This window comes from Myotis daubentonii, chromosome 1 (genome assembly GCF_963259705.1).
Source record: "Myotis daubentonii chromosome 1, mMyoDau2.1, whole genome shotgun sequence".
NCBI classification, from domain to species: domain Eukaryota; kingdom Metazoa; phylum Chordata; class Mammalia; order Chiroptera; family Vespertilionidae; genus Myotis; species Myotis daubentonii.
In genome coordinates this window covers 173132091-173204179 of record NC_081840.1, presented here as the reverse complement: position 1 = coordinate 173204179, position 72089 = coordinate 173132091, and the positions used below count along the sequence as shown (strand labels likewise).

The window sequence follows — 72089 nt, the reverse complement described above, 5'->3', positions numbered from 1 at the left end:
GGCCATCCTCAGTGTTCAGGTGAGTCCTGCTGAGCATATGCAGATGAGGAAACAATCGGAGGAGTGGGAAAGAACCATGCAGAAGACTTACAGGGAGCAAACTCCTAAGATCACAACGGGCCAGGATTAGTGCTTACTCTTCATACTCAGAATGGAAAACCACATATTTCACATGACAAGAGTACTAGAAATTGTCTTGCCTCAGGAGGCAACACAAAGTCGCCCTTAACTAAATGGTTCACTGGTTCTGCCTAACAAAGATTAGAAGCAAGAACTGAAATGACCACACGGTTCCCCAGGAACTTAAATGTATCCCAGAACAACACTGAAGAATGTTTAAAGGAACACAAAAATATCCAGCACTCAACAAAGAAAGATTCACAATGTATGGCATTCTGTTGAAATTTACTAAGCATGAAAACATAAGAGAAAAATACAACCCATAATGAGGAGAAAAATTAATCAACTAAAAGTGACCCTGAAATGACACAGTAGATAGATTGAGTAGACAAAGATATTGCATACTTTTAACGGTATTCCATGTGGTCAATAAAGTAGAGGTAAGATTAAATGAGATAAATATAAACATAGACGATATAAAAAGACCCAAAGGGAATAATATTTAAGGTGGTGAATACATTGGATGGGATTAATAGCAGATAAAATAGTGCAAAAACTTATTCTACTTGAAGACATAGCAATATAAATGACCCACCACAAAAGGCAGAGTGAAAAACAATTTAAGAAATTCGGCAAAGCATCAACAAACTGTGGGATAATTTCAAGTGGCCAAATATATGCATAATTAGAATCCTCAAAATGGAAGAAGATAAATATATATGTATTTGAAAAATAATGGTGATTCTTCTCCCCCCCCCGGGCCCCTAAATTTAATGAAAACTTTAAACCAACATTCCAAGAACAATAAGCACAGGGAACATGAAAAACATACCAGGGCACATCCATTATCAAATCGCTTGCTTGAAAAAAGATACATTCTCTGAAGGGAACAAAGACAAGGCTATCAGTGTTTTTTTGTTTGCATATTTTGTTTTGTTTTTGGTCAGAAATAGTGTAAGCTAGGAGACATTGCAGTTACCTTTTTTTTTAGTACTGGAATAAAATCTATTACCTTAGAATTCTTCACCCGGCCAAAATATTCAAATGGAATCTTATGGTATGGAAAGTTGTGAGATATTTTGAAGGAGAATGTTTCTGTGCTTTCTGCCCTGTCTGGGATGAGCCACTTTTGCACCATTGTCCTTCTTCCTTTAATAACCTCGCCCACTCTCTAAATTTGTGCCTAACAACCACAGGTGAAAATACAACAATTCCTGTATTGCTACTTCTCTGCCCCATTAATTTATTCAGCAACACTGGAAATAGTGTAGTGAATAGAGCAGTAACAAAATTCTGCCTTCAGAGAGTTTACATTCTTGTCAGGAGGGGCAGATAACATATACAATATAAGTATGTTGTATAGTTTATGAGATAATAAATTTTACAAGAAAAATAAAGCAGGGAACCGGATACAGAATATTGGGGCAGGAGTGGTGGATGTTGCTGTTTTAAATAAATTAATCATATTTAATGTATAACATGCTGACTATAGTTCATAACACTGTATTGTACAATTCAAATTTGCTGAGAGAGTAGAAAGTTACATGTTCTCTCTCTATCACTCACACACAACACAAAAGGTAAATATGTGAGGTGATGGATGTGTTCATTAACTCAGTGGGGCTAATCCTTTCACAATGTATACATATATTAAAATATCACATTGTACATTTTAAATACCTTACAATGTTTGTTGCAATGATACTTCAATTTGAAAATAACAAAACTAAATAAATAAAAATAAAATAGTCAGGGGATGCCTCAGCGATGTGACAATTAAGGAAGGACCTGAAGGAGCCAGCTGTGTGGCCCCCCGGGGAACAGTGGTCCTGGCAGAAGAAACAGTCTGTGCAGAGGCCTTGAGATCATAGCATCCAAGGCGAGTGTAGCACTCAGTGAGCGAGGGAGAGAGATGTGATCAGATGTTGTTGGGGCATCTTTGTTTTTGATGCATTTATTTTATTTTTACTACATTTATTGGGGTGACATGGTTACCAGTGTCATATAGGTTTCAAGTGTACATTTCTATGATACATGATCTGTGTATTGTAAAGCATTCATAAGCGATGAGTTTTTCATTGTTTTTGCACTCAGTCCTCCTTTAAAAACTACATTAGAAAGAGGAAAATAATAAAATCAACTTCAATATATCCAATACTCAAGTGAAAGTATAACATTTTGACAAAATTGTTTTTATATCTTTTTTCCTTTGCTGAAATATTTTCAAGCAAAATTCCAGACCTACTCATTGCACCCCTATGCTTTAGTCTGTATCTCTACAAATAAAGCCATATTCTTATGTAACTACAAAACTATTATCACATGAAACCCATATCAGATTATTCCTGTTTATCCGATACCCAATCCATAACCAAAATTTCCTGATTTTTCAAAATGTTTTGCAATTGGTTTGTTTGAATCAATATCCAAACTCAACAGCCTTCTTAAAGAGTAATGACAATTTTACTGTACATATAGTCTTGCCTTGAATCTATCTTAATTTAAAATATTTTAATATTCTTGAGACCTGAATTAGAGAGGAAATTGAACAGTTAATTATAATTATAAGCATCCTAAATTCTACACTATATGTGATTTCAAGTGAAGATGATAAAAAATAATACGTTGATACTATTTTATTATTGTTATTACTAATACAACTACTTGTTATACTATCATCTAAATCATAGGTCTGTTGTTTTATTATTTTTTTAAATCAGAGAGGGCTTAACTTGCATACATAAAAAATTATATACCTTTCCATTTTACATGAAATAACTAGAGAAAAGAAAAGAGGAAAATCAGCCCAGGTGATAACAAAGAAAATGCTCCCAGCAGGGATAAGTGGAGACCTAGCATTATTTAAAATACCCATTTTGTTCACATATTAAAATTATTAGATTTTAGGTCAAACATTATTGTCACACATTTACAAAGCAGCTATTTGATTTAGGACACATGAAGACTTAGCAATAAAATCTGTTAGGATTTGTACATAGCCTTCAACTTTCCCCTCCTATATTTTCCTAAAGGTTATACCTGAGTTTTTATAAAAATTAAATTTTCTCTCCTTTTATTTTACCTCAAAATCAATGATAGCATGTTTTTTTATCTTCATGTATGTGCTGAGATTGGCCTTTCTTTATTAAATTCTCTTCAGTAGCAAACCGCATGGTGCAGAGAATGAAGAAAATTATTTGATGCTGATGACCCCATTTATCAAATATCAGAAAAATATGATTTCGTGTCATTTTCCAGTGCATGTTACTGAACCTGAACTGAACAAAGGAGACTCAACCTTAATTAATCATTCTCTCTTCCTTTCCAACAATTGTATGCTGAATGATGGTAAATTTATCTATGTCCTTCAAGTTTGAAGGAGAAGGGATTTAAAAATTCAAAGATTTTCAAGTCACCATGTAAAATTTTTATCCTTTAGGTTGATTGATCTCTTACAGACATTGGATATTATAACATTAACTTCCTACAGCTAGAATCGTTTTTCCACCTTCACACTTATGCTTTACATGTGAAATAATGTATGATTTTCCACTTTCATGGATAAACTTTAATTATATGTATGTTTTTATCTTAATTATTTTTGGTAGTTTCATAATTTTTTTATTTCCAGCAGCTGAGTGTAGTCCGTGAATTCTTTCTGGTAAAAATGTTCTATGGATTATTTCATAGAAAAAAAATTTGCTTTCAACTAACTTATGTGTTAAATACAAAAATAAGTTATTGTATTCTCTCAAGGATTTACATTTCAAAAGGACAGTTAGATTCCCCCTGCCCGCCCCCCACCCCCCACATGGATACTTTGCTTAGTTATATATAAGAGATAAAATAGATATTGTTGGTAATAACTTTTATTTTTATCTAACATTTTCTAGATGGAAAGCCTTTTGTTAATCCTAGGTTATTTCATTTACACTCTACAATGACCCTGTGTAGCAGCTACTATTGTAATCTGCATTTTACAATGAGGTAATGGAAGATTGAAAAATTAGATTAACTTGGATGTCAGATACTTGGCTCTTATTGCTCCTGAAGACACAGACACGTCTATTTCCCAAGAAACTCAGTGTCTTAAATGAAAGATAGTCTTTATGATGGTCAACTCCAAGTTGAAAAGTATTAGTATGTCTGTCTATGTGCCAACAGAATCATATAATGTCATATTAAGGCTTGAATGCACAGTGCTACAAGTACAAAATTTTTTTCTGTCAAGGAGCTTGCTAGTATATTTAATGGGGAGATAACCTGCTAATAAGTAAGTATATCCTACAACAATAGAGAATGATAGTGCAAGAAAAAATAAAACTAGTGTCTAATGAGCATGTCATTTAAGGCTGACCAATATTTTTGGCCACTCACATGATGTTTTGATAATTTTCTACATTATGATTTTTGAACTTTCCAAAACTGGGAAATAGAAAGCTTACTTTCCCGGCCACCTTTCATCTGGGATGCAGACAATACCTTGGTTTCTACAAAACACATACACTAGCATAAGATTTCAATATGGAATTGAACATCGTGACATTTGTTTCATTCAGGACGTTGAGTGTCTTGACCAACATGGTGGTAGAGCAGTTTAGGTTTTCAGGAATAGTACTGGCCAATTCTGGTATTCAGTCCCAAGACATATTGATATAAAGGGGGCCCCAGATTCATTGGTATGAGTGGTGGTGTTGATATGATGTGTTACTTGATATTTTTTATACTTTTCTTTTCTTAAACTACCCATTGTGAGTTCTATTGTTTGCAACTAAGAACTGTGACTGATACACAGGGGTAGATGTAATAAGTTGGTCATAAAAGGATAGGTCAGAAAAGACATAAATGTAAGAGACAAAGATAACAGAAATGAAAACAGTAAATAGAAAGTCCTGAAGTGGGAATTAGCTTGAAATATTTTTGGAGTGGGAAGAACATCTATATGAGAGGATTAAGCCAGGTAGACGAAAATAGACAATGAGATCAGGCAGAGAGTCATTGGGGATCCCTAAAGATCATTAACAAGAATTGGATTTTATAGTGAGTATAATGAGAATTCATTGGGTAATTTTAAGAAGCAGCTTTATAATATGACTTACATTTCAAAAATTTACTCTGACTGTTGTGCAGTGCTGACTGTAGAGAAACCAGAGCATTGGTGAAAATCATGAAAGTCAGGAGACAGAAGATAGTGGATTAAACTAATTTGGAAAAAATGGAGGTCATAGAAATAGGTTAGAATCCAGAAATACCTTGTAAAGAGAGGTGTCCCCTTTGTTTGTGTAGTGGATGTGCATTGGGAGAGAAAGCAATTGGTTGAATTGTGGTAGTTTACTATGGGTGAGACAGCTAGAGGAGAGGTGATTTTTGTTTGTGGCTTGTTTTAATATGGTGATTGGAAATAATAAGCTCAGCTTTGAACTTACACATTAGACACCTTTGGCTCTAGATCAGCGGTTCTCAACCTGTGGGTCACGACCCCTTTGGCGGTCAAATGACCCTTTCACAGGGGTCACCTAAGACCATCCTGAATAACAGATATTTACATTACGATTCATAACAGTAGCAACATTACAGCTATGAATTAGCAACAAAAATAATTTTATGGTTGGGTCACAACATGAGGAACTGTATTTAAAGGGCCAGAAGGTTGAGAACCACTGCTCTAGATGATCAAGAGAGAATATTGAGCTAGCAATATAAATTCTGGAGTCATCTGTACATAATGGTATTTAAAAATCTTCAAATACGAGATGACCCCCTGGGTACTAAAAGGAGATAGGGAATGCAAGAGGGCCACATGCTAAGTTATGGGACATTCTAACTTTATAGGTTCAGGTGAATAGAGGAATTAACAAAAAAAGAAAGACTGAGAAAGAATGGCCAATGAGATGAGGTAAAAATTCAGGGAAACCCTGCTACCCACATTCTGAGTGAAGAAAGTATTTCTAGAAAGGCAGGTCATCGATTATGTCAAATGCTACTGATGACTGGAATAAGATGAGGCCTGAGGATTTGATCATTAGTACTTGGCAAGAAAGAGGTAACTATGGATCTAGGCCAGGAGATCTTGAGAGTGATTGATTCAAGTGGAATAAGAAGCGATGAAAATCTTTCTTAAAGGTACCAGGGTATGGAGATACTAAGGGCTGAGGAAGTGGTCACGGGAAGTACATAGTCCACTGGTTTTCTGTAAAGAAGAGCACGGAAAGGGGTTATACCTGAAAACATGGAGTTTAGGGAAACGCTTTTATTTTTCTACCATATTCACATTGACACACAAATTTCCTAAAAATAGGAATATGTGACTTTGCCAACTTTTAAATTTTTTATGTTATTTGTTTTAGCTCTAATTACCCAATGGCTCACTGGAACACAAAGCAAATGGCAGATGTTTAGTAGTAAACTACCAAGGTTATTAAAAATTGGGTTTAGGACAGACAGACAATTTTAAAGTGCTCAACAATTTACTTGCAATATTTCATTTCATCTTGTTAAAAACCTTTTTTTTTTCACATACTAAGAGGCTATAGAATGAAACATGTGATCATGAATATTTTAGGTTAAGAATATTTAGAAAATAAGGTAGAGAGAAAGAAAGCCAAAAGAAGAGCAAGGAAATGTGATATTCCCAAATTAATAATGCAATGTAAAGTAATATAAAGGAATGTCCAAAGGCCCTAGTATACATAGTCAGGAACATACTAAGTGCTATGGGGGATGCTTATGAGTGTAAGACATGGTTCTATAGATCAAACAACAAACAGATAGAGTTGGGAAGATAAAGAGTATATATTAAGAGGTAATAAGGCAAAATAGCAAATAAATATGCAGTGTAGACAATATGTGCCATAAAGATTAGGGCAGAAAATATAATGGTGAACTATAATCATTAGTTATCTTTTATAAAAACAGGAAATGAGGAGAATTCCTAGACTCTGGAAAGGCAAGTAAGATGGGAAAGAAAATGCCCAGAAGAGAGAGGAAATTTTGGAGTAATGTGGTAACAAGTCCATTAAGAATATTTTCCTTGACTCCTGTTCTGTTCTAAGTTTAAGAGCAGGTAAAAAGCAACAACAAGGAAGCTCCCCGCCCACTGAATAGCTATGGTCATAAAGGCACACAATAAAAGGTATTGGCGAGGATGTGAGGAAAACGGGACCATTGTGCTCTGCTGGCAGGAATGCAAGATAGTGTAACCATTTTGAAAAAGTGTGAGAATTCCTGAAAAAGGGAAATGTAGAGTTACTTTATGACCCAGTCATTCAACTCCCTAGTAAATTGCGACATATGTCTACACAAAAACTTCCACACAAATGCTCTTGGTAGCATTATTAATAACTAGAAGCCCAATGCATGAGGATTCATGCAAGATTAGGCCTTCCTTCCCCTGGCTGCTGGCACGCGCCGGGCTCGCTCCGGCAGCCTGTGCAGCGGCAGCAGCGGCGGAGGCGGGGAGGACTGGAGTTTCACTTTCTCATTGTGAAAATGGGATGCAACTGGCCCCCTTCCTCATCCTCTTCCTCTTCCACCCTCGCCTCCTGCCCACCCACCCTCCCTCCATGCCCATCGCCCATCCCCTCTTGATTTGGCGAGATAGGGAGGAGGGAGATCTGATAATTTGGGTTACTGTGTAGGTGGCCTTTTTCATCTATTCAAAACAAAGCTGAGCTGCCTGCCGCTGCCGCCATGGCCGCCACCATCACCCCTTGGCTGGCCCGGGGCTCCCGGGGCACACTAACTGTGCACCCAGAGAGCTCCCGTGCATGTCTGAGCCCACAGGGCTGCTCCAACGCTAGGGTTTTGTTTACCAGAGCAGCGGGGCAGAGGGAGATGCCAGACACCGGAGCTATGACCTCAGGCACCAGAGGGTTGCCTCTGAGGACAGGGGCTGGGCCACAGGGAGGCTGCAAGGATGGTTGACAGGTGTGGAGCACGGCAGGGAGGACCTGAGGAGGTGTGCTGCCCAGGAGCCCAGAACTGCCAGGGGTTGGGGCCACTGCCATCTTTGTTGGGTTGATTTGCATACTTGCTCCTGATTGGCTGTGGGGTGTCGTGAAATGATGGTCAATTTACATATTTATCTTTTATTAGATAAGATAGCAAAATGATGAAACAACCAATTGTCTATCAACTGATGAATGAATAAACAAAATGTGATAACACACCCAATTAAATATTATTCAGCCATAAAAAGAATGAAGTGCTAGTGCATGCTACAATGAAAATGAACTTGGAAAACATTATGCTAAGTGAAAGAAGCCTATTACAAAAGACCACATATTGTGTGATTCTGTTTAGGGAAATTTTCAGAAATCACCAATACATAGTGACAGAAGGTAGATTAGTTGTTGCTACAGGTTCAGGGGAGGGGAGAATAGTAACTGACTGCTAATAGATATGGGGTTTCTTTTGGGGATGATAAAAATATTCTGGAATTAGACAGTGGTGATAGTCATAAAGGGATAGTTATAAAGGGATAAATTTTATAACACATAAATTCTATCTCAATTTTTTAAGAATGAGAGATATTTCAAATTAATAAACAACAATAAAAAAATACATCCTTTATATCTTTGTGTGTTTTGGAGTCATGTAGGAGCAGAGGTATATATGAAAGATGGGATGATACTGGGTTGAGTTGGCTTACTGGAGAGGAAAGTTTGAGCTCCTCAGGACATAATGAAGTTGTAAAGATGGGTTATGCCAACTGTATTATTTTTAAAATAAGTAGCACGATGTCAAGAATTAGGAAAAACTGAAAGATCCTAGTTAATTTATTATAGGCTGTGATATGTAAAAGAAGCACTACTATGTGCTTTTCCATTTAAGATATAAAGAAACTGAGAGATAGGTACCTGAAGAATCTTTCCTAAGATAATACAGTGGGGCCTTGACTTATGAGTGTCCTGACTAACGAATTTTTTGAGATACCAGCTGTCTCTCAGCCGATTTTTTGCATTGAGTTGACAGAGTAATTTGAGTTAATGAGCTCCTTAACAAGCTCGGTCTTGGAACGAATTAAACTCGTAAGTCAAGGCCCCACTGTACAGAAAATAAATGATAGAGTCAGGATCTGAATCCAGATTTTACTGACTCCAGAGTTAACAACCAGGACTGTTCTTTTTTCCCTTGAATAATGATGTATTTTGTCATGATGAAATTTCTAATATAAATAAAGCCACTTTTATAGTACCAAATTTTACTTTTCTTACATTGTCGGATGAAAAGTTAAATTTGAGTTATATTTCATTAGCACACTAGAACCAATTGATTCTCACCAAATGCAGAGAGAAATGTCAACTCTTTAGCATGATTTATTCCTTTTGAATTTGAATCACTTTAACATTGTATTTTTTAGACCATATAAAATATATCTAAGAAGGTATAAAATTATATTTATGGTAAAGATAAAAACAAAGAGGAAAATTGGAACATTGGAAGGAGGATACATATTTTTTTAGTCTTGTTCAAGGTCACTTAAACTAAAGCATAACATTTGCAATTACTTTTTTCCTGCCTTCAAATATAAATTGTTAAGATGCCATTCAAGCAGTCCTATTGTTGAAATATCTTTGCCTTTTTCTGTTCTTCCATTATCTCTTAAGTCATACTCACAGTAAAAACTTGCCTAAAAATTGTAACTTTTCTATAATTGTCTACTGATTGATTCAACTTTCAAAATTATTTTCAAAGATAGTGTACAATGTTTGAAGTTCTGTGTCAGTTACTATGTTAGTCAGCATTTGAGTTGAATGACAATCACTGGAAATCCCCATTAACTGTGGTTTGTAATGGATAGAAGTTTAATTCTTTTTTCTTATTCTAAGAAGCCTGGACATGGTCAGGGCAGCCTGCATTGGTGCAATATATCACAATGTCCAGAACCCATGCTAATCCACACTAATGCTTTGTTCTGCACAGATTTTGATTCTGAGTTATTGTCATGATTCAAGGTGATTGTCAGAGCTCCAGATATTCCATTCAGGAGGAAGGAGGAAGAGCAATGAAAGATGCAAATACATTTCTTTCCTGTGTTTGAGTTGTTGTGGTTTTTTTTTTTTTTTTTAACTTAAATACATTTTTTATCGTCTCTCAAAAATAGAACATTGAAAACTCGCTGAAATTTAGATACAAGAGCTCTTCCACCCATAGGCCTCTAAACTTTAAAAAGGGTTTCAGACAGAGATCTGAATGTGATAACATCTGGAGACGGCTTTTCAAAAATGAGCAGTGTACTTCCTTGGGCAGTCTCAGCTGACCAGGGAGAGAAAAAGTTCTCAGGGAACAAAATATTTGCGGGAAGAACTCAAATTTCTGTCAAAGCTTCCACTACAGCAGCAAAACCACGTATTATTTATTGACCACCGATCAAGCGCAAGAGTTGCCATGGGCCTTAGAGAGTCAACAGAGCAAAGGGCTGCAGAGGAAGATCTACTTACTCAGCAGAAGAAATGTGGCAAATGTTGAACCAGAGGCAGAAGCTATGTGTAAAGGCAGTGAGCTGACTAAAATTTCTCTATGCTCCAGAAAAGTTCTGCAGACTCCAAGAACTCATTTTTCATCCACATGTAGGAGCTGTATAAGAAACTGTAGAATGCCTTAGCAAAGATTGAGAGTAGATTTTATCAGCGAGGTGTGGCTGACTATGAAATGCTCTCAGGAATGCAACCCAATGCTGAAGAATGGTGTTAATCTAAAAGCTAAAGCAGATTACCCTAGTTTGCTCCTTTTCCCCCCTCGTTTCTAAATCGGGTAGAATTAAGCCAAAATATTATATATAAGGTGTATAATAGGTCTCTTTTCAATACTAAACATTATTAATAAACAAAATGTAATGCCATTTTTGAGAAAACTCTTAGCCTCACATTATTCAGAATGCTAATCACAGAGGCGACTAAACCTTCAGATTGGATAACACTTTTCAGTAAGAGCTCTAGGATCATATGCAACACTAAAAGGACACAAGGCGCTGAGGGTCAGCGCCCTCGGGCATCTTAGTTTCTTGGTCTGGGATTCTGTTGCTAGGCATTCACAGAGAGAATAATGGCAGCGAATAAAAGGTCCTCCCTCCATGCCCCTCTTAAGCTCCTGTTTCTCTGGTTCTGAAAATAAGTGAATGTTTGGGGACAGTTTAAAGAGAGGCCCACAGAGGTTTCCACATGTTATCATCTAGTTTCCATCTATGGGCAAAGAATATTAAGGTAAGAGTTATAAATATTTTTAAATTAACATTCTACTTGGAATACTTTTTTAATAGAAGTTTGTTATTGTTGCTTCTAATGAGACTACAGCTCTATTTTGAGTACTAGCAGTGTTAGTACTTGGTGGAACGTACAATGAATTTTTTAAAGCATTAATTTTCCTTTAAAATGTGTGGCACTTGGCATAAGCCATTAGAACAATGTGTACAGAAAATCTGGCAGAATTTAACAATACATATGAAAATAGCTTGAGGAAAAGCATTTATTTGAAAACTGTTATGATGTTATTACTACTTATGGAACAGTCAATTATTCAGCTATTCCTTTACTTGATAGGCTAAGTCACTACTATATCAACAGACTTCATACTGTGAAACTGTTAACCTTTTGGATGTAGTATGTTGCTGCTTCAATTTTACAGAAATTCTGATTGCTCTGGGTATAGAAACCATGGTAGGGGGTAGGGGGGATAATTGATGCATTTGCAAATAGGACTTCTTTTCATCTGAAACTAGGCTATGTATTTGCTATGTATGTATTTGTCAGTTTTATAATCTAACAGAAATTATCTTCATGTGTCAACAAAAATAAACATATAAATTAAAACATGAGATCAGATTGACCAGGGCTTATTTTAAGTCCCAGAGGTAGCAGATCTGGGTTCAAATGGCAGGCAGTTTGATCACTTTTCAGTTGCCATACTTTGGGTAGTCCCTAGATTTCTTGGTAAAATGGGGATTATGAGTCACAATATTACCAGTTAGAGAAATTACATAAAATAATACCGTTTTATATTCCAGTTAACACATGCTTAGCACAAAATTAATGCATGATGAGCTAACAATTATAATTATTAAGACAAGGCAAATCTGTTTTATTCTATCCTTCTATTGGTAGAAGAAAGGAGAACTCATAAAATTGATAATCTGTCAACAAATTTTTTTTTATAATAGGTGAAACACACACAAAAAGGCTTTCTAATGCTTAGCATAAAAATAATTCTGTTTTATAGTAAAAGGATTCAAAGATAGGTGGGTCCAGGCTTTTGCCAAGAGGAGAGAAAATATAAAGCAAACGATAAGCCTAGGACAGATAAAGTATAGCTCTGGCTTCTTGATATACTAATATCTCAACTTTTACCAATATAGTGTTTTACATTATGACAGTCTCATATGCACCAACTCAAATAATCCTCATCAGAAGATTACAGAAGAGATAACTAAAGCTTGGTGAGATCAAGGGATATGTCCAAGGTCAGACCAGTAGTCCATGACAGAAGAGGAATGAGAAAAAAAGATCTCAGGTTCAAGGTTCAAGCCTGTACTATTTGCTATGCTGCCTTATTTCTACACAGTGCTGACTATAGTTTCCAAAGGAATAAAGGGTTAGGAGGGAAGGGGTCCATAAAAATATGCGAAAAAGTCTGTGACCTATTGGAGAAGGGTAGATGTACTGAGGAGAGAGAGCCTTATCTATGGGGATTTGGGAGCAGAAGTACTGATAAACTGAGGGAAAGGCACGTGTGGCTGCTCGGGAGAAATGCAAATCTGAGAATTCCTCTGCCTATAGTCATAGCAATGCTTTGAGTGGATAATTTCCTTTACTGTTTCTTTAATTTAACCAGTGATACATAGATTGGCACACAGTAAAATAAGCAACAGACTGTAACTGCCAATGGAGGCAATTTCTTAACTTTATTTGAATGGATGCTAGTATCTAGTTAAGTTAAAACTCCAGTCTGCCAAATACATCCTTCAAAACTAAAATTTCATTGTTAAATTTGAAGCAAATGCATTTGTAACACATTTTTAAACTGATAAGAACAGATACTACACTTGATCTTAGCCAAAAGGCCGAGAAGCGATGTAACACATTTTTAAATTTAGGAACTGCTTATTCTAAGGTATTATGGGACTTCACGGGAATGTGGCTGTTTTCTAGACATGACATGAAATCTTCACAATTTGAGAATGTTGAGTGTACTTATGTTGCTGAAATAGTTTCTTCTAACTGAAAAGGCAAGCATTCTCATTTTTGCGTGAATGTTAACATGTGTATGAATGAATTGCATGCCTTTGTTTAATGAAGTGCCAAGACAGGAATATCAATTACAGATGTTTTGTGTTTGTCAAAGTTGCCCATGATGAATATAAGATGTCTTATGCTAATCAGCACTGTGTTACAACTCATATTTTTACTCAGCTTATATTGTTGCAAGTTGTATACTGACTCCATTTCTACAGGGCCACCTTTCAACGTATAATTTAGCTTTTGAGAACTGAACAGTAATAATAAGACTAATGAATGCATTGAGTATAAGTTATACATCACAATTACTGAGAACACTCCAGATGGATATAATGTGCTTTGTGAGCTATTTTTGTTTTGATTATAACACTTGCTTACAACATCTGGTCATTTCCTAAATTTATTACTAATGTTGGTTTGTTAGTAGCCAGGATATCTCTAAATTTAATCTATTTATCTAAATTAGGGTATTATGTTAACCAATTTCCTGCTGCTTAAGAAAAATAACCTTCTCAGAAAGATTACTTTGTATTTTGGTGAATGACCAGATCCATTGTATTGTGAACTTGCTAAATTCACATTTGGTAGGATTTTTTTTTTTTTTAATTTTTGAGAATTACATAGAGTTTCTATGTACATTGGTATGTCATTTCTGTAGAAGAATGTTTTACATTTTCCTTCCCAGTCACCCTGCTTTTTATTACTTTTTTTTTGTTTTGCCTTGTTTTGCTAGCTACATCTTCCAATACAATAGTGAGCAGAAGTTGTAAGAGAAAACATGTTTGCTTGTTCTTTATATTATGGGAAAGCATTCAATGTTTCATCATTAATAACGATGTAATCCGTAGATGTTTTGTTGACACCTTTCTATTTCTTATACACACAGATTTTAATATAAACTCTTATTGCCAAATGCTTTTACTGTATCTAGGCATGTACAGACACTTTTTTTTTCTAATATAGTGAATTACATAGGTTGATTTCTGAATGGAAAAAATAAACCTTGAATTCTTGGAATAATCCCATGTGGTCCTGAAATAGTAGCCATTTACATAGAGCTGTTATTTAGTTGTCATGTCCGTGATGGATATTAGCCTGCAGTTTTGTTTTTGTGAAAGTATTTTTTTTTGTAATATTTTTTATTAGTATTTTTCTGGCCTCAAAAATTGAGTCAAGATATATTATCTCTTCTATTTTCGAAAAGAGTTCGTGAAGACTTGTGATATTTCTTCTGTCAATGTTTTATAAAATTTACTAGTGAAGTCACTTGGGTCAGGAGCTTTCTTTGTGGGAAAGTTTTATGATGAATGAGGTTTTATGTTTTTATGTCTTTTTTTCTATCAGTTTTAGTTAGTTTTTAAAAAAGAATATATTAAGTTTATTTAAATTGTCAAATGTAATGGCATGTGAGTCTTCTGGAGACAAATTCTTTCAGGTTTTCCCCCTTAAGATGTCTTTATTTCCCCTTTACTTTAAAGGATACTTTTACTATATATAGCATTATAAATTAATAGGTTATTTTTTCCTTTGAGTATTTCAAAGGTATCACTGTACTATTTTATTTTATTTAATGGAGAGTCAGTCATAATTGTTATACCCTTTATGTAATATGGATTGCTTTTTTGAGTGGCTTCAATATTTCTTTTTATTCTTTGTGTTTTAAGATTTCACTTACAATATACCCAAGTATAATCTTCTTCTTGGGGTTTTCTGAACGTATTGAGTGTTTGGTTTTATGTGTTTCATCAATTTGGGGGAAATTTTACCTATTATCTTTAAATTTTATTATTTGTCCTAATCTCTTTATTTTCTCCTTTATTTTTTCCTTTGTTTACTCCAATTATATGTATATTAAACCATATGAAAGTGTCCCACAAATCTCAGACACTTTTCCTTTAGTCTATATACTAATCTTCTCTGTTTCAATTTGGATAATTTCTTTTTGACCTGAATTCATATTAACTGATAGTGTTTTCTTAAATATTACCTATGTGCCATTAAGCTTATCAAATATATTTTTATTTCTGATATTGTTTTATTTCTAGTAGTTCTATTTGATCTTTTATTATAATTTTATCTCTACTGAAATTTCCTTTGCATTCAAGACATGTAGCTCACATTCTCCACCCCATTCTATCATACTTATTTTAAATTGCCTTTCTGATACTTCTAATATCGGGACCTTTTCTGGATATTTTCAATTGATGTATTCTTGACTATGGGTTAAATTTTAAAAAATTTATTTGTTTTGGCTGGATAGAGCTTTGGCCCTTGGACTGAAGGGTAAGGGGTTTGATTCCTGGTCAAGGGCACATACTTCAGTTGCAGGCTCAATCCCTGGTCCCTAGTTGGGCAGAGGCAACCAATGGATGTGTCTCTCTCACATCAATGTTTCTCTCTCTGTGTCTCTCCAAGTACCTCCACTCTCTCTAAAAGTCAGTGGAAAAATATCCTTGGGTGAAGATTAATAAACAAAAATTATTCATTTGCCTCATAATTTTTTATTATATGAGAGGCATTATGAGTAAAATAACTTAGTAAATAATATTTACCTCAGAGAAAGGAATACCCCTTTTCCTGTCAGGCCTCCAATGCAGGGGCTGAGTCACCCCAATTTGTAGTCGAACTAGGTCTAATTAAAACTCAAGTTATTGCAGCCTTAATTAGTTTTAACTCATCACAGTCTTTAAATACTTTGAGAATATGATCAGGATTTACCTTTTAATTAAACTTGAGATCTGAGCAATGCAATGCTCCAGAGAGTTCTTTATCCTTTACAATAGAGCTTTCTAACCTTTGTGTGGTAAAAGGACTAAACTTAAGATGCAATATTATGTACTGCCTTGACATGTGAAATAAGAGAGCCTCAGATGTCCTTAACCACAAGTTCCCTTCCCCACTCTGCTCCAGTGGATAAGGTCCCCCAGCCAAAGAATCTTCCTTATCAAAGGGACCAGGCACAGTGTCTGCTTAATAAACATTTTTGTTTTTTCTTGTGATTAGAAAATTATAAGGCAAGAAAATAAACCTTTTATCTCATCACTTAGAACTCATTTTACAATATATATTCCATCCTATGTTTACTAATATGGTACAATGAAAAATGACAAAAACCTGCTGATAGCATATAATATAGTGAGTTACATAGTTTCTTTTTTATAAAATAACTAGAGGTGACTAAACGGCAATAGGTTAAAACATAATTAAATAGAAACCATCTAGCGGGCAATGGGTGTGTAGCAGAATGGATAGAGTGCAAGTATACAAAACTCTGATGCTATAGTTCAATCCAAGGGTAGTATTTAGAGTAGCTAGAAGAATGGATTGAGTATTCATTCTTCAGGCTGTAATCCCAGGAATATGGTTTTCCTTAATTGTTATTTGATGAGCATTAATGAGTTTCAGAAAGCAGAATTTAAGATTAGGCCTCTGGCAGTATTTGAAGTACTAATAGTTTGTGTCTTCAACTAGCGGATAACCCATACATCTAAAACCATCAAACGAGCTGGGGATTCTCTGGGGAGTTACAGCTAAGAGAGCTGAGTGGATTGGTGCCTTTTGATCACAAGGTCCTTGTAAGCTGGATTAAGGGTAACTGAAAGTCATTATTGGTCAATACCTTACAAGAGGCAAAATGAATTACTTAGCTCAGTTCAGTGTGTGTGTGTGTGTGTGTGTGTGTGTGTGTGTGTGTGTGTTTAATCTTTACTGTTGTAAGTAATACATGATGTCCCCCTTTCCCCCAATTGACCCCTTCTAGCCTGCCCTGGCCCCTCCCCAGGTCTTCACCACCCTATTGTCTATGTCCATGGTTTATGCATATATCAGTTCAGTTTTTATTACCATTGAGAGCTGTTTATTTGTTATTAATTGTAAATCCAATGAGTGACCCTCTACCACTAAAGTTCATTTGTCCTGAGCAGGATCAAGATTTTTTTCTTCAAAACATATGTGCACCATTATTCCAGCTTTTTCTTACACTTTTAGAATAGCCTATTTAACTATGAAAATGGATTTAAAATTGTATGCTATTAAATGAAAAAATTTACTTGGGTTTTTCTCAATTACTATTCTTCTCAAAGCTAAAGGCAGTTAGTTGCCTATGTCTTTTTCAGATAAAGAATCTAGAATGTTTTTTCCTTAGGACTAAAAACCATGTTTGTGCTTTGAAAATTGTGCAGTTTCTTTGCTGCTTTTAGTAACTAATTACTCCCTGGATTGTCTGTGCTGGACATTTTTGCTCTTTTACAAATGGAAGGTTTGTGGGATTTTTCTGTGGTATATCTGAGAATTAGATATTTTGTACTCCCTATCAAATTCAATTGGAGTTGCTGCTGATTAATGTGCTTTAGTTTAAATAACCTTATATTATATATTCTCTAATATGTTAAAAATTTACTCATAGAAATGAATGGCGAAGACTAAGGAGGAGAAAAAGTACTAAGACCAAGTAGTTAGTAATTCATCGAAAAAAATAAGGCCTTGTTGCTAATCCTGGTGTCCTGTATCCAGGATTAGGGACAAAAGTATGTCTGTAATAATACATAACCAAACAGGTTACTAGGTTTTACATTTTCCAATTCTGAAAGAAAACATTACATGACTAAATATTTAGCAAGTGCTTAATGCTTGCTACAGAGGTTGACAGGAATAGTAATTACATATGGATCTAGTTTTCAGATAAGACATAATAGAACATAAGCAAATAAAAGCCAAGGATATATTTATTCTCCTTTGTAATCTCAGTACCTAAGAAAGTGCCTTGCTGAAGCCAACTTAGGGTTTGAGTAATTATTGAATGAATGTTATTTATGTAGTAGAAGCCCATTGCATGAAGATTCACGCACTAGGCCTTCCTTCCCCTGGCTGCCGGCACCGGTTTTCCTCTGGCACCTGGGACCCAGGCCTTTGGTCTGGCCAGAACAGAGAAGCCAAGCCTCTTCAGTCTTCAGTCTTCAGTCTTCAGTCTTCAGTCTTCAGTCTTTAGTCTTCACTCCAGCCAGAGCCTTCAGTCTTCACTCTGCGCCTGTGTATGCAAATTAACTGCCATCATTGTTGGGCTAATTTGCATACACATCCTGATTGGCTGGTGGGCATAGTGGAGTGACACCAATTTGCATGTTTCTCTTTTATTAGTGTAGATACTAAGTCTCCTGTGGAACTTTTTATGGATGAGAGAGCTTAATTGAAGTCTGAGAATCAGAGATTTGATAGAGTGGCGAGATCACAAATCCCATAAAGCATATCTACTAGAAAAACAGTCATAGAAAAGCGTTTGATCAATTTAGTTCTCTATTTCTTACAGTTAGTATACTTTTGTACTACAAAAAAAGTGCAAAAGCATTATATATGATCCAATTTTATTGTATTCTCATGTGACTTCACATTTTCTTCATGCATTCCTTACTGGCAAAATACTAATTACCCCCAACCACTAGATGATCAGAATTAGAAAATAGAGTAAGTAAAATTCTGATTATTCAACTCATTAATTAATTAGTTCTGGTAAACATTCTGAGAGCAAAATTTAAAGTGAAATTCCTTACATACCTGTATGCTTTTTTTTTTATTACTGATAATTCAGATTAACTTCACGTAATGCTACAGATGAAGTGTATTTATAAAAATGGGTTAATTTTTTTCCCATTAACTTAGCCTGTGATGTGTGAAAGGGCAGAGACACAGCACAAAACAGTTTTTGTTTATATGTGTGCATGTGTATAAGCACTTGAATAAAAGGTGGCTCTTTGGATGGGGCACAGTGGGAAAGAAGGGTGACAATTTTTCTCTCTCAATATCCTTGTGTAGTAGAACAAAATGGTAACCTCTTTCATTCAGTACATCCAAACAGGTTCCACGCTCCCCATTGTCAACATGAAGCTCCTCTTCAAAATGAGCAACAGGTGAAGCTTCGGTGTACCTACGGGAAGCCAAGTTACTTCATGTTTTTCTCATGGGTTTTCCTGGTAACAATTGCCTGTGTTTTCCCATTTGCCCTTAGCCTCGTCAGAAACCCTTCTCGCTTCCATAGATCCATCCTACCAGAGGTCACAGATCACACCGAACCTACAGAAACAGGAAATCAGACTTCCTGAGTCCACTTCAAAACACAGAAACCTGTTTCCTTTGCACATCTCACATTGGCCAAGCCCTGTCTTAGCGGAGTCAGTGTGGAAGCAGCCGTTGAAAAGGCAGACGGACTCACTCCCCAGTTTCACATGAGCTTTCTTGCTTCAAACTACTGAGATGAAGGGAGCAAGGCTATTTGTCCTGCTCTCCAGTATATGGAGTGGGGGCTTCGGGCTTAACCACACCACGCAGACTTGGACTACGCCCGAGGATGAAAACTCCCAGAAGAAGATGACCTCTGCTTCGGTTCCTCTAAATCAACCACAGAGTCACCGAATGCTGCCAACCACTCAGATCATGGCAGCTGAGGTGGCCCCTGAGACAAGAACCTCAGAAGAAGGTGTCCTAAAAGCAGCCTCGCTTCCCTCAGAGACCAGCGCGGCTCCTGCGGGTGTGAGCCGCCCGGCCCCCACATCCACAGAGGAGCCGGAGGAAAGGGTGCTGCAGCTACGAACTCTGGCCCCGCTGACCAAATCTAGCAGCAAGTTCAGCCCTGGAGCCGACTCGGTGGTCCTTGCCAACTCCACGCTGAAATTTCTTCAGAGCTTTGCCAGCAAGTCGAATCAAGTGACTTCTCTCAACTCGGTTGGTGGCCTGGGAAATCGATCCCCACGGGAAACATATCTCAGCAGAGGTGACACCAGTGAAAGCCAGAGAACCAACTATCAACAGTCAAGCTTTGAGACAACGAGAGGGAAGTAAGATGCATTCTTTCCTTCTTTCCCCCCTAACTATAAGGTCTGTAAGATTGCAAGCTAACAGTTCAAGTATCTCTCCCAGAAAATAATTTTATATCTTAGGTGAAAGTGGACCATATTTCAGTTAGACAGTGCAATTAAGTGTTACCTTATCTAATGGAGAAAGGATGAACAAACAACATGCAACAATTCTGTTTTAATTGAAGTTGTCAAAGTCACTTACAGAGGTATTTTTATTTGGGATAATTACTAACAAAGAATATAACACCACAGTGACTGTGAGTTCAGTTCATTCAACTCAAGGGTATCGTTGGTTGTGCTCAGAATTACACCCACAACATGAAAGGAAAAAAAAACACGTCAATATAGTTGGGATGTGAACAGATTTTAAAAATTGAAACAGCCTGGTGCTGTGGAACACATACAGTTATCAAGATCAAACTAAGTAGTCGTGGGTTGGAATCCTGGTTCCCATACTATCTAGATTCATAACTTTGAGCAAGTCAGTTGATCTCCCTGAACCTCAGTTTCTTCATATGTGAAATACAGAGGTTGTGGAAGAAGTACAAATAAAACCTGGTTGATTTGGGCTAACTAATTTGAGATAATTTGGGATTTAAAAAAATAACATATTTTTTCCTACTGCTTTTGGAATTTTATAGTGATTCCAAATAAAAGGAATACGTATATCTATAGGATTTTTTTTTCTGGCATATTTTTTTGCATTGTTCACTCTCTCTCATCTTAGCACACAGTCACTCCTGGCTACATCAGAGCTGTGTGTGGTTTCCTGTCTAGCAGAGTGGATGTTTGTCAGTGACCAAGCACTTTGAAATAGGCAGGATAAAAAGAAGAAATTAGGATTAAGGCATTTATGCATTGAGTAATTGCTTGCTGGGGACTTGATCTGTCCACAGCATGGTGCTTGTGCTGAAGGTGAAAGAATGAACACAAACTCCCATTGTCCTGCTCTCATGGATTCTACAGACCAGTGGGAAGGGTATGAGAAGGAAAAACTGAATAAAAAATGCATTAAAATGGTGATAAGCATTCTGAATGAAGCTTATGAGAAAATACAGGAGGGTGCATGGCCTACAAGGGAGGTGAGCAATCCTTCCCTGAGAGGATAATAGGTGAAATGAGGTACTGGTATACATCAACTGCTTACTTAACTTCTCCCACAACTACAGCCCCTGCATGCACATACTTGAATTTAAATCTTCACCGTCTCAGTGATGGCTAGTTTCATAATTCAAAACCTTGGATATGTTATTTTTTTAATATATTTTTATTGACTTCAGAGAGGAAGGGAGAGGGAGAGATAGAAACATCAATGATGAGAGAGAATCATTGATCGGCTGCTTCCTAAACACCCCACCCACACTGGGGATTAAGGCCACAACCCAGGCATGTGCCCTGACTGGGAATTGAACCATGACTTCCTGATTCATAGTTCAATGCTCAACCACTGAGTCATGCCAGCTGGACCCTTGGATATATTCTTGACATTTTCTTTCCCTCTATCCTTTAACAAAGAAAAAAATAATCTTCTTAGTATCTCCTCCAATATATTCCAGATTTCTCAGCTTTTCTCCACCTTCACTACACCATCCTGTTCCTAGTCTCTATTATTTAACTTGTCCATATCTCCACCCTTGTCTTCTGTAATCCATGCTCCACAGAAGTAGGAGATTTTAAAAAACTTTTTATTGAATAGATTTGACATGACATTGTTTAAATTTAAGGTGTTTAAACTTTTAAAACATTTTATTAGTGTATTTCATTGGACATATGACTTCATCTATTGTGGCCTATTACAAGAAAGGAAAGTATGACAGCATTATTTCTTAGAATTTTTAGATTTACATATCTCTTAGACTTAGGAATTTTTTTTTACTATATGTCAATTTTTTGCATATTTAAAATGAAACTGTCCAACCAATACTGACTGAAAGATACCATTCATTTCAAAATATATTCTTGATTGCAAAGATGTGTATCTTAAAATCTGTGAATTTTATATTTTGCTTACATGCTCAAAATTACTCAGTAGCTTTGCATTACATTTAGAATAAAATGCTGAATTCTCACCAGGGATCACAGATCTTACTTGACCTGAGCTTGCCTATCTTTATGATCTCACTAGAGGCCCGGTACACGAATTCATACATGGTGGGGGAGGGACCACGGGAGGTTGGCCGCTGGCCTCGAGAAGGGAGCCAGCCCTCAGCCCCCCTGGGAACCACCCCCAACCACCACCAACCACCCCCAGTTTCCCATCCCAGCCCAGGACTGAAGGCCCGGGCTGGGACGGGAGAGGAGGGGACGGGAGAGGAGGCGATGGTCACCAGGCTGGGCACAGAAGAAACAGATGCTGGATACCAATACCCCTGTTGGTGCCCCACCACCATGCGGTTCCCTGCCTCCCCCCCTCCTCCTTCCTTTGCCACTGTGCCGCCACCACGGCGGGCAGCCCCCGGGGAAGGGAGAGGATGGGAACGAGACAAACCCTTGTGACTTTCTATAGATCTCAGTGAGGGAGCTGCTCTGCTATGTACAAAAGCCCGACCCAGAAGCAGGTTTAGCACCAGGAGCCAATGCGGGCTGGCCGGCTGTGTGGAGGGGCCATGGAAGGTTGGCTGTAGGAATGCACTGACCACCAGCTCCTGAATTGAGCATCTGCCTCCCGGTGGTCAACGGGTCATTCCAGTCATTCGGTCTAACAGTCGCTTAGGCTTTTATATATACAGTGGGGCCTTGACTTACGAGTTTAATTCGTTCTGTGGCAGAGCTCGTAACTCAAATTACTCGTATGTCAAATCTTAAAGTGAACGAGTGAGACACGTGATGCTGGGCTGATGTTGTGGCGTTCACTGTGACGTTTGCTGTGCCAACTAGCGGTGGGGTATCTGAAGCTAGCTGGTTACCTGAATTTTAGCTCATAACTCAAAGCAAAAAAATCAGCCTGAGAGATGGCTCATATCTCGAAAAACTCGTTAGTTGGGACACTCGTAAGTCAAGGCCCCACTGTATATAGATCTTCCATTAGGATCCATGCTCACTCCACTTCACTTCCTCCAGCCACACTGGCCTTCTTTCTGGTTGCTGAGCATGTCAAATTAACATGCATCTCAAGGAAACTGTCTGCTCACTCTTGCTAGAATGCTCTTCCTTCAGTATTTAGAATGAAGGACTTCTTTTCCTCATGAAACTGCAACTTTAATGTCCCTCCTCAGAGACCTTGCTGACTACTCCGTGTAAAGTTGCCATCCTTATTTTATCACCCTTATTTTTTTTCATAGCGCTATTTAAAATTATTGGGTCTACGTATGTAAACAGTTGTGTATTTTATGTCTTTTAACAGTAGAACATACATCCCATAAAAATAGGAACCTTGCCTTTCTTATTTACTATTCTATTCACTGCATACAACAGTGCCAGCCACATAGAAAGAACTCAAAAGAACTCTGTGGATTGTGGATGGACTTGGAGTTTAGAAGGGAGGTCAGCTAGAGATGTAAATTTGGGAAATATAGAAATATACACACTCAATTGTGAAGGTTTTATTGTGTGTACTTTTTTCTTTTTCTTTTTTAATAAATGGGACAAGAGAGAGGGGGCAAAAACCAGAGCTAGCCCAGAGAGTCTTCCACCTTTTTTTGGTTTTATTTTATATAAAGGATGGTCATAAATATGGTAAAGAGTTAATGAAAGGGCCAGAAGGAAAATAAAAGTCAAATATGAAACAACATAAATATTTTATTTGATGAGTTTAATAACTTGGTTTCTTTTAGAATTTCATTTATTTATTCTTTTTAATATAAGCTACACTTACTTGTTGTATGTACAAGTAAGTGGCTTATGTCAAATGAATTATGACTTCTAGTATAATATGTAAAATTATAAGTTCTATAAGTCTTTTATTAGACTACATGTAGATATGACAAATCTGATCAATAAAATTCATCTGTTGTCTTAGTCCATTCAGGCTGCTGTAACAAAATAACACACTCAGTGGCTTGCGAACAACAGACATTTATTTCTCACGGTTCTGGAAGCTGGAAGCCTGAGGCCAGGCTGCCAGCATCATTGGGTGAGAGCCTTTTCCAGGTCCCAAGCTTTTCATTGTATCCTCCTATGGTGGAAGAGTGAAGGGTATCTCTAGGGCCTCTTTTATAAGGGCATCAATCCCATCATGAGGGAGTGGCCTCATGACCTAACCATCTCCAACCCCCCAATTCTAAGTCTATCATATTGGGCACTTATGAATTTCAACATATGAATTTGGGGGAGGAAGGACACAATATTCAATTTATAGCATGTGTAGTTTGCAAAATTATTGTCAAGCCTATTAGCATCCAAAGGGAATTATTCTCACATGCTGTAAAAAGAGAACCATACCATTATATTAAATATTATTTTTTTATTTCCTTGGATAACAAATGTCTACCCTGTTATTACCAACAGTGAAAACTAATACTAAATAGAGTATAAGCTGTATCTTAATTTTCCTCATTGTTTCCTCTTTTTTTTTAATTCTCTTGACATTTCTACTCAGTAAATTGCTACTGAATATTTAAGTATATGTGCTAGAATTTAACAAGTATTTAGTGCAGTTGATTAAATGAGAATTTTTTTTGTATTTCCACACCTGTTTTTTAATACAAAAATACTATTTTGAAATGTGTTATTTAAGAGAAAACGCTAAGAGTCAATTTTCAGGAACAACAGGATTATGTGTAGGATTAAGCATCACAGCCTCTTAGCCAGCCTTTCCCCAGGCTTTGTGGTCTGCACACTGGGAAAGCCTGCCATCTTCTGGAACACAAACAGCTTGCAGTGTCCCTGAATATGTTGAATTCACAGTGTGGGGGAAAGAAACAGAAAAAGAAAACTCGGTAAAATAAAACATATTTGTGTAAAAGGTTGTACTAATAATTTTAAAGTGGTTACTTATAAAATATGTTATACATATAACAAAGTTTGGGGTTTCTAAAATGTGTCAATCAAAAATATAGTAGATTGTGTATTTATAATGCTTCTCTTAGTTCATTATCCACAAGACTTCACATTGGATAAGTCAGATTAGACTCCTTTTTCTGCCTCCTATTTCTGCAAAATCGGCTCATGTTCATAAATAACCAAAGATGTCTGCTTTTCCCTAGAAAAAAAAAAGACCTTTTACCTATTAACTTGGAAAAATCAAAGAATCAATACAAGCTTTTTTTTTTTTTTTAGTACATGTTGCTGCACAAAAGCAATGGTGTTATTACCCATAAAGAGAATCCCAGATGCAGTCTGCTGCTTGCAGGGGTACCACCCCATGGAAAGCTAACCACTTCAAAGTACCTGCTCTCCATGCACATAATCCGATTGGAAAAATACAAAGGATTTCTAGATTTAAGCAAAATGCTTGTCTGGGATCATTACATTTATCTTATTCTGCCTGTCACCATTTTACCATGCTTAATTTTCTATTTTTAAACATATTTCTTGATAATTTGACTTTAAAATTGTATTTCCATTTTTAACATCATAGCATAAACCTAATTACAAGTCACACCAGGGGTTCTATGGATAATTCTTCTATTTTATACCAGACCAGAGATTTCCGGGTCATGAGCAATCTGCTGCTATGTTTTTTGCCTACTCAGCTATTTTAGTCATGAGTCTGTTTTACTACTTAGAATTTTAATAGCTAGTGACCCTGTTATTTATTCTCATAATCTATCTATCTATCTATCTATCTATCTATCTATCTATCTATCTATCTATCATCTATCTATCATTTTTCAAAAATCAGAATATGTAGAATTAGTGGTACTTATCATTTTCCTGCCTCATATTCCAGCCTCAATAGTCATTCAGCTAATGTTCATGTGACATACAACTGTGCATCGGTTGAAATTCATCGTTCGCTGCAATTAGGATAATCAATGGATTTGCATGGGGAATCTAAGTTTTTAAAATATCCCTGTATGTGTTTCTCTTAAATTTAAATCTTTCTCCTTTTTATATCTTGCTTTTGCCAGTTCTTTGTTTCACATTATTTTTGCAAGTACTGCCATACTTTCACAAAATGTACAGTGTCTTTTTATGTCTTCATGGAACTGAATTTTTAAACTTCTCCTTCAAAACAACCTGGCACAATAAGATATATGGTGCTCAATTTATCTGCCTTGGAAGGATGAATGACTGAGTCAGCTTTACTTGTAGAAGACCATTTGGTCCTAAGAAGCCTAAATATTCCAAAGCAGATGATTACTAACTTTAGTTGCTTTACCCTGGGAAAACTGGGTTCCCTCTTTAACACTCAGGGTGATTTCTGCATTCTTTTAATTATTTTTATTTTTAAGCAGAATAGATTCCTTAATACTGATTTAGAGACATACATCTCATCTCATATTGATTTGCACTTGTAGTGGTTCGATTTCACAGTCATATAACATTTCTTTCAGTATACGTTTTGTAAATCAGCTCTGCTCTCTCGGAGGCGGGGGTGGGGGTGGGGGGAGAACAAACCAAAGTCATAGGTGAGAGGAAAAAATATAAATTAAATGTAACAAGACACATATTTACAATGAAACAAATAATCAAAATAGAAAAGGAGAAGAAAAAATAGCAATATCCAATCATTCAACCTATAATTATTGAGGACTTTCTCTAGTTTGCTATAGGATATTTTTATGATAAAATAACTGGTATTGCAACCAGGAATAAGGCTTCTCCCTCTTTTCAAGCACAGCGTGGTATTCAGCCCAAGATGCAAGAGTACCCCAAGGTTGATCTTTAAAATGACCTGTCCCATGTTTTATTTAACTTTTCCCACATATTCTAACCTCCTCAGCAGCCCCACACTCAGAGCTCTGTTTTCTTCACCCAGTATTATCTTTCTTTTAAGGTTTACCCAAAGATGCATTTTAAAAACTGTTCCCAGGCAGAAAATTAGATTGAATATGGAGTTCAAATCATGCATGTGTGTCCCTTTCTCTCAAGAATCCTATTGCTGTGTTGTCTTTGTCCAACACCTGAAAAATATTGTTATACTAGAGACCCTGTCTGTGCCCTCTTGCAATCTGGGACCCCTCGGGGGATGTTGGACTGCCAGTTTCAGCCTGATCCCTTCAGGCCAGGCTGAGGGACCCGATCAGTGCACGAATTCATGCACTGGGCCTCTAAGTATGCATATAGGATCTTTGGTTAATCTCTTCCCACCCTCCCCCCACCCCCTTCCCTCTGAGATTCATCAGTCTGCTCCATGTTTCCATGCCTGTGAGTTGAGCATCTGCCTCCTGGTAGTCAGTGCATGTCATAGCTACCTGTCAAACGGTTGGCCGGTGCCTTAGGTTTTTCTATATATAGATACTAGAGGCCCAGTACACAAAATTTGTGCATGGGGGAGGGGATCCCTCAGCCTGGCCTGTACCCTCTCCAATCTGGGATTCCTCTTGCAATCTGGAACCAGATTGGCTCCTAACTGCTCACTTGCCTGCCTGATCCCCCTAACTGCCTAACTGCTCTCCCCTGCTGGCCTGATAGCCCTAACTACCTGACTGCTCTCCCCTCCTGGCTTAATCACCCTAACTGCCTAACTGCCACCTTCTCCCTTCTTCTGCGGTGCTGTCCTTCTCCCTTCTCCCTTCTGCCTTCTCCTGTGATGCCTTCTCCCATGGCCTCTGCAAAAGGGACCATGGTGCTGGACTGGCCCTCACAGCCTCTGCGGCTGCGGGTCCTCAGTCCTTGCAGCCACTGTGGCCTTGTCTGGAAGGACGTCCAGAAGATGTCTGGTCTAATTAGCATATTACCCTTTTATTAGTATAGACTAGAGGCTCAGTGCACGAAATCGTGCATGGGTGGGGTCCCTCTGGGTAGTCTGCAGGGATCAGCCAAAACCCGCAGTCCAATGCTGCCTGCAGCTCCTACCTGCTGCTCCTGCTCATCCCGGCCTACTGTGCCTGCCACAGGCTCACGCCCAGTAAGTTCTGATCCAGAGAGGCTTGCGCTGTTGCAGCACCACTCACCAGCCATGAGCCCTGCATCTGGTGCCCTCCCAAGGGGAGTGGCATGTGGGATTGGGCTGAAACCTGCTCTCCGACATCCCCCGAAGGGTCCTGGATAGCGAGAGGGCACAGGCCAGTCTTAGGGACCCCACTGGTGCACAATCGGGCCAGGGAAGGACCACAGGAGGGCTCCAGGGTGTGTCCAGCCCATTTTGCTCAGTTCTGATCAGCTGGACCCCAACAGCAAGCTAACCTACTGGTCGGAGTGTCTACCCCTGGTGGTCAGTGCACATCATCGTGAGTGGTTGACCAGCATTAGCATATCATTAGCATATTATGCTTTGATTGGTTATTAGGTTGTTCTGCCGTTCGGTTTATTTGCATATTACCCTTTTATTAGTATAGATACCTTGTCCAGCTTTATAGTTTTTACCAAGGGAAGGTAAATCTGGTGCTTTTGTTGTGGCCATAACCAGAAATATCTGGAATTTATGTTTTCAGTTTATTTCATAAGACATTATAAAATAAGCTTATTTACTTGTATCAAACTAAGGTTTGATTAAAAATGCATTGATTCTATAGAGTAAATTGATGAGAATTGATATCTTTACATTGGCTCTTCCTGTCAATGAACATAAGATACTGGATTTTTTTCAGACTTTTCAATAAAGCTTACAATATTCATATATTAAATCTCACATTTTTTGTTGGATGTAACAAGGTATTATTTTTGCTAATGCATACAGTATTTTTAAAAATTTGTTGTTGGTACATTGAACTGTAACTGATTTTAAAGATGTGGCTAAACTTTTCATTAATTATAAAAATGTTTATGTTGATCTTACCCACATTGCTGAACTCTCTTATTAATTGAAATCATTTGCATCTAAACTATTTCATTTTTTCTTTATTCATAGTCATATCATCTGCAGCTCAAAAGAGTTATTTTTTTCCTCTTTTTGATCCTTACACCATTTATTTCTTTACTTCTGTCTTACTGCACATTATGATATAGAGGTAATGAACTTAGATGTGGATCTCCAATCTTGGTCCTAATATTGGTACTTGTCATAAGAGCAATCTTGGATTTTGACTTAGCTTACAGCCAAACAACACAGGTTTTGGTTTTACTTCTGATTTATGCTTAATTTACTTTGATCTTACAGTGTTTCTTTATTTCCCACAAGTACAGCAATGCAGTAACAGATGTAGTTTCTATCCTCTCTAGATATTTTAAAGCTAGACATCAATATTTCAAGGTATCTGATCTTCTGCACTAGCACAGAAATAGATATAGTTCTATGAAAATAATTTTGATAAAAGGAATTCTTTGACAGTGATTTTTCCTAACAAAAATGATCTCTTCCTTAGGAATTGGTGTGCTTATGTGCACACCAGATTGTCTCCCACAGTGGTACTGGACAACCAAGTCACTCACGTCCCGAGTGGGAGAAGGCCTTGTGGCTGGAACAGTGGGCTCTGTCCCCAGAGGTATGTCATGGTTCTTGAAAATAGTAATTTCTTGCATCAAAATTGTGTATGGCCTGGAATATATATGGAGAAAGTTAATCATCTCAAATACATATATATAGTAGGGTCATCACATTAAACTATATGTATGATCATGGATAAGTAAAATTCAGATACTACTAATACTTGCCTAGATAGGTGTTTTTATAATATGTGAGATAATGCAGGGCTATACTTATACTAGTATCTTTAATAAATGTTCACTCTCATGCTTGTTTCTTTTTTTTTACTACTGCTATTACGTTTATTCTGTAACCTTATCAACAATCCCAGCCTTCATTTCCTTATGAAATTCACACACAGCTTTAGCGGTTTATTGATAAGTTCCCTTTCATTACGGGTTAGAGGGACGTCCACAGTGTGGCCGGCTACCAATTGCAGTTATGCATAGTAAAGCAGCTCTGTGGGGCCTTTCTTTGTGTCTATTTCAATGACACGTGTTATTTAGTTTTCATTTTTAAAAAAAACCCTGTAATTGTTCTAATATGTGGGGCTGAGTAACTGATAAATGCTCTGAATTCATACAGTCACCGTAGCTTAGCTGGGGGTATTTCAGAAGAATGCGCAATAAAAACTAAAATTGTTATTCAGGTCATGGTGGCTAATGTTATGCAAATTGTCATACGAATAACTCAGGCAGTGAATCTGACACATCGGCAATCTGGAACAGTGTGCAGTAAGAATACATAAAATCAAGGTGTTGCTTAGTCCCTGAGGAATAGCTACAGTTCATGGTCCAGAGAGCTAAGCACATCTTAGGGAGTTGGGAGAGCTGAGCTCCAGTTCTGCTTTCAGCATCTACTCCCTTTGTGACACTTTCCTTGTCGACATGAGGTACAAAGAATGCCTGGTTAATTCTTTAGTAATGAAAATATTACCACAGAAACATGTATCATCCTGCCCTTCTGAGTTCAAGGTGAGCTTTTTGAATCTCTTTAAATAAACCAGGAATATGTATCTTTATTTTCATCTCTTCCCTTTCTCTACCTTTGAATGGATCTCTCCATTCACTCACTGTTTCAGTGCCAATGCAATGCTTGTCACCTTGTTCATCACATCTGAGCAGCATACGGCAGAAACCCAGTTTGCCAAAGCAGGGACATTGGCTCTGACAATAATGCAGCTAACTGCTTGAGCTCATCCTTATAAACTCGAAGGAGTCCTTTTCCCACCTGCCTCACTTCCTATTTAGCTTTAGCTTCTGGACTGGAGATGTTATTTCACTGGACAAAGTTATTTACTGCATATAATTTACTGAAATAAGCAGAAACAAATGATTAGCCTGCATTTAGAGATAAAATGAGTCTTAGAGATCATCTGAAAATTGAGGAATAACCTCATACATTTTGAATGACCCATTGTTGCAGCAGAAATTAAAATCCAAGTCTCCCAAAGCAAAGCCCAGTCCATTATAATGTATTTCCTCCACATAATAAATAAAGGGTTTATTTATGAAAGTGACTACAGTATTTCCAAGTAGTTGTATATGACAAACACTAGATCATACCAGGGAGGCGAACCCGCACAGCATGGGTGGAAACCCCAGCTTGATTACTTTTAGATATGGGACTTCGAGCAAGTTATTTCATCTCTCTGTTCCACAGCTTCTTCATTAGCAAATTGGGATAATAATACTTTCCTTATAGAACTTCTATGAGAATTAAACAAAATGATATAGGTCCATTTCATAGACCCATTTGATAAATATTAACTAAATACTGAAGTCATGGGGGTAAAAACAATATGGCCAAATTGTATTTATGACTTACATTTACATACCCTGAGCCTACAATTGTGTATTATTCACTATTTATATTGATTCTGGAAATGTTATAGTTTCTAGAATTCCCTTTCATGCTTCCTTCCCAGAAATATTTTATCATGTTAGACCTTTTCCTCTCTCCCCAACCCCTCTCAGAGAAATACTACATGAACAAAATAATATATGGTGTGATTTTAAAATGTGGCTATCATAATTTCAATTAGATTGCTAATATCCAATTTGTTGTAAGTTGTTTGTTATTGATCAGGAGTAAAAAGGATCCCTTTAACTATAACAATATAAGAAATGAGAGTTGGAATAAAACTAAATTGCCTCTATAGACTATGGAAAAATTAGAATTAAAATAACTTTTGGGGAAAAAAAGGAGACATATGTAATACTCTTTGTAATACTTTAAGCAATAAAACAACATTTTAAAAAAAGAGTGTAAACTACAAAAAAAATAACTTTTAACATTGGTTTAGTGAAACGCATTATAAAAGGAAAAGCTATAGTATCTTTAGAAATGTAATGATAGGCATAAATTTAAAATATCAAGTAGTATGACCTTTAACACATTTTTAATGTGTTTAAAGAAATCTCAGTTTGACAATGACATTAATGATAAATATACTCATAATAGTAATGATAATAATCACAACCGATAACGCTTACTGAATGCCTATTATATTTCAGAAATCATCCCAAACGCTTTACATTAATTACTCCAAGTGATAATTGAACATGAGGCAAATAACCCATTTCCTGCAATTCCTCTCCTCTCTAGATCTCAGAGGCTGTCAAGTCCTGTCTACAGGATGCAACATAAAATTGTCACCTCATTGGAATGGAAATGCTGCCCTGGGTTCAGTGGAGCAAAATGTCAGCTGAAAGGTATCATCTCATACTAACTTTGTAATAACAATTAGAGGCATAAACTTCTGAAGAATAAGCAACTGATCCTAGTGAAGAAAAGAGTTGCATTTTCTCTTTTGAATCAGTTAATTAACATGTAACCAAACTATTAGGACTTACCTTTCCAGTGCCCCCTAACTGGGTAGCCATTATAGTACCCTAAAATCTCATAATCTGTCTTTTAAATTCTCCCCTTATTTTTATGTTGGTTTTACACAATGGGTGAATGGAGATCTCATTAAATAGCTTGCTTTTTTTCTTAGCTATGTGCTGTAGAAACATGCCTTATTAAAATACTAGAAATCCCAATTTTTTAAAAATTATCATTAGACATGACCCTATGTAAAATAAAATAAAAACTACACTATTTTTCCAGTTCAATTATTTTAAATAATATTGTCTTTATAAATGAAACTCAGTTTTAAAGAATATATACAAATATGGCGTGAATTATTCTGCTTTTTAAAAAATCCTAATGGAGCCATTTTTTTCAAGTGAGATTATAAGGGTTTTCTGGTAGCAAGATCTGATCAAACACATGGTAGCCTGCTGTGGCCTAACATCCATGCGACTATTATTTTGCTTATGGCTTTAAACAGGTTTCCTTTGAAAAAGAAGATATGGTATCAGCATACATATTTTAAATGAATGAATATTACAAGAAAGGCCATTAGCAGTGGTGGGGAATTCAATCAGCCGTGTAGGAGGCTGTGATTAAAAATTAATGTAAGTGTGGAGAAACCATTATGATTCGTATTTAAAAAAAGAAAATTGTTATACTAGTACAGAAGCTATAGGAAGCCTGCAATTTAGTTAGAGATATTACTTACATATGGTTCTTCTAGCCCAATTCAATGAGAATCTAAAGAGAAATTTCATTGTAATGGTATTTGTTCTGGGTCTGACTTTCAGAGATGTTAAAAATCACAAATCCCTGCCTCCCCAACAAGTTTCCTCCTCACAAGCAAAATAAATTTTATAAAACAAAAATAAAAACTTAATTTAAATTTATATCCTAGGACAGGGGTGGGCAACCCCTGGCACGCGTGCCAAACATGGCACGCCAGTAACATTTGCTGGCATGTGAAACCCTCTCTTATAATCTTCCATTTACAATTTTTTTCTTAATATTGACTCTTTTATTTTTCAGATAAATTCAGTGTAGGTGCATCTTAGATTAATAAATAATTTTACATAACAAGTTATCTTAAAGACCATAGACATGGATTGATAAGAGAGGGGAAGAGCAATTTCTATGCCTCTGCCTTAACTCTCCCTGACTTCCTAGATCCGACCAGTGTTTTGGTTTCATCCACATATGCTTGTGAATCTTTGTTCTCAGTGATGAATTTTGTTAAGTCTCGTAATAGGAGTAGCCTGATGGATGAAAGTAGTAGCTCGTGCATATCTCTGAAGGTCACGAAATATAAACCTGATGTAAAATCTCTGTCATCCATGATGTAGCAGCAAAAGTCCCACTGATAATATCAAACGGTCATGAAGTTTTCTGTCGGACTATCAGTATACGTGTATATATTAAAAAATAAATGTATTTTTCATCATCATATACTGTGTTTTTGTCGCTCGAATGAATTTTATTATTTTTTCAAGGTTCTTTACATACTCACACCTTAAGAAATATCAAGTAGGCGTAACATGTTCTAAAAAAATTAGGGTTGGCACCCAGAAGAATTTTGAGTCAGAGATTTTGCTGGTTTTGGCACGCACTCACAAAAAGGTTGCCCACCCCTGTCCTAGGAGGAAGATCTTTTAAATGATATAAAAGAGATTAATAGGTCAGGGATAAATTAGAGCTGCTAGCAACTATACTCTTTTATGTTTCCTCCTCCACTTGGTACCCTCTGTCTTTTTCTTTTTTCCTCTGTCTTTATAGATCTACCCCATCTGTTAGGAAGGAATCTTGGGATTCAAAATAAGGGAGCAACTCTTACTATGTCTTATTCTGCAACATGCTGTTTATAATATTACTGAACCTCCACACATGCTCTTCTTGAAGTAACTCAGATGTCAAAATTCTGGTAACAAGTTCTAGATTATTAAAAATATCAATCATACTTTCAAGAGAAAACCATTTTTTTAAAAAAAAATGTCTAAGCTAATAGAATTTTGTTGAAAAAAGGAGCATCAAATCCAATGGCAATGTAATAGTTTTAATATATTTTACATTTGTTATACCTTTTTGAGGGTCAAATGGTTTGTCAGAAAGGGACCTAATTTTATATGATACCTGAGATGTGTTTTTGAAATGTCATTAACAACATACTTTTTAAATGAATTTTACAAAATTTGCAATAATGTACTTTTTTAGTAGATGTCTCTAAAATGTTCTGAAGTAGAATAAGGACAGTGTGGCTTTCTCTAATGACACAAAGAACAGAAATTTAAGTTCAAATAATGTTAGATTAGAGAGGAAAAAAGAAAAACTTCTTTGCAAATCTGTTCAAAATAATCCAGTCAGTTTTAGTCAGATCTTCTACACAGGAAAAAGGTAAAAAGGGGAAAAAGGCCTTTTATAAAATTACTAGAGGCCCGGTACACAAAATTAGTGCCTGGGTAGGGTCCCTAGGCTTGGCTGGTGACCAGGGCTGATCAGATTCCCCGCCTCCATGCATCCCTGCCTCCTCTTTCCCTCACTCCCTCCTTGCTCCACCACAGCTGCTGCTGGTCGCCTGCTGTGTTCTGCACTGCCCCCTGGTGGTCAGTGCATGTCACAGTGAGTGATTGAACTCCAGGTCTCCCGGTTGAACTCCTGAGGGGACACTTTGCATATTAGCCTTTTTAAAAAATTATACTTATACTAGAGGCCCTGTGCAAGATTTGTGCATGGGTGGGGTCCCTCAGCCTGGCCAGCTATCGGTGCTGATTAGGGCCATCTCGCCCAGTCCCGATGAGGCCGATCAGGCTGATCGGGGCCGGCCAGCTGGAGAGAGGGACCACAAGAGGTTGGCTGGCCATGGGAAGTTGGCTGCGGGAGCACACTGACCACCAGGGGGCAGCTCTGCATTGAGCATCTTCTGCGTGTCATAGCTACTAGCCGGTTGTCCGGTCATCTGGTTTTAACAGTCACTTAGGCTTTTATATATATAGATACAATCTATCACAGATATTCTAAAATATGTCATGCAGTTATTGGAATGAACTGATTCCTACCATATGTTATGAATATATGAAAATGTTTTATTTCACAAATGCTGTGAAATAATTCAATAAATTATGTAAGAGCTATTGTAATTAACATTTTTAAATGGGGCTTTTCCAATAAGATTATTTTAAAATATTGCTTCAATTAATATGAAATGAGTTATAATATTTAAAATAGAAAAAAACCTTCTATTGCTCATATTTTTGCATATCTAATTCTTCCAGGTAGTGACTAATACTTTTCTCTTTGAGAAAGAAGATTGCCTCCTACACACATATTGTTCAATAAAATTATGATGCATTTTGTCAAAAAAGTCTTTGTTTCTCCAAATTGCCTTATTCAATCTAACTACTAAATCTCAGTAAATCTTTCTGTATGCACTGAACTCCACCTTGCAAGCATTCACTTCATGTTGCAGGGTCAGCTGGACACTGGTCTTGTCAAGCCACACAGGCAGGTTCCTAGGGAAGAGAGAGCAAGCTTTCTCATTACTGAGTTGGCATAATGACTTCCTCCATATGTCTCAAAGGCCTGGGGAAAAAACATCCACCAATAACACTTGTGTAATTTTAAAAAGAAAGAAAAGAAAATTTATCTAATAAGGGAGCTGTTGCTCTTGACACTTGCTGACCTTGCTTGCTTCTCTGAGTCCTTAATCTACCAAGGTCAGAGTTTACAGTGCAAGGAGAAAAAAAAAGAGTAATTGTATTGGGAGAAGAGAATAAAAAGGAAACCTTTCAAAAATATATTGAATTTTTAAAAACTCTGAAGTGCATAAATAACAGCTTTTTTTTTGTTTGTTTGTCTCAGTGTCTCTTAGAAAGGATCAAGAAAAAAAATACAGAAATCGATGTCCTATCGGACAAAGCAAAGGTCTGTGCTTAAGTGCAAGATAAGATAGATTGCCTGGAAAACCTAGGATTTGTGGCAGTCCTTGTGGTAGAGAATACATATGGGAAGACAGAAAGATTGCTAAGTGAAAAAAATAAAGCGCATCGATCAAATGGGAACTTTATCACAGGAGAGTAACTGACTCCACTGCCAGAGATTCTAGCAGCACTTCTCCACCAGCTGAATCCCATGAATAAATTGGGATGAATGCAAGTTGAACTCCAGTCAACAAACAGAGCTAGAAAAAGATAACGCAAACAATTGAATTTGTTAAACAGGCAGTTAAAGTTTTTAACAGCATTGGCAGGGACCCCATCCAATGAGTTTCAGAGAAAAGAGGTTCATATGACAATTGTATCCAAAGATCTTTGTGTGGTGCTTACTAATTGTTTTTGTTTGTTTGTTTGTTTGTTTTTACCTTAGGAGTACAATTTTCTCAGCTATTTCCTCCTATCACAATAAATTTAAAAACTATAGCTAAGAGTAAATGGAAAGTTTAGTGCACACACACAATCACACTAGTTTTTTGTCATGCAATATTTAAAGTATTTTTCCAATTACACTTTCTTTTAAATCCGTCTTTTTAAAATTCCACAAAATTATGGAGGAAAATGTTCTCATTTCATATATATTATGTTTCCACATAATGAGGAGTGAATCTCCAAAGATCAGTGTTCAAGAAAACTAAAGACTTTCACTTGATACTTCTATGTATTATTCTTTATCCCTTTCAATTTCTTTCTAAAGAAAATTACTTGTCATTGATTTATTTTTTTCTAATCTGCTTTTATTTAACTTTTATTTCTAATCTGCTGATTCACTCCAGTATGTCACATTCTATTCTCTTGTTTGCAGTGCAATAGCATTTTTCCAGATCACATGAAGAAAATTTATTTGAAATTCTTTTGACCCTAAGGTCAATAGAAAATTAGATTTTACCTCTTCATTTATCTCCTTTCTATTCTTGACACTTGACCTTATACCCAGGTTTGTTTTCACTTCTTGCATATTCAGGATCTTGCCTGGACTGCGTGGCATAGAGAGAACTATGAGGATAAAGTGCCCTCACTCAAATATGACTCTAGGAGACCTAAAATGCCCACATGATCTTGTGAGTGTGTGTGTGTGTGTGTGTATGTGTGTGTGTGTGTGATTTCCTGCTTTGCCAGTCCTTCTCAAATGCAGAAGGAAACTATATGATATGCAGTGTTGTAATCTCCACAATCAGAGGACAACGTGCAATACAAAGAGTGAGATAAAGACATCTGATTTCATTAGAATATAATGCAACATAAAACAATGCCTTACTATTTGTAATAAAGCTTTAGCAGAGTTTTGAGCCTCTAGAAATAAACCTTATGTAAAATTCCTGTGATTTTGTTGAAGTCACTTTACTTCAGTCAGGGACATTAATACCTAAACCAATCTGCCCCTTGATTATGAGGATAGGGTGGGAGGGGTCAGGGGCCATATTCAAACATTTAACAACCAATTCAGTTGTTATTTTGTATATTAAAAGATGTTCCAGCCCTAACCGGTTTGGCTCAGTGGATAGAGCATCGGCCTTCGGAATGAAAGGTCCCAGGTTCGATTCCGGTCAAGGGCATGTACCTTGGTTGCGGGCACATCCCCAGTAGGAGGTGTGTAGAAGGCAGTTGATCGATGTTTCTCTCTCATCGATGTTTTTAACTCTCTATCCCCCTCCTTTCCTCTCTGTAAAAAAATCAATAAAATATATTTTAAAAAAAGATGTTCCAGACTAACAAATATTAATAATTTATTATAAATTCTTGAATAATATTTATGGAAAAATATTATGTACTAACAAGTAAACTAAAGTAAGCATCAAACAACTTGCTAATTCTGCTAAAACACTGAATGCTTCATAAAGACTCTAGTGCACAACATGGACCAGAAACTGTTAGCTCTGGAAATATTTCTCAGATGTTATTACAATAGGAATTCCATTCATCATGTATTCTACAAGACATGCTTGAGAGAGAGAGAGAGAGAGAGAGAGAAAGAGAGAGAGAGAGAGAGAGAGAGAGAGAGAGAGAGAGAGAAATCTATGTGAGAGAGAAGCATCAATCGGTTGCCTTCTGTACATGCCCCGACTGGGGATAGAACCCACAACCCAGATATGTGCCCTGACTAGGAATTGAACCAGCAACCTTTCAATGCACAGAATGACACTCAACCAACTGAGCCACTCGGGCTGGGTGAAAATTAATACTTTCCACCACATACCGCAGCCCCCAAATAAGTCCACTTTTTCCCAAGCTTTAGATTGTCTTCTTCAACCAAATATATCAATGATTATATAGGACTTTCTATAACACAGCAGGATGAGGGGATGGACAAAATAAAAACATAAACCTTGGGCATGAATGGAAATTCATTAATTTAGCTCAATGCTCTGAAGAAAAACAATGCAAAATTCGGTCTAACATAAGAGACTAACTAAAATTAACGCCAAATATGCTTTCTATGGAGTGAAGATGTATTGTCGCAGCCACATAGGCCTGGAGAGCATAATTACCACGTGCTGTTTCATGGTAAAGAGGTGAAGTTTCATTGGTACATAATTTCACATGGGAAGAAGTACAGACACCAAACACTTGTTTTCTCGTGTCTGATATGCAGACTTCAATGAATAAAATAGTTCATTAGAAGTCTGAAAATTACAGACAGGCATTACTTAATATAGTCAATATTTTAATGTCTTCCTTTAAATTGTTTTCCCCAATGAAAAATTTATATTGTCATTCAAAATAGTATTTGATTTATGGGAAATATAAGTGATTTTTTAACAGAGATTTATGTCATAAGACTTTCAATTTTCTGAAATTTTACTGATTTTGCAGGTTGGCCCCCTTGAGACGAGCTCTGTAATAGTTTACTTTTACTTGCAGTTCTTACGTTTTGAGCCTATGCGTTTCTTAAAAATCTGGGGAAAACCCAGTTAAATGGCCTACTACTTAAACAGATATTCTTTCAGTAAGGAATCATAGCTCTCCCTTATTTCCAAGTAGACACCAGTTGGAAATCGCATTGTTAAACATGTAATCTTGTGGCAGAAAATTATAAAACTGCTATGGCTTTTAGCACAGCCGATTTTAAAGTTTCCTCAATTATGCAGGCAGTTTAAGCCTGCCTGTTCACAGCTTCTCCAGACTACCAACCACGTTCGTCTAAAAGGAGATCTGAATGTTTTTTCAGAGCACAATTAGGGCCCCGCACTTCCAAGATCAGCGGGGTCGCAGGCTGCCCTATGGATGGGGGCGGAGCAGCTTACGCTGCAATGGTCCAGGCATGCTTCAGTAGACAGGGAAACGAACGTCAGCCACATTATTGCTCAGGACTGGAAAAAGAAAATGAGGCAGCCCCCATGTTTAACTCTCTCTCCTCTCTTTTTGCTTCTGTCTAGCCCAGGAACAGCAGCAGTTGATACACACCAACCAGGCTGAGAGTCACGCAGCTATTGGCGAAGAAACAGCCGAGCAGCAGCAAGATCCAGGTCACAGATTGCAATAGCTATCATCCCTAACCCAATTATTGTCAACGCTATTTAGGACAACTTCCAAACGGGACATCACTTGGTCAAATGTCTGATGACGACACATTAACACACCTCTGAACCCTTTTCTATTGGTGCTGTATGTTGGGCGAATCTTTGGCTGAGATGGCGGTTCCCTGCCTGAATTACTCTGTGTGCAAACACAGGAGGAGAATAAAAATGCCACCACATGTTTCAAAAATAAAATCAAACTTTTGTCCTCCAAAGAGTGCAGTCATGGAAGAATCTTGACATGGGAGGAATGGCTTGATTCCTTTTGAGGGAGCTAAGCAGGCTTCCTTCCATTGGTGATACAGATCAAGAAGGGGTGTTGATCACTGACTAGGGAAAAGCATTGTGACTAAGAGCTAACAAGAATCTCTTGTTAATCCAAAGTGGTCCTATTACATATTTTCTCATCTTCCTAATCATAAACACTTTACCATTTCTTTTAGGCTCAACTTTATCTGGTAGAAACATAGGTTGATTACTGATAAAAACATCTCTTCACTGTATTTGGCGTAGTTATACAAAATCAGGCAGTCAAATTAAGGTGATCTCTTTAAGAATGCAGGTGAATATATCTTAGAAATTGTACTCTAAATTTTTAAGGCATTGAAATTCAGTATCTTCATAAAATATCATAAAATCCTCCTTGAATTATTGAAGTGCCTTTGAAAGGCATGAACAGTAGCACTGCTAATAAAGTGATTTAAGCTAAAATCTATCTCTCATTAAAAAATACCTCAGTAGAGAATACTTCTCAGAATATAAATGCATCTACATACTTATATGTATACAGCTACATGTACTTAATGCTGGAGCATTGGATTTGAAAGTAGAAGATGAGGCATTAGCTCTGTAATCTTAAGCAAGTTATTTTGTTTTTCTGACCCTGAATTTCTTCATCTATTGAGACTTTAGCAAAAACTCTTTGTTGTTAAAAAAAAAAAAAGACTAAAAATTCTGGGCATAGTTAAAAGATTTTAGAAACCTAAGCTGATATAATACTTTGACGAATTTCTACCCCTAAATAGTGTAAAATTCAGTTTGCCATTTGCTAAGTGCATGTAGCCTATACCTTTAAATATACAGTGCAAACATGATTTGTTTGAATTATCTTTACGCCTATCATAAAATTTAAAAGGTTTTAAATATGTGTTTTTCAATGTTTCCAATGTTCTCTTCTCCATACAGCAGTGACACAAAAAATGACTGACCAGCTGAACCAGCAGGCAGTAAAACTGACCCTTCTGCAGAAGAGGATTGACAGCATTTCTCTGGCTGTGGCCGATGTCAGGGGCACGTTCTCCTCCCTAGAAGAGAAAATCAATGAAGATAAAGGGAGGGAATTTCAATCTTTTCTAAAAGGTAAAACAAAATAAATTATTCATTCAGTTAAGACAAAAGGCAAATAACTCATTTATCTTTTCTCATATCACTTTGGTATTTTGCTTTAGATTGGGTGGTATATCAGTCTAATATATATTTTAATAAGCTGTTTTTAAATCACTTAATTTATGAAACAATTTGGAATATCTAAATATTTTTCACCATGTAGTCAAATCTTTGACTGAATGTTTCATCTGATTTATTGACATTATGTGCTTAGTTATAGCCTAACTGGTATTTCTTTATAGTTAAAATAAATTTAACTATGAGTCATATTTATTTTCATTCTGATTTTTAGTTCAGGATAAAGATGAGGTTAAGGAATGATTAACAAGGTAGCTAGATACATGGTTGTCTCAATAATATTGCTGAAGGTATTGAGGATAAATCTGAAGTGCATTATACCCCAGAAATTATCTAGCTTCTGGAATATAATAAATAAAATATATTCTAAAATATCTCAGGTCAGAGAAATAATTTTTTATAAATGTGAATCAGCTTTGTCTGAATTTTGTGCCTTTAAAACAGCAGGCTGTGTTCCTCCCTGGAGGTTCTACAGGATAATCTATTTCCTGCGAATTCAAGTTGTCAGAATTCATTTTCTTGCAGTTGTAAAACTGAGGTTTCATTGTCTTGGCGGCTATAAACTGAGGCTTGTTCCCAGCTTCTAGAGTTCACTGCATTTCTTGCCTCATGTCTTTTTTCCATCTTTGAAATCTCACAACTGTTGAATCCTCCTGACATCCCTCAGACCCACTCTTCTGCCTTTCTCTTCCTCTTTTAAGGACCCATAGGATTGCATTGGGCTCACCTGGATAACACAGGCTACTCTCATCTGAAGGTTCTTAACCTTAATCACATCTGGTAAGGCCCTTAGCCATGTAAGATAACCTATTCGCAGGTTCAGAGAATTAGGGTGTGGACATCTTGGACAGGGAAGGATTATTCTGCCTTCCACAGACATTTATCGGTAGCAGGTAATTGCTATGGTAGTGTTAAGCACATGGTACAATGGGTCTGACTGATAGTTTCAAGAAATCCAGTAGAAGGAGACCTGGGAAGGCTTCCATGAAGAGAAACCACCTCAACTAATAAAAGGATGGTCAGGAGGAGTTACTTAGCCAAAGGGTTTTCAGGCAGGGCGTGGATATTCCAGAAAGTATTTTGGTTACTAGGAACATCTCAATTCACTGGGTTTATTGTTTGCTCCTTAGTTTCAGGATCATTGGTTCCTTTCATTTTGTTCATATAAAAAATATGAACAATATCACTTGCACATTATTGTGTGTTTTTTCTAATTTTCACCTGTGGTTTACAGGTAAAAGATATTTTTTAGAAAGTGGAAGTTTCTCTTTCCATATCATCTACCAGTAAAGGAGCAACCATGATTGTTTTAATCATGTGAATAATTGGTGCTAGTAAGACCCTGAAAGGAAGACGCTGTTCTACATTTCTGGCATGTCTCCTATTACAAAAACTTATTGATGACAAGCATGAGAGAGGAATACGTTTTTCCCGAAGTAATAGCAGGAACAAGAAGTAAATAAAAACAGTATATAATTGACTATAACCACCATAATGAAATTTGTTTAGCAAAATTTGGTTATCATAACATGAGAGAATTAAGCCTGTCACCTGCTTCTTGTAAAACTACTAACAAAAATTCTGGCAGTGACACAGGAAACATACACTCATAACAACAAAAATAACAACAACACAATTCCCTCCTCATTGGGAGGCATTAATTGTGAACTGAGCACAATCATTATAAGAATCAAAGGGCTTATAGTTAATGAATGTTGCTACAGGCAACAAAAACTAAACTCACTCTCTCAGGTACTGTGCTTGCCTAGCAAAACCACAATCTCTTCTCTTGTTTACTCCAGTTCTCAGGTGAGAAACACTGCTTACCTGCTAATAGCCATAGAAAATGTTCACAATCAAATGCCCCAACTCCTTAAGAGGTATTTGAACATTATGAATAGGGCATACTAGTACATTCACAACAATGGAAGGGACATGTCAAGGTGTCTAATATCAACTATATCTGTCAAGTCACCAAATGCAACATCATCTTTCTTAGAAAGTAGAAGCACATGAATCATATGAAACAGAATCAAATAGGGTTAAAATGTTGTGCCTACTCAGATGTTAACATAAAGCACTTTTATGTATTTTTGCAAAATGAGATTCTTGTACAGATGTCTCTTTGGTAAGAAATTATAGAAATGCTAGAGGCCCGATGCATAACATTCATGCACTGAGGTGTGGGGGGGTCCCCTCAGCCTGGCCTGCTCCCTCTTGCAGTCCGGGACCCCTCGGGGATGTCTGACTGCAGGGGGGCGGGCATAAGCTGGCAGTGGGACAGTCGGACATCCTTAGCACTGCCGAGGAGGCAGGAGAGACTCCCACCACCACCACTGTGCTCGCCAGCCATGAGCCCAGCTTCTGCATTGAGTGTCTGCCCCCTGGTGGTCAGTGTGCATCATAGCAACCAGTTGTTCTGCCTTTTGGTTGAGTTGCATATTAGGGTTTTATTATATAGGACTAGAGGCCCGGTGCACAAAAATTTGTGCACTCGGGGGCAAAGGGGGGGTCCCTCAGCCCAGCCTGTGCCCTCTCGCAGTCTAGGACCCCTCGGGAGATAATGCCCTGCTGGCTTAGGCCTGCTCCCGGGTGGCAGAGGGCAGGCCCAATCCCTAGGTGCAGCCCCTGGTCAGGCTCAGAGCAGGGCCGACTGGGGAGTTGGGGCACCGCCCCCTGTCATGCACAGAGCAGGGAGGATTGGGAGGTTGCAATGCCACCCTCAGTCACGCTCAGGGTAGGGCCGATTGGGGGGTTGGGGCACCACCACCTGTCACACTCAAGGCAGGGTCGATGGGGAGGTTGCGGCGCCACCCCCTGTCATGCACAGAGCAGGTTCCATCAGAGGGGTTGGGGCTCCATACCGTGTCACGCACAGAGCAGGGTAGATCAGGGGGTTGGGGAGCTCCCCCCTGTCATGCACAGAGCAGGGCCCATAGGGGGATGGGGAGCTCCCCCCTGTCACGCACAGAGTAGGACCGATAGGGGAGTTGGGGCACCTCCCCCTGTTACACACAGCGCAGGGCGGATCAGGGGGCTGGGGCGCCGTCCTCTATCACCCACAGAGCAGGGCCAATCAGGGGGTTGGGGCGCCGCCACTGTCACACTCAGGGCAGGGCTGATGGGGAGGTTATGGCTCTACCCCATCACACACAGAGCGGGGCCCATGGGGTGTGGGGGTTGGGGCGCTACACCTTGTCACACACAGAGCAGGGCTGATCAGGGGGTTGGGGCGCCGCACCCTGTCACACACAGAGCCGCAGGGCAATCTGGGGGTTGGGAGCTCCCCCCTATCAGGCACAGAGCAGGGCTGATCAGGAGGTTGGGGCGCCTTCCCCTGACAGGAACAGAGCAGGGCGGATAGGGAGGTTGTGGCCCTGCTCCCTGTCACACACAGAGCCACAGGGGTTTGGGGAGCTCTCCCCTGTCACGCTGATCCCGGTGCTGGGAGGCATATTACCCTTTTACTGTATAGGATAGAGGCCTGGTGCATGGGTGGGGCTGGCTGGTTTGCCCTGAAGGGTGTCCTGGATCAGGGTGGGGGTCCCCACTGGGATGCCTGGCCAGCCTAGGTGAGGGGATGATGACTGTTTGCAGCTGGTCACACACCCTTCAGGGTGGGGGTCCCCACTGGGGTGCCTGGCCAGTCTGGGTGAGGGGATGATGGCTTTTTGCAGCTGGTCACACACCTTTCAGGGTGGGGGTCCCCACTGGGGTGCCTGGCCAGTCTGGGTGAGGGGCTGAGGGCTGTTTTCAGGCTGGCGGGTGACGGAAGCTCCCAACCGCTCCTTTTTTTTCTTTTTCTTTTTATTCTGGGCCAGCTTTAGCTCTGAGGCTCCAGCTCTTAGGCCTCCGCTCCTGAAAGCAGGTATCTGGTTTGTTTCGGTTCTATAATCGAAACAATGTATAACTCCAGCTCTAAGATCCCAGCTCACTGAAAGCAGGTTTCTGGGGTTTTGTTTAGCTTCTATATTCATTACAATGTTTCTTAAACTGCAAGCTCAGAGGCCGGCAAGGCAGGCGGGAATGTTGGTTTCTTCCGTCACTGAAGCAAGCAAGCCTCATGTTAGTTTCAAGCTGCCTGGCTGCCTGCCGCCATCTTGGCTGGCAGTTAATTTGCATATCTCGCTGATTAGCCAGTGGGAAGGGTAGTGGTCATACGCCAATTACCATGTTTCTCTTTTATTAGATAGGATTACCTGAAAAGCTTCTGGTCCTAAAACAAGTTTTTGAGCTAATAATCTGATTTCTTTTCTGTCACTGCTGTAATTTTACCCTTCATCCAATGATTTTTTTCAATAAATAACAGCTAAAGGACCTTCTAATTTCCATTTCCATAGTTTACTTTTTATTTTTTTTTATTTATTTTTTTTAAATATATTTTATTGATTTTTTACAGAGAGGAAGGGAGAGAGATAGAGAGTTAGAAACATCGATGAGAGAGAAACATCGATCAGCTGCCTCCTGCACACCTCCTACTGGGGATGTGCCCGCAACCCAGGTACATGCCCTTGACCGGAATCGAACCTGGGACCTTTCAGTCCGCAAGCCGACGCTCTATCCACTGAGCCAAACCGGTTTCGGCCATAGTTTACTTTTTAAAAAATTACTTTGATCAAGTTTCTACACTAAGCTTTAGCTATTTACAATGTTCTTACCTACTATTATTCTTATTTGGACTTTCAGATCATGTTGTTTTTCACTTCCTGAAATTAAACACTTGTTGTTACTGTCCACTATTCATTAATTAATTCAAGCACACTTAAGTTTTACTTGTGCAATCTTGTAAAAACATTTCTTGAAAAAACATTTTAAAGCCAAAATTATAAGATTATAATTTTCAGGAAAGTCTGATTTCTAACCTTAAGTATTTTATTGTATTTCATCAAGTTGTTGTTATGAGAATTAAAGACAATTTTTAAATGTTTTATTGATTTTAGAGGGAGAGGGAGGCAGAAAAAGAGAAACATTGTTGTGAGAGAGAATCATTGATCAGTTGCCTCCCATACACGCCTTGACAAGTGATCCAACCCAGAATGTAGGTATTTGACCTGACTGGGAATTGAACCAACCACCTTATGATGCATGGGACAAAGCTCCAACCAACTGAGCCACCCAGCCAGGGCTAAAGACAATTTTAACACACAGGAAATAACTAAATGATTCTATAGAAAGTTCAGTGAAAATGACTGCTATTGAGAAGCACCTTACTATATCAGAAATTTAATTTTTCAAAATTTTTTTTCCTGTGTAGCATATACTAGTAGAAACAATGAAGATTTGTTTTATAAATAGGTGACTGGTTAAATGCATAAAATTTGGGGAATAAGAATACTTTAAAACTTTTCTGTTGTAATTATTTATGTTATTAAATACAAAAGCTAGGGCTATTTCAGTATAATTTATCTTAATTGTGGTTATGTAACCTTTTCTGATTAACTTAGCCTTTCCTTAGTACTTTGCTGCTATGTGTAATTGATTACTATTCCATACTTCATATGTGTTTTTTTCTGTCACATACAAATTGCTTTTCACATAAATTTTGCCTTTTAAATTTATTTCAGTGTTCAGTAGGTTTATAAACATACAATGATTTTTGTATATGTTTTGGAAATCTAGAACCTAAAGGTCAATATTGCTCATTGATCTTTAGGGTCTAGGATTTTCAGGAAAATGTTTATCCATGTAAACAACATTTACAGCTTTGTCTTAGAACCAGATTAAATAATATCAAGATGCTCAAGTAATCCATCATTCTATTTAGTATAATTGCTCTTTCATAATACTTTTTCTGTAAGTCTTTCCTGCACCTTAAATAATTTTAGAAACTTGCTAGCAAAATATATACATGTAGAGACTCTAGATTTTAGCCCCTATAATCATCTTTTTTGTATAGGCTTCAAAGCAGCTATTACTCGTTTCTTAATATACCATTGTTCAAAATACTTTGTATTGTGTTACCTGTATTTTACATTGTAGTCATTGCTTATATTTTGGAATGGACATACCTTCCATTTTATGTGCTTCATGTGTATTATAAATATGCCTTAAGAATATGTTTTACTTTTTCTCATTTTTTGTTTTTATAAGAAGGTTTTTGTTTCATTTTGCTTTGTTTTGAATTTTTAAAATTTAAAATGTTCACTTTATATTCTAAATAGTTCTGAATAGTGTGCAGGGCCCTTTTTCTTTCCTTCCTTCCTTTTTTTAAATGCTATTTTTAGAACTGTTTATAATTCTTGGCTTATGATCAGTCCATGCTTTCTAATACAGGATATATTATGTGCTTCATTAATGGGAAATGGCCTCTTCTCTTTTTGTTGAGAATTAGTGTCATAGTATAATAATTAAGGTATATCTTGAATCCCTATTTTCATTTGACTTAGTGAGCCACAAACCTCTCGTTATTATTTTGTTATTATAAACTATTGTTGTATGTTGTATCTATTATTTCATATTGTCCCTCATTTAAGAATCTCATAAAATTATTTCTCTGTAGTCAATTTTTTAGTTTTTATAAGCTAAAAAGACAGACTCTGAAATTTAATTACTAGAAACCTAGTAACAATCATGACCTAAGATTAGGTATTATTTACTAAGACAGCCCCAAGTCATTTCTTTTCTTTTTTTTTTAAATTTTGTTTTATTACTTAAAGTATTACAAAGAGTATTACATATGTCTCCTCCCCCCCCCCTTGACATTCCCCCGGCCTCCCCTACCCCCCCCCCCAGTGTCTTATGTCCATTGGTTATGCTTATATGCATGCATACAAGTCTTTCGGTTGATCTCTTGACCCCTCCCCCACCCTCCCTGGCCTTCCCACTATAGTTTGACAGTCTGTTTGATGCTGCTCTGCCTCTGTATCTATTTTTGTTTATCAGTTTATAATGATCTTTATTATCCATGTGGTATTTTTCTTTCATTGACTGGTTTATTTCACTTAGCATAATGCTCTCCAAGTCATTTATTTTCATACAAGATTAAAACTAGACCTAGCATCATTGCATAAAAGAGTCTGTTAACTGAAAACAGTAGTAGTTCCCTCATACCTTTTGTCCAGAGAAACTTAGATATATGGTTCTGGTGTGTTCTACACCACAATTGATTTCTCCCTTCAAACTTACGAATTAAGAGAGTGATCACCATCTATAAAGTATAGATATTTTTAAAATTACATAAGTGTCGTCAAGAAATATTTTTATTACTACATGTTATTAGTGTTTGGCCTCAAACTTTTTATCTTTTTTAGAGATATCTAAAGTTTACATAGTTAAAATCATGTAACATTTATTATTGTTTATTGCTTTTTTCCTCTAGGTCTAAAATCCAAAAGCATTAATGATCTGGTAAAGGATATAGTTAAAGAACAATTTAAATTTTTCCAAAATGACATGGAAGAGACTATAGCACAGCTCTTCAAGACTGTATCAAAACTCTCAAAGGACCTTGAAGACACCAAACACATAATTCAACAAGTTAATGAATCTGTGGTTTCAATAGAAGTCCAGCAAAAGTCTGTTTTAATGCAGGAAAATAGACCCACTTTGACTGATATCCTCGATCTGAAAAATCACATTGTGAATATGAGGCAAGAAATGACTTTTACATATGAGAAGCCTATTAAAGAACTAGAAGCAAAGCAGACTCATTTAGAAGGTGCTCTAGAGCGGGAACACTCCAGGAACATTCTGTATTATGAATCCCTCAATAGGACTCTTTCTAAAATGAAGGAAGTACATGAACATCTTCTGTCAAAGGAACAAGTATCACATGAGAACAATGTTCCAGCTGCAGAATCAGTTAGCAGTAATGTCACTGAGTACCTGTCCACTCTACATGAGAATATAAAGAAACAAGGTTTGATGATGCTGCAAATGTTCAATGATTTGCACACTCAAGACAGCAAGATTAACAATCTCACCATCACTTTGGAAATGGAGAAAGAATTTGTCAAGGGTGAATGGGAAGACGTGTTATCCAAATGCAGAAATGATTTTAAATTTCAAATTAAGGACACAGAAGAGAATGTACAAGTTTTAAACCAAACATTGGCTGAGGTAATCTTTCCCATGGACCATAAAATGGATAAAATGAATGAACAGCTAAATGATTTGACTTATGATATGCAGATCCTTCAACCCTTGCTTGAGCAGGGAGCATCACTTGGAGAGACAATGACATTTGAACAACCAAAAGAAGCAAAAGCTACAAGGAAGAAAGTGGAAAATCTGATTAGTGCTGTCAATAGCCTAAATATCCTAATCAAAGAACTTACCAAAAGACACAACTTACTTAGAAATGAAGTACAGAGTCGTAGTGATACCTTAAACAGACGTATCAATGAACACGCCTTAGAAATGGAAGATGGCCTAAATAAGACAATGACTATTATAAATAATGCCATTGATTTCATTCAAGATAACTACATGTTAAAAGAGACTGTGAGTACAATGAAGTGCAATCCCAAGTTCCATGATAAATGTAGCCAAAATATGGAAACTATTTTGGCATTCATTCCTCAATTCCAACGTTTGAATGATTCTATTCAGATTTTGGTCAATGACAATCAGAGACATAACTTTGTTTTGCAAGTTGCCAAGGCCCTTGCAGATATTCCTAATGATGAAAAATTAAGTCAGTTCAACTTCCAAAATATTTATCAAATGGTCAATGAAACCACTTCCCAACTGATAAAATACCAGGAAAATATGAATCATTTGGAGGAAAAAATGCTCTCAGCCACAAAGAGTTCCATAAATTTTGAAACTCGGTTGCAAGACATTGAGTCTAAAGTAACCAAGATGCTCATACCTTATTATGTTTCACTGAAAAAAGGCAATGTGGTCACAAATGAGAGAGACCAGGCTCTTCAACTGCAGGTATTAAATTTAAGATTTAAGGCACTGGAAACAAAATCCATTCATCTTTCAATTAACTTCTCTTTACTTAACAAAACTCTCTATGAAGCTTTAACAATGTGTCATAATGCTTCTACACGTATATCAAAACTCAATGCTGCCATACCTCACTGGATAAATGATTCCCTACCAGACATTCAACTTCTTCAGAAAGGTCTTACAGAATTTGTAGAGTCAATAATTGAAATAAAAACTCAAATTGCTCTATCAAATTTAACTTGGTATATAAACCAATCATTGTCTAGTAGTCTTGCAAATGTTTTCAAGTCTCAGAAGCAAGTAAAATCATTGCTGAAAAAAAACAATGCACTTAAGAAACCAGCAGTGAATGTTAGCACTGTCCTGATCGGCCGAACCCAAAGAAACACAGACAACGTTCTATCTCCTGGTAAGCTATCATTGAAAAATCACTTTCAATCTCTCTTTCTATTCAAATGCTACTTAGTTTATCTGTATGGTTTAGCCACACCATAAGATATAAAAGCCAGTTGCAAAAGAAGAAGAAGAAAAAAAGGCAATTGCTGGAACTTAGGTAAATAGTTACTGGTATGTAATTCTAAGATTATTGAAGTATTATTTGAATCTGATCTTGTCCTATGTAAATTAGGCATCATTACAAAATAAGTGTTTATAATATATATAAACAATATATATGTAGATATATATTGTCTACATGTTTCATAACTTGTTTCTGACAAGAGTCCTGTAGAACATTTTTCTTTGGATATGTATTTAAAGAAAGCTATTAGACCATGAGCTCCTTGATGAGTAAAACAAGAATATGTCATTCATCTTGACATTACCTGGCAAAATGTCTGTTATGCAATAGGAACTCTGTTGATTGGATGAATGAATGAATGAATGAATGAATAAGTAGGAATTCCATTTTTGTAGATCACAGGCCATGAATGTCCCACTAAGTATCTTTAGTTTCTTCAGCCTGCCATGAGAAAATACCATAGACAGGGTGGTTTATAAACAAAATATATTTATTTCTCACAGTTTTGGAGCCTATGAAGTCCAAGACCAAAATACCAGCCTGGTTGCATTCTAGAGAGGGCCTTGTTTTTGGTTCACAGCTGGTGACTTCTCACTGTGTTCTCACATGGTAAAAACAATGAGAGATGTCTGTGGGGTCTCTTTTATAAGAACTCTAATCCAAAAACACCAATTCAAAAGAATATATGCACCCCTATGTTCATAGCAGCATTATTTACAGTAGCCAAAATCTGTAAACAGCCCAAGTGCCCATCAGTAGAGGAGTGGGGTAAAAAAGCTGTGGTACATGTATACAATGGAATACCACACAGTGGTAAAAAAGAAGGAAATCTTCCCTTTTGCAACAGCATGGTTGGACCTGTAGATTATTACGCTAAGTGAAATAAGCCAGTCAGAGAAAGACAAATACCATATAATCTCACTTATATGTGGAATCTAATGAAAAAAATAAACTGATGAACAAAATAGAAACAGAGGCATGGATACATGAAGCAGACGACAGCTGCCAGAGGGGATGAGGGTGGGAAGACTGGATGAAGAAAAAGGGATTAATCAAAGAACATGTGTGCAAAACCCATAGACAGAGACAACAGTGTGGTGATGGCCAGAGGGAATGAGAGGCAGGGACTGGGTAGAGCAGTGGTTCTCAACCTTCCTAATGCCACGACCCTTTAATACAGTTCCTCATGTTGTGGTGACCCCCAACCATAAAATTATTTTCGTTGCTACTTCATAACTGTAATTTTGCTACTGTTATGAATCCTAATGTAAATATCTGATATGCAGGATGTATTTTCATTGTTACAAATTGAACATAATTAAAGCATAGTGATTAATCACAAAAACAACATGTAATTATATATGTGTTTTCCAATGGTCTAGGCGACCCCTGTGAAAGGGACGTTAGACCCCCAAAGGGGTCGCAGCCCACAGGTTGAGAACTGCTGGGGTAGAGGTTTACAAAGAGGGGGAAATGGGGACATATATAATAGTGGCCATAATAAAAATAAATAAATAAATAAATAAATAAATAAATAAATAAATAAATAAATAAATAAATAGAAATAAGCAACAACAGTAAATAGTAAAAAGGGCTATTAAAACAAAAACAAAAATTTAATCCCATTCATGAGGGCTTCACCCTAATGACCTAACATAGGCATGGATACATGAGCATCTTCCAAAGACCCCAGCTCCAAATATCAACTTTGAGGTTTAAGATTTCAACATATTAATTTTGGGGGGAGACTCAGATCATAGCACTAAGGCATTTAGACATGATTTTGAACAAAGTGGTCTTTGAAATGTGCCGCAGAGGCTTGGGTGCAGTAAGAACTGTTGGAGAAGCATGAAGCTGGCAGCAGTAGTGCGTAGCCTGACTGCAAAACAGGAAGTCAGAAATACCAGCTAGCACATTACTGGCAAGAGCAGTAAGAGACAGATCAAAGGGAGAGGTAGTTGAACAGTGGTGAGGAATGTTGTGAAAGTAAAATCAACAGAAACAGAAGAGGGACAGCAGAAACATTAATGTTCTGAGGCTCAACCAATTATGATTCTGATCCTAGTTGTTTCAGTAAGTTTCTGTAGATCCTTAAGTCAGTTCATCTCTCTGAAGAAACTGTGCTTCTTCCTTTTAAGTGATGAGAGTTCAGTAGGTATTTTACTGAGCTTATTGGTAGAAATATACTGCAGACTGCATCATTGTAAAAACATGTGAGCTGTTCACAGCTTGAATGCTGGGCACTTGGGGAAGGAGAGACCGAGAATATTTTAAGGTTTGAACTTGGGAAATGAGAGAGTAGCAGGACCATTAACAGATGTTTGTACGCACTGAAGAAGAGGCATAATTTTGGGGAGAAAGAGAAATTCAGTGCAATGCATATAAACTACAAGTCCCGCTGATGAAAAAAAGTGTTTTATGAATATGTTCGGCATATGAGTAATATTAAATAATCTTTCCACAGCGAAAAGAATAGCTACTGATTCCTACTAAAGAAAATAGCAGTTTCCCTCATATACTGGGTGGGGCAAAAGTAAGTTTATAGTTTTGAGTATGTGAAATACAGAATTCATTCTTGTATTACTGTTTATTATTATTTTCCATATGAACAACTATAAACCTACTTTTGCCCCCACCGTGTATATCTGTTGTTAAATTATATACTCATTTGGGTTAATTTTATTGCCTTTTAATTTCAAAGGGTGATCTTTATCCTAACATAAGATGACTCATTTAATCTCTGAAAGCTTTTATAATAATATTTAAAATCACAAAATATACAAAGTTGAATTGTCTCTTAACTATTTAAATTATTGTATTTATTTATGTTCTCTTTAAATTAATCTGACCCAGGAGAACTAACCTTGTGCAGTGGAATCATAGAACAAATAATTTTGACATGTATGCTTCTCAGAGAAAGGTAGTACTTCAGTATTCAGATGTTCTATAATAATGCTTTTAGGAAAAGTAATGAGTTGTTCTTTGTATACTATTTAAATCCTTGGTCTTCCTGTGATTACTGCAAATGAGTTTCATTTAAGCTCCACAGGATATGTAATCATATACCAGGCAAACTGTGTCATTTATTTTCCTTAAACTAAAAAATACCTGGATCTATGCAGTACATATAAAATTTTGAATATTAATTCAAAATTAATGGAGTTAAAAAGTTTAATAGGGCATAAGAACCTGTAGACTTTGATAGTGTAAAGAATGCATAATTTGAGGGTCTAATGGGCTAATAATTAGCTTAGCTCTGATTCTTTTTTGCAATGATGCCCTGATAAAATTACTTCCTGATTCTGGCTTATAATTAATAACTAATTAACAGTTCTTTATTTTTATTTCAGTGAAGATAACAAAAAACAATGTTAGGGCAATAAAGATATATTGACCTACTTTAATGTGTGGGGTAGATATTCACTTTATGTAGGACCAGCAACATAATTTTAAGTGGGTACATAGATATTCATGCTCATTAAGCCAGCCCTGTTTCTATGGGCCATAACACTGGTGGCATTCATTGGGCAGCTGAGCAGGTAAAGTCTGTTCACAGTGATTAAATCAGTGAACTCAATGTTCTCCTACAAGAATAAATAAATTGTAAAACCAGCTACTTCCTTTGATACCCTATTTCATACTAGGGTAGAACATACTGATACTCCAGATAAATTTGGCTGTATTTTCTTTGACCTTTGCTATTATATTATAAATACCATGCAGCCACATTGCTCCCCTACATAACTAACACCACAAGATAATTATCATCTTACACATTTCACGATAATATTGTTCAGATTATAGCCACTATCATTTGCAGAATATGTGCAGTTTGTAGCAAGAAAAATAATATAAACATGTTTTTAAAAGATAAAACATGTTTAATCTTAATTTTAATACCTAATTTATTTTGAAGCCAAGTAATAGTACAATAACATAATATTGGATACTATTTAGTACTTAGTATATCCTAGGCACTGTGTAAATTATACTCTACACATTACTTCATTTAATACCTATGAGGTAACTCTCATTATTCTTATTTGAAGATGAGTAAACTAACCTTCCGATGGGTGGATTAAAGTTATCTAAGGTCATGCAGCTAGTAAGTGATTGAGCCTGACTCCTGTTCTGTTGGACTCAGGGCTCAGTCCTCAACCTCTGTACTCAAAGAGATTGTGGAGTATATTCACCTGCCTTTTTCTTCCTTTTGCTTCTGTTTGGCGCATCATATCTATTCAAGAGTAGGACCACATCTGAATATTCCATACAGCGAGAGTTGATATCACCAGGGAATTCCTTCTCTTGAGAATCCAAATACGGCCCCTTGTTTCTACACTGATCAGGCAGAAGTAAAGGTGCTACTTCTCAGTTTGACTTTTCTATGGTTTGGCCAGTAGGCAGTTGTCACTGGAAGTCACCACCAATTATTCACAGAAGGGCAAAATTTAGAGTATTCATCCCCATCACTTCCATTTGAGCCATTCCTACATTCAGATATGCTAATTATGAGCTTCTTAGGCCAATGAAGATAAGCTGTTCTGGTTGAGTCACTAAATATTTGATTTTTTTTCTAAACAATATTCCAATAGACATCAAGAGGGTTTTAATTCATCTTTGAAGATTTGTTTGTATAGCCATTGGCAGACCTGTCCCTGCAGAGAGTTTGGCTGCTTGCCTTCCAAGAGGAGCTGAATCCTGCTGTAATATAACATCAGCAGCGTCATTGCTGGGGATACGAGGCTCCTGCTGGGAGACCACTGACTTTTTATTTTAACCATTTCCCCCAAGATATATCAAATGTATTTGGCACTCCTTAGTAAACCTCTTTTATTCATAATAATCCCTTCTCTATAGATTACATTCTATAAAAGATTTGGTCATATACCAAATGTAACTTTTAAAATTATAATTGCTGTGAATATAAGCAGTTTAAGAGAGAAAAATAAGAGCCTAGTGAATATTTAACTGTTTTATATGACTTTGAAACCATTTCTAATTTCTGTGGCTCTGCATAAAGGCAGTTGGGATGACTAAAGAGCACTGATTTTGGAACCAGGAAACCTAAGTTCAAGCCCTGCCTGGCAACATATGTATTTGTAATGAGTAGTGATAGCCTCCCTCACTAATCTGTTGCAAAGTCTGCTCTGCTCTAAGTAGGGATCAGTTATCTGCCTTCTGCAAAGTTATTGTTTAAATGAAGAAATAAAAATTATGATCTTGCCCTAGCTGCTTTGGCTCAGTGGATAGAGTGTCGGCCTGTGGACTGAAGGGTCATGGGTTCAATTCCAGTCAAGGACATATGCCCAGGTTATGTGCTTGATCCCTGGGGGGGGGGGGGGGAGTGCAGGAGGCAGCCAATCAATTTTTCACTCTCATCATTCATGTATCTATCTCTCCCTCACCATCTCCCTTCCTCTCTGAAATCAATAAAAGTATTTTTAAAAAATTATGATATTGATGCTAAAGCAGAACTAAGCAATAAAATATAAATTAAATGTTAATTTAAATAAATAACAAATAAAAGTAAAATAATATATAAAAATGTTATATATGACATATTGTGTATAATATAAATAAAAATAAGAATGAAGTAGAAGATATCAATACAATGTGCCCCTTTATTTTATTTATTGGAAACCTATTGAGTGAATTCCGAATGAGTGCTAAGAAAGACTGAGTGGATAGAGTGGTCAATTCAACAGTCTCTCTTCTCAATGGAGCTCATACATTAAGCAAGTAATTATAATAAGAATGGCAAATGTTAGCAAAGGCAGAGTGATTTGAAAATGTAGGGAGCTCTCCAATCATTTCAAATTTAACATGGACATTTATGAAATATGGAAGTAGGATTAATAGAAAAGTGTAGTAATTTGAGCACATATCAGGGTTCAGAAAGCAAAAGACAGAACAGATTGAGGCGTATGAAACATTCCAAGACAATGGCAATGTAATTTTAGTCATGTTCAGAGCAGGGGAATAAATTTTGAAAGATTAGTTATACTACTTGCACAAGATAGCAGAATGTTGAATTGGCAGAACTGTTCTACAAGTTGCACTGATCTGCATTAAGGAAAGTAAATGGGCTGGAAAGAGTTGAAGAGGGTTGAAGCCTGCGGTGGAGAAGTTGTGGAAAATGCGCTTGAAATGAGTCAGGTCTCTAGAAAACATGCCGGTGCCATCATGCCTCCTGTAAGCTATGAAAACACAGGCAGTGTCAAAGATACTAACCCATGTCTCATCGTAAAGTTCACACAAACCTGGCGACTGAGAAATCCTTTATCATTGCTTTGCCTTTGGTTTATAGTTTTACAGACATCATAGGTATATAGGAAGAACTCTGTTTCAGTCATTTTCCTCCAGATAATCTAATAATTTTGATTATTTTATAAAATGCATAATATATAAAATATGTGTAATTTTAGAATACTTGTAAAATTATAATATGAATCATCAACACTTGTAGTGTTTCAATGTTTGAAGAAACATCATGAAATTTATAGGTAGCTAAATAAATTGTTGCTTTTTGCTTAAACTAGGCAGTTGAAATGGCTATGAAAACGCATTCTAAACCAAGATTCCACAAATAACGATTGAAATCGCACAACAAATATTGATTGGTGATTTTAAAAAACCCTGTAATTTTTGAGAAACTGTGAAGAAGGGATAAAGTATTGGATAAGACTGATGTGATCATCTAGTTAATCTTCCATTACTTTGTGTATTCAACGTTAGGAAGACATTTAACACTTCGGTATGTCAGGTGCTGTGCTACTCACTAGGGGCACGAAGTTTAAGAAATAAAAGGCCTGGGCCCTGACCTCACAAATGCTCACACTCGGGTTGGAAGTAAGAAGGACATGAGAGCAATTACACTATATAGCGTGGCACATTTAATAAGCAAATTTCCGAGGCCAGACGACAAGAGAATGATATATCATTAAGCCTTTTGACTGGGAGAGGGAAGATGTCAAAAAGAAAATGATGTTTAAGTCTTATTTTTGTGAATTCAAGGACACATTGCCTGTTGAGCACAGCTATGCACAGAAATTTATAAAGGTACCTAACCATTTTTAAGTATCTTAGAAAACAAGTAGAAAAATGCAAGTCAGGTGATTCACAAAAGTAGATTTGTAGCTTGTATAACAAAGTACAAATAGTTGCAATTGACAAATCAGTGCCAACCAGTCTTTAGTTGTGTCTTACAAAGCTGTGTACTTGACACTGATTCATCAAGTATTTGTATTGATGACTTGGATGAACACATAAAACATAACTTTGGGAAATATAACAAAGCTGGGAGGGGTGGTTAAAACATTGCATATAGAATTAAAACAAAGACTAGAGATGATAAGTCAAATGTAATAAGATACATTTAATTATCAATTAATTGTGAATTCTTATTAAAATGAATTAAATAAATACGGAATTTGAAAGACTGTCTGTGACATCAGAACATAGAAGTCCTGCTATGACACAAAGTGATTCAGGTACAAAAATAGACAATGAACATTTAATTCTTATGGAACATTAACAGATGTGTAAGGTCATTTCTTTATGATAATTGTTACCATAGCTTGCTCTGATTTAGACTCAATTCACAGTATGTTCTGTTCTGGGGATCATGGGAATACTTTTATGCGTTGTCATGTGGATTATATTGGACTCAGAGACCAGAGGTACCTAAAACATCAAGGAAGGCAAGAAAAGCAACTTAAAACACAAGCAGTAGAAGGGTACAGACCAGTGGGTGAGGTACCCCAGAAGGATAATCTATAGCACAATGACAGATATCCTAGAAGGCAAACCAGGTGTGGTCTCAGCAAGTTTGAGCTACTACAGCAGTAGGAGAAAGTGCAGGCCCCATTGGATCAAATGGATTTTTACTCCAATGAATGACCCTACAAGGAATTGAAATAAATGGCAAAATGGCACCCTCTGAAATGACTCAAGGAAGGAAGAACAGGGCAAAATCCTGTTTTTAGGGTCAATGGAACACAAGGGCAAGGAAAATCAAATGTGCATCCTGAACATTAAAGAAAAGGCAATGGCCGCGGTCCTGGAGAATCCCAGTAGAATGAACAGCAATGCAGATTTCTTGGTTTCTGAAATTGATCCCTGATTTATGGGCAGGGTCAAGTCTACAGGTGACAGTGGCATCTTCCCATCTGGGAAAATAAGAATTACAGAGCTAATCAGGTTACATAAATAATTCAATATTCCCTCAACTCCACCTCACAGTTGATTCATTCCCACTGAAATACATTAATTGAATATGCCATCCTGTGAGTTGATCACTGTGCTAGGTTTAGAGAATGTGAAAACAGACAAAGCCAGTGCTTTGACATAAAGAATTCACATTTCTATAGGTAATGGAGAGTCGTTAAAGATTTTCAAAGCCAGCAAATGATGGGCTTGGTTTTAGAATGATAACCAACAGCAAATGGAAGGGTTTAATAACCTATTCACATGGCTGCAGAAATGTAGGCTGGCTTAAAACATTTGTTAAAATACATTACACATGTAACATTTTTATATGTATCTTTATTGGGAAAATAGTTTATGGGTATTTCAGATAACATGCCAAAATAATTTAAATCAATTTCTAATTGCATAAATAATATATATTTTCTTTGCCAAAACTTCTAATCATATGGGTCACATTTTATGTCTAATTGAATTATTTAAGTATGAATCAGAATCTATATAAAGTATTTATAGATCGCACTTCTTGAGAAAAATGTTAAACAAGGCAAATAACCCTAAATTTAAAAATTGTTGAAATGAGATTGTAAAGCGCTTACACTATTGCCACAAGGTGGCGCCATAGTGATAACTGTGGCCGGTAATAGACGTGTTCTTCCAACTTCTTCTCTGCATTTACATAATTATGTATTATGTTTATAACCATATTTAGAATTTGAGGCTTTCTAAATAAGTGAAACTCTATCTAATGAGTCAACTGGTTGTCTTCAGTAAACCAAACGTGTTGAGGAATCTGCCTCATTCTTTACCTGCTGTCTAATATTTCTTAGTGAAAAGATCCTGTAATTCATTTAACAAGTCCCACATCCGTGGTCATTTAGGTGTGTTACAATCGTTCACTGATGCAAATGATGTCATAAAGATCATTCTTGAACAATTATCTTTGCATACTTAGGAAGTGTGTCTAGACTATATATTTACCAGAAGAAATTTCTGATTCAAAGCAAATTATCCTTTTAAATTCTAATATGGCCCCTATTGTCCTGTTCAAAGGTTCTAACAATTTAAGCTCTAGCCAGCATTGTGTAAAAATGCTCAATTTCTCTCACTTCACCATGATGGAATGTTTTCTCTCTTTTTAAATATTGCCACCAGTTATAAAAAAATGGTGGTGGTGGTATCATTCCTTCATTAATAGTAAGGTTGAATAGCTTTCAAATTTTTTCGTGAGCTTTCATGTTCTTGTTCAGTGATTTGTTCATATCATTTGCCCATTTTTTACCTTTTTTTTAAGGGGTTACATTTTTTTGTTTGTTTTTTATTGGTCAGAACTTTTCATATGATATGGATATTAGTTATTAGATTGTTGTGTCTGTTATTTTGTTTTCTCTTAAATTGTCACTTATCTTTGAATTTTGATAATGGTGGCTTTTATTGCAAATGAGTTTTAATACTTTTTGTGGTTAAACTTAAAGATTTTTCTACCAGCATATAGCTTCTGGTTCTTGTTTTGTTTGGCTTTGAAAGAGTTTTCCAAAATTTTACATCTCTACATAGATATTTCTTTTATTTAACAGTAATGCTATTATATGAGGTTTTATTTTTAACATGTAGTATTTTTGTCCATGTGGAATTTATGTTTTTATGGATATCCAAATATCTGCGCACAATGTATTGAATAGACATTTTGCTTCTCCAATGATTTGAAATATTACCTTTATCATGTACCAATTCCAAACACACATGATTCTGTGACCAGATATTCTATACTGTTCTACAGCTGACCAAATATTCATATTTCCACACAAATAAATTCATTGGGTCACAGAATTATTCCCACTTCCAAGAAGCAGGAAAGAGGGCTTGGAGAGTTAAGGGATTTACATGAAGTCCCGTGACTATACTGATGGCGGCTGGACCTGGAAACCCATTTTTTTTTTTTTATTTCTTAGTCATCAATATTTTTTCTAATTCTGCTGCAAACTATGACTTGAAACCAACAGAAAGTAGGTTACATTTACCCTCTTTTATGTTGCCTCTTTTTCAGTAACAGAAGAAGTGTGTAGTAGGTCCCCATGCCAGAACGGGGGCACGTGTATAAATGGGAGGACTAGCTTCATCTGTGCGTGCCGGCACCCTTTCACTGGCCACAACTGCACGGTCAAGCTGGTGGAAGAAAACGCTTTAGCTCCAGGTAAGAAAGTGCACGCACCTGTGGGTTTATTCATTGTCTCATGCAAAAACAGTTTTAGAAATATTTGTGAAGGAACACTTTAGTCTGCTTAATCTGGCCTCATTTGAGGATTAATTCCTTTTACTTCGGAAATTTACTGAATAATGCACATGATTTACAAGTAGAAATGTCTTTTTTGTCAGACAAATTCATATTGATGTACACTTGTCGAAATGTTCAATATAGGTATAATAGAGACAGCTTTTCCCCCCCTTATGCACCCTAAAAGAAAATCTCTATCCCTTAAACAAGTTGTCAAACAGTACACCTTTGACTCATATCAGATATGGCCATTTAAATGAAACTTTCATAAGTGCTTATCACTACAGCATATCTTCCATGAAGGTCAAGCTAGTAGTGGCTGTTGACTAGGTAAGGACTAGTAGCACATGCTCGAATGTATTGAGTAGAATAAGATGCCTTTCTGTCCATTTACCTTGTAATTATTGGTTGCTATAAATTTACTTCAAGAGTGTACCATTTCTGATTTCTTTAAAATGCATTCTCTTAAATGAGAGAAAAAAAACACACAAACAAACAAAAAAAAAGCATTTCAAAGCAGGCTTTGAATATGCTGCATAGCGAAGAGTACATTTTTTAGTCTATTTTTAAATCTCAGCCTTTGTTAGTACATTTGGCATTAATTACATAGAAAATTCCTTTTGTCTACTTCTCTATAGTGCATATGACTTCATTTGGTTTTCGTTTAGCCTCTAGAAACTGTTTGACAAGGTGCTGGAAACATTGTTTCTGCATCACGTCAGCTTCAGTGCCTTCAAGGGGCCTTAAAACATTCTGGCATACCGTAATAATCATCGAGTGCTGTGAATTCCCTTATCCCTGGAGAGATCAAAGCAATATGCAAATTAATCTTTGAGGCATTTTTATGAGGGAGGTAGAATGTTATTATCGTTCTAGTTCTATCCTGATCTAAATGGGGAAACTGAGGCTCGGACACACTGCTTTCTGGTAACTCAGCCAGGAGAAGAGGCAGGATCCAGATGCACCTGCCCTTGTTAAATACGATGAATGACCTTTTACTTCTGCTAATCCTTTTTGTAACGGAGACGAATGATACAGATATGAGGAAAGGCAAAACAAGGTAAAAACATAAAAATTAACTCTTTCCATTTATTTCCTTTTACAGATTTTTCCAAAGGTTCTTACAGATACGCACCGATGGTGGCATTTTTTGCATCTCATACATATGGAATGACTACACCAGGTCCTATTCTATTTAATAATCTGGATGTCAATTATGGATCTTCATATATTTCAAGAACTGGAAAATTCAGAATTCCGTATCTTGGAGTATATGTTTTTAAGTATACCATTGAGTCATTTAGTGCTCATCTCTCTGGATTTTTGGTGGTTGATGGAATAGATAAGCTTACATTTGAATCTGAAAATATTAACAGTGAAATACATTGTGATAGGGTTTTGACTGGGGATGCCTTGTTGGAATTAAATTATGGGCAGGAAGTGTGGCTACGACTTGTAAAAGGAACAATTCCAGCCAAATTTCCTCCAGCTACTACATTTAGTGGTTACTTGTTATACCGTACATAAATTAACATGAAAGGCAGGCTCTCACCCCTACTGAGAAGCAGCCAGTGTTTTCATTTACCTTTGCATGCACATCTGCTCTGTTTTTAGTTTTTCCATACAACATGAAAATCAGTTTCTTTTTAATCTGTAGTAAGGCTGAGTTAGTTTATTTCACAAAATTATTTGAATATTTTTAGATAACCTGAATATGAAGGGGTTCTTGCTCCTAAAGAGATTTAGTCTAACAGAAAACAAAGTGCATGTATTAGCATAACTATTTTTTTCTCATGTGAAGTCACTTCAATGTAAAGTAATATAAGATGGTAATCACCCAATATTATCTGTCAGAGTAGTCTTTCCAAAAAAACCAAAAAACCAAAGACATTAACTGTGTTATTCTCTGCATATATATATTCAAATAAAGTACTCTAAGATCGAGAAGTGTTTCTTTTTCATTTTGATATTTACTATTTACTGTTGAGTTGATTCATTTTATATATTAAAATTTTCATTTGTAACCAAAATTAAGAAAGTTGAGTTTGACCCTTGAAATATGCTTAACTATGTTCTCTTTCTATAGTTAGAGGATAAAGTAATAATTGACAAACATTTGAAATTTACACCCAAGCCTAAGGATATGTAAGTGGATCTTTTGCTTGTCTCCACTATATGATGCCTACAGCGGGAAATAAAACCTTTCCCTGAGAGCGTCCTTCTGCAGCAGCACATTCAGACCTGCCTGGATCATTATACAGAGTACAAAATACTCGGAGGTAATGCTATGATTTATGGGGTGCTCACTAGGCCCTGATTCTCTTCTAAGAAACTTACCTGTGAAATCTCCTTGGTCTCTCACAAAGACTCTCACAAAGGTGGGTATCATTGTCATTATTTTTATAGTTGAGGAAACTGAGAAAGAGAGAGATTAATAAACAGACCAATTTCCACAACTCCTACAGACTGAGGCAGAATTTAGAATGAGGCTATATCTTCTCCAGTATACACATTTATCCTTTCCTTGTATTGCCTCCTATGGGTGTACCCAATTTATTTACTAATCCTTTATCAAAGGTCATTGAGATTGTCTTCAATGTTTTATTATAACAATACTAGAGACCCAATGCAGGAAGATTCGTGCAAGAATGGGCCTTCCTTCCCCTGACTGCCGACACTGCTTTCACTCCAGCCCGGAGCCGCCTTTCCGCGTTCCCATGCTGCCCAGACGCCCAGAGTGGCTGGGGTGGTGTGGAATGCCTGCATCGTCACTATGGCGACAACGCCAGCATCCCGTCCCCAGCCACTTGGCACCTGTGTATGCAAATTAACCCACCATCTTTGTTGGGTTAATTTGCATACCCTCCTGATTGGCTGGTGGGTGTAGTGAAGGTATGGCCAATTTGCATCTTTCTCTTTTATTAGTGTAGATTGTTGTAGTGAACGACCTTAAAATAACTTCCTACATATTTGACAAAGTATTTCTGAAGAATTGATTCCTATAAGAAATAGTAAAAATAATGAAAAATTTTTGGTGCAAGCATTTTTCATGAACTAATTTATTTAATGCTTCTATGAATTACATATTAAACCTATGAGATACATGCTACATGTTATTGTCTGCTTTCCACAGATGAGAAATAGGCACATACGGAGCAAATGATTTTTCTAATATTAGAGAAAATTATGGAAAATTTCTTGAACAAAGAGTAAGCATATATTTTTATTTTTATAGCTATTATCAAATTGCCCTCAAAAAGATTTCTACCAATCCATAGTTCCATTTTGTTCATGTAAAATAGTACTCTTTATTCCCTACACATCCTCATCAAAACTCACAATTTTTAAATGCTGCCAATCTTGAAAGTGAACACAGTATTTCCTTATAAGCAGATATTTGAAAAATTTTCAAATTTGCTGCAACTTGAAAGCATATGTCTAAAGACTTGTACACAACATGTAATACCATATGTAATACTTTAAACAATAAAGAATTTAAAATTTTAAAAAAAGATTTGTACACAAATATTCGTAGAAGCTTTATTTGTAATAGATAAAAATTAGGTACCATTCACATGCCCACCAACAAATGAACAGTTAATCAAACTCTGGTTTATTCATAGAATTGAGCAGTGATTTTCTTTTCTTTTTAGAATTTAATTTGGTTTTTAATACATTTTGAAATTTTTATTTTATTGATTCCAGAGAGGGAGCAGGCCTAAGCCAGCAGGTCGTTATCTCCCGAGGGGTCCCAGACTGTGAGAGGGCACAAGTGGGGCTGAGGGACAGCGCCCCCCGCCCCCCCCCCCACCCAGCCAGTGCACAAATATATAAAAGTAATAAAAAATAGCCCTAACCGATTTGGCTCAGTGGATCGAGCGTTGACTTGCAAACTCAAGGGTCCCGGGTTCGATTCTGGTCAGGGGCATGTACCTTGGTTGCAGGCACATCCCCAGTAGGGGGTGTGCAGGAGGCAGCTGATGGATGTTTCTCTCTCACCGATGTTTCTAACTCTCTGTCCCTCTCCCTTCCTCTCTGTAAAAAATCAATAAAAAAAGTAATAAAAAATATCATGTACGTCTGCTGCTTTCAAATACATTACCCAGAGACATGAGGGTACTTAGTGCCACCAAAATCATGAGTAGGTCAGCAGGAGTGGGCGTGGACCTTTAATAACCAGCCTCTCCTTTTTTCTGTACCTCTGACCAAACTCCCATTACCTCCTTTTGGATCACTCCAGGGACTGAGGAAGTTCATATTCAAAGTGAAGTATACCTCTATTGCTCTTCCTTACTCTTTCTCACCAGTCAAAACTCTCATTTGAAGAGAATGGGTTAATAACATTTGGGGATTACAAAATTATTAAAATAAGCCATATTGATTTTCAGTTGACTAGCCTATTTAACCCTCTTAGAGAAAGTTTTTGTTGTTCATCTGTTGCAAAATATAAACTTACTGACTCAAATGAATTTCTAATTCATAGAAGTTCAGTTATATATCATTATATATTTTACATACAGTATGTATCTATAATAATAAAGCGTAATGTGCAAATCAACATTCTGGATGACCTTCTAGAGACCATTGGTTCTTAACCTTCTGGCCCTTTAAATACAGTTCCTCATGTTGTGACCCAACCATAAAATTATTTTCATTGCTACTTCATAACTGTAATGTTGCTACTGTTATGAATCATAATGTAAATATCTGACATACAAGATGGTCTTAGGTGACCTCCGTGAAAGGGTCATTCGACCGCCAAAGGGGTCGCGACTCACAGGTTGAGAACCACTGTTCTAGACGAAGCCGGGGCTGCGAGGGCCGAGCCCCTTGCACAAATTTTGTGCATTGGGCCTCCAGTATTATATAAAGGGTATATTTATATTATATATACATTCAGTTAGTTATATACATATATAACTTAAGGTTTTCATTTATCTAACATATATAAGATAAATCTATCTATATTATATATTATGTTATATGTTATAGGTTTTATATTGAATGTTATATATTAAATATCATGTATTATGTAATATGTTACATATTACACATTACACGTTACATATTATATATTATATGATATAAACAAGGTGTTTTGTGCACTTTTAATTCAAGTATGAAGAAAATGAATACACAACTTGGTACCTTTTTTAAAAAAAGTTATAGTTTCTTTTTATCAACTTTTTCACATTAGAAAGTAATTGAGTAATATTCTTTGTCTTTATCAAAGGCAATTTTGAGTGTAACAATTTATCTTAATAGTCAGAGCTGTTTGCCTATCCTCTATCCTTGCAGGGCACCAATGGGACATATTAAAGCAGAAATGATAGGCCCACTCTTCCTAGAATGTACATTTAGTTGGGTTGATTTCCCCTGTTAAAGGTAGAGATGTGTGCTGCCCCAGTGATTTCAAACCCAGGGTTTCGTCAATGAGCTGAGGGTGTTCTATAGCACCTTCCCCTGAGGGCTTTTACCACAGCTCAGTGAGAATCTTCAATAAGCTACACTGCATTTGTGTTTAGAGAAAACAATAACAAAGTCATGTTCATCTCTCTGCACTGACATCCTAATTAAACAATCTCAAAACTTTGGAAAAAGTCCAAATTTTGGAGTTTTTATTACATTTATTCATGGATTGCTTCATAAATTATCAAAGCCCAGGCTTTAGTCAAGCATTTTCCAGATACCAAGTGTTTAATGTAGTAACATTTAGAATTTTTTAAAATGTTATATCCATACTTGTAATAAAACCAGTCTAGAACAGATCCTGGTTGTAACATGATTTCCTATTAGTAGTTGGATTCAAGTAGCTACTTATATCAACCCCATTGAAGATCACAATGAAAATGCTACATGGCACAACCTAGAAGTCAGTGTGTGTGTGTTTTCAGTATATTTTCATTGTATTTGAATCTAAATTTTAAAAAAATTTGGGTTCAAACACTTATTTGAATTTTCTATGTTTTGATTCAAATAAATATTGTATTAAGTCCACTCAAGAGTGAAAGTACTATATGACAGACACAACCAAGGAGTTCATGTTCTTATAAATGCTACTCTGCTTTGCTTACTTTAGCAACTAAGAAGAAATTAACTCCCTAGATTCTTTTTACCAGAATACAGACAATTACAGGTAATTTCCAAATTTTTTTTGTCATTTACTTTCCCTCACTTACCTTGCAGTCATTGTCATTACCACCAAAGCATTAATTGTGCAGAATATGTATAGAGAGGACCACATGTCTATTTCATCATCTACATGAAATTTGTGAATTAGGAATGACAGCAATTTGCTAGAAAACATATGTAGGAAAAATTCATTTATTTGCATTACCTAACCATTTTCAAAAATGATTTGATGTGGTGAGATGGATAATCCTATATAATAAAAGGCTAATATGCAAATAGACCGAACGGTGGAACAACTGGAACAATCGAACAACCAAACAACCGGTTGCTATGACGTGCACTGACCACCAGGGTGTGTGCGCAGAACATGGTGGGTGTTGGCCACGGTGGGATGGTCAAACAGGTGAGTGGGCGGCACCAGACCGAGGTGGGGTGCCAGTCGCTGTCATCAAGGTGAACCTCTGGTGGTTACTGAAAGTTTTTTGCTCTCACATGCCGTGGTCCTGCCCGGTGCTTGCACCTGCAGCTGGCACCGGAGCCACCGCTCGCACCCGCTGCTGGTGCCTGGCGCCGGTCTCGATCACTTGGCACCATCAGCGGGTGCGAATTCGTTCACTGGGCCCCTAGTATAATATATAAAAAGAATATTAAACTTTGACAAAGACAGTTGCTACTTATACGCCAAATATATGCCAAGAACATGTGCTTTTTTTTATCCTAATTTCACAGATATATTTATGTGCTCTAATTTTCATGATCCGTCATGAAGTAATCCGCTAGTAACAAAGAATAACCTACAGAGAGGCCACCCATAGTCTCAACCCCCCTTTCAATTCCCCACTGTACTTTGTTTCTTATGGTACCATTGTAGATTTTCTATTTGAAGAACTTGTTTAGATCTTTTTAATCCTGCTGAGAAGGCAGCTAAATATTATGGAAATTATTCTGTAGATGAAATTTAAAAGGCCCTCCAGAGATTGCCTGTCTTTTTAATGTGACTTTCATTGCCCTTTCCGAATCCTCCCATGAAATTTTTTGAATCATGATTCTATTTCATAAGCTCTGATTCTATTTTGTTTAAATGGTAGGCACACTGACGGGTCATCAGTGGGTTTTAGCCTGTCACAGAGATCCTTGTTAACAGCAAAAAAGGGACTCTACTGCATACAATGAATGAAAGTGGTAAACAAAGGCCATCACTGCACTTCTGTTTCATGTTGGCTTCTCTCTTCCCACAGGGGTCTTTATAAAATTTCAGAACACATATCAGAGGCACATCCTTTTGGTTTTCCCTTCCTATCATACAAGATTAAAATGGAAAAAATTTCACAGTGAATAAAAAGATATTTTTGAAGGTATATGTCAAGGGCAATTCTGTGTTTTGGCTCCTCCCCCTTCCCCCCCTCCCCCACACCCACACACTTTACATGTTACATTGACCCAGCCGTGGGCAAACTACGGCCCGCGGGCCAGATTCGGCCCATTTGAAATGAATAAAACTAAAAAAAAAAAAAGACCGTACCCTTTTATGTAATGATGTTTACTTTGAATTGATATTAGTTCACACAAACACTCCATCCATGCTTTTGTTCCGGCCCTCCGGTCCAGTTTAAGAACCCATTGTGGCCCTCGAGTCAAACAGTTTGCCCACCCCTGCATTGACCTCTAGGTTCCCCCTCCCTGTGCTCCTCCACAACTCAGGAGCCTCTCAAACTGCTGTCATTTACCCGGAAATCAAGACCATTCCACGTGCAGACAAATGGCATCTGCAGTGCCTGCGAACTAGCCAAGATGTAATTGCTTCTCCCCGGTCCCGTTGGCAGGAAGCTCCATTTCTCCCCCCACATCCACTCCTTTCCTTTGAAAGCAAACCTCAAGGCGGGAGTCACCTTCTCATTACCCAACAGCTTGATTCTTTACAGGAGCCTCTGAGTGTCAGCAGGAGAATGCCTGGCCTTGCAAGTGGAAGGAAAAAAAAAAAGCCTTGGTGTTTTAACTTGTACATTCCTGCTTCTCTTTCTGTGTTTCCCTTCTTCTCTTTACCCTTGCCTTGCCCACCCCTCTTCCTCTTCTTCCTTCTTTTCCCCTCCTCTTTTTCCTCTTTTTCTTCTTTTAGTTTCTAACTGCCTGCATTTTCTCTCCTTATTTCTGCATTCCTCTTCCTTCACTTTTACTTTGTCTCTTTTGCTCTCTTATCCTTTCTCCTTCCTACCCTCCATTTCTTACACATTTCTACGAACTATCACTTGAAGAATATTCCAAATATAAAATCCTATGGCTCCTTTTTCCTCTTTTATTTTTTTATCCCATATTTTCTAAGACCAAATAATAATTAAAAACACTGCCTAGGATGTACCATATTTTCAATAAATTTCCATTGTATATAGTACTGAATCTGGCCTAAATTGTATTTTTAATGAAAATATTATTGCTGTTCAGTAGGATTCTCTAATTACCTGAATCAATAAATTAAACTGCCAACTGAGTAGTACATTTCAAAGAAATGATTTAACATACTTATTTACAAATTGCATCCAGGTTAAGCATAGATGACATTTTACTTATTTAGGTGAAATACTTGTTATGTACAAAGAAATATCAAATGATCAAAAAACACATTTTAAAATGACTGCATCTATAAAAAATAATAGCCATCCTTCTAATCAAATAATATGAAAATAATACACAGCTAAATAAAATTATTTGTAAAAAAGAATGAAGAAATACTTGGGGTAAATTAGTCACTATAGAAAGAAAATGCCCCAGTCAAAAAATTTTTATCCTAAGTGTCAGAATCTTTTGAAGGTACAGACCTCGCATTATTGAAGATCAGTACATTTCAATTGATGAAGATTAAGTATGATGCATTCTTGATTGTCTCAGGCGCAATCACATGTGCAGACAGAACATCTGTTATAGCCTCCCCTCTTGTTATTTTATTGCAAATTTACAATCTATTGCAATTAAAACAACATGATTAAAATTATAGACATTTTGAATAAAGAATAATTTATAGGCCTCTAAATAATCAAACCTATTTTTGCAAATGACTAAAATTTTAAAAAAGAAAAGATTTCTGAAACCCTATATATTGTGTTTTATTATAATGAAACACTGGCATTCAGTATCTACATTCAGGCGTAGCTACTGCAGTGAAAAAAAAAAAAGAAAAAGAATACTAGACTCAGAAACCTACAATCCCACTTAGTTGATATATTTATTAAAGCTATTTCACAAGGACTTAACATTATCTTTGTTATTTCCAGTATTCACCAGGTCCAGCCAAATGGACAGCATATAGTAAACATTTATTTAGTATTTGTTTACTAATGCTTGACCTGATGTATGAGTGAAGTGTTCATAAGGACATATGCTTTAACTGTGCACAAATATATCATATTGTCTGTGAAAGTAACTAAAATTGTATCAAACAGAATGATGCCATAAATTACTGCACAATCTATACACACAGGTGTGTGCAATAGCAAGGGAAATATTCATTTATAGAAACAATCTCCCTTGTATTACTGGGTTCCCTGTAACCATTTGTCTATTCAGTGTAACTATTAAATTAAATCCATGGACCTGGTCAACATCACGTAGAAAGCTATGGGGATCATTTGTAAAGTATATTTTGACTATGTGCATGTTGCTAAAAATTCTGACACCATTATTTATTTACCTTAGATCTATTTTTCTAACCAGAATTAATCAGAGATTTAGGTGCCAAGATAATAAGGTTTAAAAGGACTTGTTAACAAGGCCGACATCAGTTGTCAGTTGGTTTTCACAACTATTATACAATGATAGTCTATGAAGGGTAGATGATCTTATAGCAAATCACCCATCCAGTCTTTTAATATTGTTTCTGTTAAAAGTATTTTTGTGAAAAATGAATTGTTAACAAATATGTAATACTAGAGGCCCAGTGCATGAATTCGTGCATGGGTGGGGTTCCTCGGCCTGGCCGGTGATCGGGCCTGATCAGGGCCATCTTGTCCAGTCCCGTTCGGTGCCAGCCAGGGGGAGGGACCGCGAGAGGTTGACTGGCCTCGGGAGGTTGGCTATGGGAGCACATTAACCACTGGGGGCAGCTCCTGCATTGAATGTCTGCCCCCTGGTGGTCAGTGTGCATCATAACAACCGGTCGACTGGTCATAATGGTCACTTAGGCTTTTATATATATGTAGATAAACAGCATATTTGTTTAAGAGTTCCAGGAACTAACTTCAAAGGAAGCTGGGTCTAACAACCAGACATTCCAGCTCCAGGAGACTTGATGACTTTCAAACATAAAAACCGGACCTCTGCTTGACCAGTTTCAAGATAATCATTGGGATAGACTCTACTGACTTACACATAAAGACCCTCAAACCCCCACCCCTGATTTCTCTGTTCTTCTTTCCCTCTACCTCCTAATAAAACCCCTGCCTGCACTGAGATGTTAAGATGGGATTTAGGACAGAGTTGGCCAGCTCTTTGGGCTGCCAGCACCCAAATAAACCATCTTTTCTTACATCAGCACTGGTCTCTTAAGTATTGGCTTTTGAAGCAGCAGGCAGCCAAACCTGAGTTTGGTATCATTAC

At 36.9% G+C, this 72089-nt stretch overlaps 1 protein-coding gene and 1 pseudogene across 1 annotated transcript; one reads left to right on the top strand and one right to left on the bottom strand.

Moving 5' to 3' along the window:
* Positions 1–13025: 13025 nt before the first annotated feature.
* LOC132225320 (U2 spliceosomal RNA) lies at positions 13026–13189 on the bottom strand (annotated as a pseudogene).
* Positions 13190–19499: 6310 nt separating this feature from the next.
* MMRN1 (multimerin 1) lies at positions 19500–63331 on the top strand. The gene is made up of 8 exons (XM_059665431.1): positions 19500–20179; positions 29551–29670; positions 32259–32365; positions 39868–39957; positions 41194–41367; positions 48791–50779; positions 61143–61289; positions 62476–63331. Exons 1-8 carry the CDS (start codon positions 19599–19601, stop codon positions 62895–62897), a joined length of 3630 nt encoding a protein of 1209 aa, XP_059521414.1. The 5' UTR covers positions 19500–19598; the 3' UTR covers positions 62898–63331.
* The last annotated feature ends 8758 nt before the right edge of the window (positions 63332–72089 follow it).

Coding starts and splice junctions, on each gene's coding strand:
- MMRN1 (XM_059665431.1), top strand. CDS start 19,599: ATGAAGGGAGCAAGGCTATTTGTCCTGCTCTCCAGTATATGGAGTGGG. Junction 20,180..29,550: donor TTTGAGACAACGAGAGGGAA/GTAAGATGCATT, acceptor TCTCTTCCTTAG/GAATTGGTGTGCTTATGTGC. Junction 39,958..41,193: donor CGAGCAGCAGCAAGATCCAG/GTCACAGATTGC, acceptor TTCTCCATACAG/CAGTGACACAAAAAATGACT.